Consider the following 72,089-nt stretch of genomic DNA (forward strand, 5'->3'; position numbering starts at 1 on the left):
AACTACATTTCTAGATTCATCTCTCATCTTACGGCCACTTGTGAGCCAATATTCAAATTACTAAGAAAAGATCAGACGGCCAGGTGGAATAATGATTGTCAAAAAGCATTCGAAAAAGTGAAAGAGTATCTGCAGGAACCTCCGATACTAATGCCTCCAGTTCCAGGAAGGCCTTTGATTATGTACCTCACAGTTCTTGAAAACTCAATGGGATGTGTGCTGGGTCAACATGACGAGTCTGGCCGAAAAGAGCATGCAATATACTACCTTAGCAAAAAGTTTACCGACTGTGAATCCCGATACTCACTGCTCGAGAAAACTTGCTGTGCTTTGGTGTGGGCTGCTCGCCGGCTGAGGCAGTATATGTTGGTTCACACCACCTTACTGATTTCCAAGATGGATCCTATCAAGTATGTTTTTGAGAAGCCCGCTCTTTCCGGAAGAGTAGCCAGGTGGCAAATGATTTTGACTGAATATGATATCCAGTATACTACCCAGAAAGCCATCAAAGGTAGTGTGTTGGCGGATTATCTTGCGCACCAGCCGGTCGAAGATTATGAACCGATGAAGTTTGAATTCCCCGATGAGGATGTGTTGTACATCAGAGATTGTAACATTCCCGGACCGGAGGAAGGACCCGAACCAGGATCGCGATGGACGCTCGTGTTCGATGGTGCCTCTAATGCACTCGGGAATGGTGTTGGAGCTGTAATTACTTCTCCATCAGGTTTTCATATTCCGTTTACAGCCAGAATCTGTTTTGATTGCACTAATAACATGGCTGAGTATGAAGCCTGCATTTATGGTATCGAAGCTGCGATCGATTTGCGAATCAAATACTTGAAAGTTTATGGGGATTCCAATCTTGTCATTAGCCAGATCAATGGAGATTGGGAAACTCGCCATCAGAATCTGATTCCATACAGGGAGCATGTGATGAGACTCATTCCGTACTTTGATGAGATCACATTCGAGCATATTTCTAGAGAAGAGAACAATCTTGCTGATGCTCTCGCTACTTTGGCTTCCATGTTCAAAGTGAAATGGGCCAATGAAGCGCCTAACATCACCATCAACAGATTGGACGAACCAGCATTTTGCTTTGAGGCTGATGTTGAGTTGGATGGTAATCCCTGGTATCATGATATCAAAAGGTTCCTCGAAACTCAAGAGTATCCTCCCGAAGCGTCGGTGACTGATAAGAAGTTTCTGAGAAGGTTTGCAGCTAAGTTTTACCTCAACGGTGGTGTATTGTACAAGAGGCATCATGACGGTGTGTTGCTCCGATGTGTTGTGAAGGAAGAAGCTTCAAAAATCATAGAGGAAATGCACGAAGGCGAGTTTGGTACCCATTCTAGTGGGCATACAATGGCTAAGAAGATCTTGAGGGCTGGTTACTATTGGTCCACTATGGAAACTGATTGTCATAACCATGTCAGAATTTGTCACAAGTGCCAGATCTATGCTGATAAAGTGCACGTGCCGCCTGTGCCGTTGAATGTCTTGACTTCTCCGTGGCCTTTTGCAATGTGGGGCATTGACATGATTGGAGAGGTTAAGCCTACTGCCTCTAATGAACATCGATTCATTTTGGTTGCCATCGATTACTTCACCAAGTGGGTTGAAGCCGCATCTTATGCGAATGTTACCAAACAAGTGATTACTCGCTTTATCAAACACAACATAATCTGTCGTTATGGGATTCCTGAGAAGATCATTACTGATAATGGATCGAATCTCAATAACAAGATGATGAAGGAGCTTTGTGAGTCCTTCAAGATTAAGCATCACAATTCTTCTCCGTATCGTCCAAAGATGAATGGCGTTGTTGAAGCGGCCAACAAAAACATTAAGAAGATTGTGCAGAAGATGGTAGTGACGTACCGAGATTGGCACGAGATGTTACCTTTCGCTTTGCATGGTTATCGTACCTCTGTGCGTACATCGACTGGGGCAACTCCTTTCTCACTGGTTTATGGTATGGAAGCAGTATTGCCAGTTGAAGTTGAGATCCCTTCCTTGAGGATTATGAAAGACGTCGAGCTTGACGAGTCAGAAAAGCTTTTGACAAGCGGGTGCGACCCCAAAGCTACAAACCAGGTGACCTGGTACTCAAAAGAATCATTCTCCCTCAAGGCGATCCTCGAGGCAAGTGGACTCCGATGTATGAAGGCCCCTTTGTTGTGCAGAAAGTATTCTCTGGCGGCGCCATGATGCTTGCAACGATGGATGGCGAGAACTTTCCGCACCCTGTGAACGCAGATGTAGTCAAAAAATACTTCGCATAGACCTGATAAAAAAAAAAAGAAAAAGAAAAAAAAGAAGAAAAAAAAAAGAGAAAAGAAAATGAATCAGGCAAAAGAATGAAAAAGAAACAAATATACCCGCTAAGTTGAAAACCCGAAAGGGCGGCTTAGGCAAAAAAGGGACAAAAGCGAACGACGACATCTCGCATGCCACCATGGCAATCTCTCTTCATACATGCTTAGGGCTCCCGACCGAGGGATAAGCAAGACTCCGTGTTCTTGAGTTTGCACCAGGCAGCTCAAATCCCTAAAGCATGCACAACATCCACTCACTTTGTTTAGGGCTCCCGACCGAGGGATAAGCAAGACTCCGTGTTCTTGAGTTTGCATCGCTGGCAACTCAAATCCCTAAAGGCGCTCACAAACCCCGTCGGGTCCACAAGTTTGGTGATGTCATATCAATCAGTTGTTAAATCGGGCAGTGATCAATCCTAATGAGTACGGTCTTCCAAAGCAAGGAGATGAGAGCGTCAGAGTTATAAAAGTGATAGCGGGATCGAAACCAATGGATATCCGTTTCACATTGCCATTTCTCTCGTACTCAATAAATGTGTGGTTACCTCTTACTAGGAACTACTTCTGAAAAGTGTTCGCTCTTTTATGAGCATTCCTTTTGCAATTAATAAAGATCCTTTTTATCTTAAACAACTGTTTTCTTTTACCGTTTTGTTTGCATAAAACGTCCTAAGTTTGTGTTAAACTTTGCATATGAAAACTGCATTGCTTTTACAATACATGATTAGAAATGAAACCTTTGAATCTACTTCGGAGTTTTGTGTAACTGGGATGGCAGGCTAAGATACCATGCTATATCCTGGGGCATTTGCATTTGTTTGTCTCGCAGGTACATGTTTGCAAGCGCTTCGTATCAGCACATCGGCGGACTTAATCATGAGAGATTCTCACTCCCCAGCCGAGTGTTTCTTAAGGAAAGATTCTCATTCCTCAGCTGAGTACTTTCAGATGGGACTTTCTTTGCTCCAGGATTCTCATATCCTCAGTAAAGCACATCTTAATGCATTCTCTATGCTCCAGAAGCCTTATTCCCGACGGAATGCTTTCTCCCCAGTTGAATCATGATGGAATGGTGTCTGATTCCCCAGCTAGCTCTTAATGAGGTTCCTTGCCCGAGTTCCTCGTTTTCCCCAGTAGAGGGCTTTCTCTCCCCAACAGATTGACCTGTTCTCCCCAGGAGAGTCATATTATTCCCCAGTGGAGTTGTCTTAACAAAGGTTCTTATGTCAAGTTCCTTATCCCCAGCGGATTTCTCATATCCTCAGCAGCTTGCTTTGCAGAAGTGTTCATCTCCCCTCACTGAGTTTCTTTCCTCAGCAGAGATTCATATGCATCTTCAGCAGGATCTGTTCTCATCTAGGATTTCCCCAGCGGAATGCGTCCTACACCAGCAAGTTGGTTACTCTTCACCAGAGTTATCTCCATAACTTGTCTTTACCTTCACATCCCCAGGGTGTCGAGAATTTGCTTCTCCAGTGAAGTTGCATGGGTCTTCCCCAAGCAGTTAAGTGGGATGTTCATATCTTCAAGCAAGATTTATTCCCCAACCAGAGCTCGCATCTAGATTTGATCGTCTCCAGCAGATTTCTGATTCAACTTGGCCAGCTCGCAGTTTGTGACCCTTGGTCACCCATCTTGTCCTCCCCGCAGAGTTCCATACTCTCTCCAGGACTTCTTCAGCAATTCAGTGCTCCTCCGTTGTCTCCCTAAGCGACGTTCGAATCATGCATCATTTGCATTGCATTCTCAAAAGCGTATAGCGTCTTCCTTCTCGAAAACGTTATTCCATACACATTCATACATACATCATGCATAAACCATATCATATCTGTTGTCTCTTTCTACAGGAAAGTCATCCAGATTCAAATGCTCCATAGAGAGAAATATTCGCCTAGTCATTACAGGCGCTTATCCTGATATTTCGAATCAGAAGAGGATTGTTCTACTTATTTTCTGGCACAGCTCAGATCAGTTCAAAGACATTCCTATTCCCGATGCCCCCAGATCGGTGGAAGATATTTGTTCCCATTCCTGATAAATAAGACTTTCAGTTGAACGAACCGCCTCCGGATCTCCCAAGATATTCCGAAGGAGCAAGCCCTCTGATACATCAGATCAGTTGGAAATATCTACTCCCTGACGATTTAGTTCGTTCAGAAGAAGAAACTCGTTTGCCCAGTCATGATACCTTACCATCAGTTGAGGACGTTTTCTTTACCCGGCGTACACAGTTCGGAAGAAACATCCGTTCCTATCCTAATGTCCAGTTTCAGATTAGTTGAAGGAACCGCCTCCGGATCTCCCGTGATCTTACTAAGGAGCAAGCCACTGATATCATCAGATCAGATGGAGATGTTTGCCTGATCGACTTTGTCTTTCAGATGAAGATTGTCCTACTTATTTTCTGGCATCATGTCCAGATCAGTTTAAAGGCATTCTTTCCCCGGCGTACACAGTTCGGAAGAGATATTGTTCCTATCCTGATATCCAGCTCAGTTGAAGGAACCGCCTCCGGATCCCCGTGGTCTTACGAAGGAGCTAGCCGCTAATTCCCAGATTAGTAGGAATATCTACCTGATGATTTAATTGCATCAGAAGAGATGTCTGCCCAGATTCCCAGATCAGAGATACTTTTACCCGTTGATGTCCAGATCAACCGGCGTATCTCCTTCGATTCCCAGATCGACTTAAGACATCTATCCCGATGCAAGTTCGGAGACATTTGCTACGTCTGATACCCAGATCAGTCGAGATGTTCCTTCTCTTGATGCCCAGATCATTTGAAGTGTGTTCCCCTGCCTGTGGGTGCCCGTTCCTCCTTTTTCACAAGTGGGAGCATATTTATTATCCAGATCAATTGAAGTTTTTTCCCCTGCTCGCGGGGTGGTACATTCCTTCTTGTTACAAGATGGAATCTTCTATTGATCAAGAGCGCAAATTTTCGAGTTCATTCTGGTATTCAATCTCCTTCCACCTCGACGGTTCGAAACTTTCGTTTCTCACTCGCCAGGTTCAAGAAGTTTGAATAGGGGCAGCTGTTGCACCCCAAAATTTGCCCTCTTTATTGGAGCTATAAGTTAATGATGACGTTTATTTCGTCATCCAAAAATGGAAGAAAAATAATAAAGAGTTTTCATGGGTTTAGGAGGGTAAAGTGTGAAAGAGCGGTTTAAACGGTGAAAGTACGAGAAAATTCATAAATACTATTTGGAAGGTGATACGAGCTAAGTTCCCGCGTTGTCTCCGCTGTTTCGACGATATCTACAACTTTCGTGTTCGGCTCGGGAGCCAATTCTTTGAGGAAGGTTGTAAAATGTGCAAATTACTTGAGAATTCGCGGTGAAAAAACAGTGCTGAATGTAGGGTTTCGGACCTCGGAAAATTCATATCTCCTAATCCGCTCGCCGGATTCGCTTGAAAATTTAACTGGAGCTCCGTGGCATCATTACCAAGATTTCATATGTTCGGACCGAAGGCTAAATATGCATAGAAAATTCCCAGAATTTTAAGGATCGTCGCGTTGTTTCAGTAAAAAGTGTGTTTTCGGGTATGTCGCGCCGAGTTCAAAAATTCATAACTTTTTCGATTTTTATCGTATGAAGTCCATTCCGGCGGCATTTTCTCAGAAATTTTGTTAGCTTCGATTCTTCGTCACACATGCTTGTTCAGATTTCGAGCCGAAGATGGGGTTTTATCGAGTTCTTTGAGCGGTACTCACAAAATTTCGCACAGTCGCGTCAGATGGATCGACGTTTCTCGTCATTCAAACGGGCGTATTTTCTTCATCGCTTATCGGATTGAGGTGCTTCTCGCGGCAATGAGTCACAAATTTGGTCATCTTCATAATGGCATTGGTTTCGTTCCTAAATTCAGAGCCGAACCGAGTTCCCTTAAAAATGAGCCAAAATAAGACGCACCGAGGGCAATTTGGACATTTCGCGTTGACAATATATAAACATTTTGCTCTTCACAAATCAAAGAGGACTCTCATAACTTCAATTTCACCCAAAAGATCAAAAACACTTTCTCTCAATTGTCTCTCAATTTTCTTGGATCAAAACCACAAAAACTCACAAAAACTTCATCAATTCAAGATCAAATCTCAAGAGCAAATGAAGATCAAAGCACAAATCAAGATCTTCTCCTCCGATTAAAGTGTCGCGCATCTCTTTCCCTATCAAAGGATCTCACGCGCCACTCTCTCCCTCACACCTCTTGAATTTCGTTCGTGTTCGCGTCGTGTTCGCGTTCGTGTTCATTCGATCTCATTCTCTTCGTTCGATCCGGTAAATTCACTACAAACCTTGCTAGATTATTGAATTTGTTGCTTAATTCGACATTGATCATGAAGATTTTTTATTGTGGACGATGGATCTATGATAATTGATGATGATAGTTGCTTGTTGACAGCTTCGATTTGTGTTGATCTTGATTATTTGATTGAATTTGAGATTTACCGTTGAGTTGTTGATGATGCTACATGCATGTTGCTTATGATCCAAGAAATTGCATACTAAGTGTTTGATAATTTGAATGTGTGAAGCATTTATGCTTAATTTTGATTTCTAGCATGTGATAATTGATTGTGGAATGATAATTCATGATGCCTACGCTAAATTGATGCCATTTGAGGTTTGATAACAATTGCTCTTGATGATATAATCACAATGCTTACGATTCAATGCTTGCATTCTAATTGTTCGATGGAATGTTTAATTTTGCTCTTAAAGACCGATCAATTTGCTGAATAATGTGCTTTGCTCTTGACTCATAGCATTGCATGTTTGATATTTGCTTGTATGTTGAACATTCATGAAGAATTGCATCATGTTTCCTTGCGAGAAAACTCAATTTTCGGCGTTTGGCACTGCTAGGTCGACCTAGGGTGAGTTTAGGTCGACCTAAAACCTTCATTTTTGATCCTGGCACTGCTAGGTCGACCTAGGGTGAGTTTAGGTCGACCTAAAACCTTCATTTTTGATCCTGGCACTGCTAGGTCGACCTAGGGTGAGTTTAGGTCGACCTAAAACCTTCATTTTTGACCATGGCACTGTTAGGTCGACCCAGGGTGAGTTTAGGTCGACCTGGAGCTGTTTATTTCGTTTCTGGACCTGTTAGGTCGACCTAGGTCAAAGGTAGGTCGACCTACTTTTGCTTCCTTTGCTTCCTAACTTCAATCTTTCATATCTTTTTGCTCGTAACTCCGATTTGCGCGTTCTTTATACCGTTGGAAAGCTTGTGAAACGTGCTATCTTGTGAGATGATTGGTATTGATTGATTGTGGTTTATTCATCTTTGTTTTCCCCTTGACATTTTGTTGTTCATTTCATGTTTGCATTAGTTATTCCTTTTCTTTTAGATTAGAAGGTAATAACGCAATTCCGATTGCGATGTTTTGTTATCTCTAACTTGTGTGCTAGTGTGCAAGGCTTTTGGACGGTCACCGATCGATACTCATTGCTTGAGTGTTCCGCTTCACTTGCGGAATACGATTATATCTCGTTTGACTCGTATCGTGTTCTCGACTTGGAGACACGATCTTATTGCTTTATATCTGCTTGTTTGGTTTGCTTGTTACTCTTGCAGGTGTATCGTGATTATGCTCGACGCGTGTGTCGACCTTTGTGTGCTTTATGGCTAATCGGTGTGCTGACCATTTGCTTTTGCTTTGCTAGCTCGCTTGCGGGATTCTAGTTTATTCGCTTCGCCTCTCTTTAGTTTACGGATCATCATCCGTTTGGTATTGATCCCGTTTCATTTTATTTCTCTCGCACTTTATCGCCTCCCCGCATCATCCTATAACATGAGAAGTAGGACCTAGACATGCATCTGGCCAAGCCCTCGAAAGAGGCTCTGTTTTTGTTGGTGTGTTTATATTTGTGCTTTGCGGCAGGGAGTCGCGGTGTAATAAGTCCCATATGGCACTCCGTTAAGTCCTCATGGAAGGCATGCGGTCAAGGGTTCGTAATCAACCCTCGCCTAGTCTCATCGAGTCTGTTTGGTATGCGCACGCCTCGCGTTGCTCGCTTCTGAACCTGCACAAGATCTTGTTATCGAGTATGTCAGGAAAAGGGTTCATGTAGCCGGACCCCCGCCTTTCCTATAGCTCATGTCACTCGACGTTGATGCTCGGTGTACGCACGCACCGTTTTCCTTTACGATCCGTGACGGCTTGGTTGCTGAGAAGGGTCCGCCTTCTTGTCTATGGCCCGATCATTTTCACGAGGTCTAATGCTTGGTTGACTTGGGTTGAGCTGCTCCCCTTGGCTATGGCGGGACCGCTTTTCTACCATTCGGTCAGTACCGTTGGTTTGTTTGCTTTACGAGCGGATGCTCGTTTGTGTGCTCATTGTGTGCTTTTGCCTTTTCCCTCGTAGGTTGATAGCTTAGCTTAGACTTGTACCCTTTGTATGATAACATTAGGTAGCAAGCTTTCCCCCTTAGCTTAGGTCTTCCTCATGCATTCTTTAAAACACAAACCACACTCTTTGATTTTCTTTTCTTAAGAGCTTGTTATTTCCGCTCCATTCCCAGCATAAGTCTCCAAAGGTCGAGCAGCGGAGTGTGAATGTAACTCGTTCACCTAAAAAACACAAAACAAACAGAAATTAGTTAGTCGAGCTACGGTAGCTCTGATTCTGCAAAACAGATACGTAGGCAGCGGGGTAGGGCCCGTGCGAGCATAACACTTTCTTTTCCCTACATTCTGCATTCATTTTAGTCCAGATTAGCGTAGATTTGTTACACACCCTTAGTTTTAGACACAAGCGTGGATACCATCGAGTACGATGGGCGCGAGGGGTGCTAATACCTTCCCCTCGCGTAACCGACTCCCTTACCCTTTTCTCTGGTCGTGAGACCGTTGTTTTGTTTTGTGGTTTGTTGGCATTCCCTTCCTTTTCAGGATAAATATGTTAGTGGCGACTCTGTTAATTTTCGCGGTAGCGACACTCAAACCAACAACACAAGATAATGGAGAAAATAGTGAAGCATAACCAAGATAAGTTCAACAAAGATAAGCATAACCAAGATAAGCAAACATAATCGATTAATTCTGCAACCAAGTTCTTGAAGTACAAAATATTCTGCTCCCATGAGCCAACACATACAGAAATAAAATCAGGAATCCCATCCAACAAATCTGGTGGTGATTGTACAACAAAATCAACATTCAAGCAGGATCTCCCATGTCCAAATGACGAAGAGGGATATCTCCAATGTTCTTATCACTCCAAGTCTTCATTTCTTCAAAGAGCTCCTTGGTCTCAGCACGGGTGGGCCTCTTAATGATCTCTTGAATCAGCAGGTCTTTCCTGAAATGCAGGTCTTCACCTCCCAATACTTAGCTTCCTCTTGAACTTGGACATTACTCTGGTCTTTTTCTCTTATCTGGCCTTTCAGCTTTCGGATCTCTTCATAACACTTCTCTATGGTATTCTGGCGATCCAACAAGAGTTTGTCTGCTTTCTTGCGACGAGATTTCTCTGAATTGGCATTTTCAGTCTGAATCTGAAGTCTTTTAGTCAATTCTGCCAACTGAGCCTCATAATGTTCCTTTATCTTCTTCTCTTGGGTTTCAGTAGTTTTAGAATTCACAGTCATTCTTGGCCTCTTCTGAGAAGTACTTCCTCTAGCATACAATTCTTCAAGCTCTATTTCTCTCATTTTCAACTTATGAAGAGCAGAAAGCTTCTCTTGCCTATCAGTATTCATCTTAACTTGCATTGTTTCCATTTGTTCAGTCAATTTTCGATTCTCTTCCACAGTTTGGTTATAACGGGGCATGGAAACAATGTTGGGTTGTTTACCAGCAGGAGGGTACAAAGGGTCCTTAGGAGGGAAAGACATCCCTTGAACAGCAACCACAGACTCGATCCACTTAGTATAATCCTCATAAGTAGCACAGTCTCGCTGACCAAAATGTTTCTTATCTCTCCAACAAATACTCTTCCAGGCTTGTACAGCTTCTGCCATTTGCCCATTGTCGGTGGCCACATGATAGAAAATGTTCTCAGCTATCTCTGTTTGCTCAGGTGGACTGATAAAAGCATAGCCAAATGTTCTTCTGGCCAAGACGGGGTTATAGTTGATTCCGCCCCTAAGACCCATGAGAGGTACGTTTTTGAACTTTCCGCAACTCATAATAACTTCCCTGTCATCTAAAGCACTATTATACCAGACAATATCTTTAGCCCTAAGCCCCATAATCCTTTCAGCCCATTTAGATGTGTGCCTACTATCAACGAAAGCTCCACGCTCAGGCAGATGTGACCTGAACCATCGGTATAACAACGGAGCACAGAATCTAACCAGACCTCCCTTACCTCCCTTCTGAATACCCTTGTGATGAATGGAGTGATAAACATCCCCCAAAAGTGTGGGAACCGGATTCTGCAAGATGAATATATAAATTGCATTCATGTCAACAAAATTAGGAACGTCTGAGAAAAACACGATACCATATATACTTAGAGCCAAGATAGCCCTAAATGTGTCCCATTCCTTTGCTTCAGCAGCCTCACAACCCCTTTTAACCAGAAACTCCATGCAAAAACCAAAACCTCCTCCCTTCTTGGTGAGATTTGCTTCCACGACCGACTTGCTCAAATAAAGAGCCTTAGCAATTTCAATGGAATCGGGGGCCTTCATGGTGCTATAGTATGGCACTTCCTTCTTTATAGGGATACCAAGAAATAGGGAATACTCTTCCAATGTAGGAACCAAGAGGTAGTCGGTGAACGTGAAGCAGCGGAGGGAAGGATTATAGAATTGCAGCAAAGTATGAACCCCTTCTTGCTCGTACTTGGTGAACGGCATCTTGAGAAGGCTCAGAATGTACTCATATTCCTTTCTGAAGTTGGTTATCTCATCTGGCGTGATCTTCTTTGCTAAACACCCAAGGGAATCCAGATTCGGATTCAGGAAAGAATAAGAGGGGTTGCGCCTAACAGTCTTCACTGGTGTGGCCATGTGTTGGTCGGAGACAAAGCCAAAAGTTCCTGAAAATAAATGAACATGCATGTTAAATGAGATGGCGGAATGCAGTTCATTGGGAGAATCCTAATGTCTTTTCATTATTTCTTTTCTTTTTCATTTCTTTTCCCTTTTTTTTTTGCAAAAGAGTATACATCTTCCCTTTTTTGGAAATAGACTTTAGGATTCTCCACGAATGAAGTGAGGTGGATGCAATAGCATGATGTGTCATGTGTCATGTGTGTGATACAGTGAGAGACTGAATGTCCCTCGCAACTCTGAATAACTGGGTAATACTGAATGTAGCAGGTTCAAAATTCCGGCTTCAGATTGCAAAATGGAAATCAGGGTATGATGAAGGCTAGTATCCTGTCCCACCCCAAACTCACGGGTATGAATTCTAGACACGGACAGGTGGTCCCTAATGGTCACTAGGGTCTACAGTTCCCATGGGGTACAAAGTGTTTGTGGCAGCAAGGGTGCCAGACACAGTGTTCCATGAAAGAACCTCGCCCAGTTGTGGTACCCCATGTTGAACTCGATCGTAGCAAGGGCCACGGGAGTCAACATGAGCATCCACGCTAATCCTATGTGTCACTTGGCCTGGGTAGTGGGCCTTTTACCTCACAAAACCCCCCACCTGCAAAACAGAACAGAAGACCCCAAGGAACACAAAATATAATCCATATGCATGATGTGCAAGCAGAAATAAACATGATATGCAAGCAGAAAATAAACATGCAAACATATATACAAGATATAGACATAAAAAAAATAAACACCCCATAAAATAAAACAAACAAAGGCTAGGATCGACTTGCTTAGGTAGTCTCCAGCAGAGTCGCCAGCTGTCGCACGCTCGCGAAAAATGAACAGAGTCGCCACCAATATATTTATCCCATAAGGGAAAGGAATATCAGAAAACCTAACAAAGGAAGGAACAAGGTCTTGCGACCAGAGAATCAAGGTACGGGAGTCGGTTACGCGAGGGGAAGGTATTAGCACCCCTCACGCCCATCGTACTCGATTGTATCCACCTATGTTTGTTTCTATCTAAAGGGTGTGTACTAATGTCTATGTCTATATGCGAAATGAATGCAAAAGAAATACGGGGAAAAAAAGGAATTATTTACAAGTGTGCTCGTTCAAGCCCCGCGACTTGATGCCTACGTATCCTTTTCAGGAATCAGAGCGCCGTAGTTCGGCTCAATATTTTCTGTTTGTTTTTGTGTTTTTTAGTTGGGCGGAGTTAACGCTCGCGCTGTTGCATAAGGGGACAGCCTAGGATGCAATGGAGCGGAGATAACGATGCCCTTAAGAAAGGAGAGAAAGAGAGAGAGTTCAAGTGTTTCGAGGAAATCCCTAAAGCAAGGGAAACTCGAGTTACTCTTTGGTTTGTGTTTTTTAGAATTTGGGAACTTACGCCCGAATGGTTCCCTAAAGCAAGGGAGATCCAAGCACTCGAACATTCCCTAAAGCAAGGGATGTTCAAGCTTCCATTCCCTTTTTAAGATTTTCACTTTGATTATTAATGTTTTGAGTATTTTCTTTGTATTTTTTAAAGGGGATTTTATTCGAGTATTTTTATTAATGTTTTAGAGTTGAAAAGAAAAAGAATGAAACAAAGGGAACTAGTCCTAATTTCTACATCTATGTTATTGATTATTCTAAGGGAAAATGAGGAGGAAAAGCAATTAAGCATTGAAAAATATTCACAAAAGGAAAGAGAAGTAAAATCTAAACCGGTCACAAAAATATTCACAAGCGATTGCATTTCTATTCATGTTAGAAACTAATTTTGAATTAGCAAAGAAAGACTATTTATTATTAAAATTCAAGGAAAATACTAGTTGGAGTCAATTAAAAGAAAATACAATTTCTAAAAATTCTAATTGTATGAAAAAAGGCTTTGTTATTTTTATTTGAGAAAAAAGAAATTCAATTAATGTGCAAAAAGAATTAAAAGAAAAATCAATTTTATTATTTGTTTTTTTTTTTAGCAGCAGGGGGTGTATAAACAATTAGTAAATGGACTAAAATCAATTAAGAGCAGAGAACTGGGCCTGTTCAAGGAGTGGGATTAGCGTGAAGCGCCCAGGCCCAAGTTTATGTATTGGTGTATCAGCAAGCCAGGGGTGCGTTGGCAAAGCACAGGTGCGATTCTGAAGATGAGGCTAGGCCCAAGGGCGCATGGCCCAGCACTTGCATTATCTTACTTCATTGCATTCTATTTTTATTTCATTTAGCAGAGAACGTAACATGCATGGCACAACTTCTATCAATTGGTCACAAATCTTTTTAAGTCATATAGGACAAAACAAGCAAATTAGCCCCTCAGCACGTGACACCTCATCGTTCCAATCATTTGAATGACGCCAAAATTAACAGGAAAATGGAATATGCACGAATCGCATGGCGCCACGTATGCCAGATAGTGCAGAAAAGCCAAAATGAACTCAGACGCCGGAGCGAAGCTCCGGTCGTCTTCTCCGGCCAGCCTACGGCGGAGATAAGCGAAAATTTCCAGAAATCAAAAAGGCTATCATCATTTCGCTCAGTTTTTCACGTACATCACAGATCCAGTCTCCGTTTCTTTTGAATCTTTCTCTAACTCGATAACCGAGTACATCTAAAAAACCCTAGCTACGAGTAACGCTGCCAAAATCAATTGCAAGCACATAAACAGGTTCCTTGAGGATTCCAGAGTTCATATTCACGCAACAAACAATGAAAATGCTGCGCTATCACTTTAACCGGATTAAAAGAATAAGATCTTCGCATAACAAACAGCGCGCATTCTCATCAAGCACAGAAACATTGAGCATGCAAACAGTATCATACAGCATGTATGTAAATGCAGAGTGTGTGCTTACGAAGCTTACTTGATGAAATCTTAGATGTGGAGCTTTAACAGATTTCCGATGGATCTTGACGTAGCTACTTGAGCAGAGCGAATACGATGCCTTGAGGAAGATGACGGCGTTTCTTAGCACTGCATAGTGATGATGGAAGAAGGTTGCAGCGATTAGAAGCAGCCGGAGGAGTTTGTGGAAGCAGCCGGAGGAGTTTGTTGTGGTGGCCGGTCGGTTATCGCAGTTGGTTAGGGCGGCCGGAGAAGTTTGTTATGGTGGCAGGTGGTGATGGAGTGAACGAATGAAGAGAGTGAGGGAGAGTGTAGAGAATTGTGAAAAATCTGAAAGAGTGAAGTGTGAAGTGAATGAGTGGGTGAATCCGTGAGTGAGGAGTGCATAGTGATGGCCTTTTATAGGGCAAGGGGAATAGTTCAAAGTGTGATATCTTTGGAGTGGGACTTGCAACTTTCTTACTAACATGTGCATTATGATTCTCTTGGGTGTGGGACTTGGGGATAGGCTTGCAGCATAGCTTTCTTAGGTGTGGGACTTGAACCCTTAGTGCACAAGTTATGTGTAATTGCAGTAAACTGGATATATGCCTTATGCATGCAGCCTTTGCATGGCCATATGGAGTAATGCATGGATTGATGAGCAATAGGCACTACACATATGCTGCAGCATTTTCAACCCTTATGCCAGGAATAAAGTGCCTACAATGTCCTCTTTGTTCAACTTAGGCCATGTCATCAACTTTAGAAACGCACCATTCCTTCTTCACTCCATCAATTAATCTAATCCTGGTATCAATGTAAAGAGGAGATAAAAATGAAGAATTATAATGTTGTTGAACTCTTGGAATGAGACTTGCAACTCACTTAAAATCACACTCAAAGATGGCAATGTATGGTTGCATCCACCCCCGTGCGTGCCTTGGTTTTGTGCCCCAGATGCTAATGCAAATATACACTCTCCAAGTGCATGACTTCGGACGCCTCTTGCCAGCTCAATACGTGCTCAAAATTGATGAGATTGGATTCAATGGATAGGGAACATGGCAAGGAGCGCTTTAAGATCAAGCTTGTTCAATATGGAAACTCGTGGAGGAAGAAAAGTAGACTTGAATCTGGTCCACCATGTGTTTGATGATATGCACGCGCATGACTTGGTTTTCTGCCTTGGCCGGATGCTAGACTTAGTCAGTGTGAGGGCACAACTTTAAAGGCTTGCAATTCAATCAATATTTGTTCAATTGACTCCACTCTTGGCTTGTTGGAAAGGAGACATGGAAAGGATTAGAATGGTACCAAGTTTGCTTCCGTGGCATTTTTGTAGAGCTCTGAAATTGACTTGATATTTGGCATGCCATGTGTTTGTGAAAATGCCAGGTCATGACCTGACTTGTGACCTGGAATATGACTTGGTTCAAATGAGTTTCCAGCAACTTCACACCACTCTAACTCTTCATACAAGCTTCAAATGAAAAAGTGTCCAACTACAAAGTCGTTCTTCTCCATGAGGGGAACAACTTTGATGTTGGGAATTTTCCCAAAAAATGTCATTTGCCACGTGTAAACTGATGGCGAAGTGGACTGTTCAGCTAGATTTCCAATGCCAAAATTTTTCTAAGTATGAAAGCTTTCCATTTTTGTTATTTTTCTATTTTTGGCAACTTTTTGCTAAACTCCCGATTTTATCCATTCTTCGACTTTTCTTGATTAATTTTCCACCAAAAGTCAATATTTGAATAATTTTCCTGTTTTTGACCCAAAAGTCAATTGTTCTGATTTTTCCGACTATTGATGAAATTCCTGATTAAATCTCTTCCAGTCAATTCCAGTCGCACAAACACATCCACACAGCCAATATGAGAAGCTTTTCACACATAGAAGCCATTCCTGATTAGATGTTGACCAGAAAGTCAACTGGTTGACTTTGGTCAAGGAAACCCTGATTTTAAGAACCGGATGATTTGCAAGCCAGTATCCTTCAACCAATGCCATGACTTGAGACAAAGAGAAACCCCAATCCATGAGGGCTTCCCTGAACATGGAACCACATGGTTACACCTCAGTCTTCTTGTTCTCTGATCAAACTTCTTTGCAATAGAGCTTTTTCTTGCTAGCCTTTGAATGTCACCAATGATATGAATGCATGAATGTGAGTTATGCCCTAAGTGATGTATGTACATGAACCATAAGCCATATGAGCAGGGTAGGACAAATTTGGGGTATGACAGCTGCCCCTATTTAATCGTCTTATACTCGAAAATGAGATTGGCGCTAGCCTCTCGAATATTCGAGGTAGAAGAAGATTAAATACCGAAGACCTGAAATTTGTCCTGAAGAGAGGATGGTGTGAATGTTATTCTTATTTTTGTTTTATCCCTAATTTTTGCCCAAACCCTTTTGGTTTGCCGGGATGCCCTTATTTTTGCCTAGGTACGTCGACCTAGCGGGTCTTTTATGCGTAGTATTTTTTGACTGAGTCTGAATTGACTGGAAGCGGAACGTCTTCCCCATCCATCTTTGTCAGGATTAAAGCACCACCTGAAAATGCTTTCTTCACAATGTATGGTCCCTCATAGTTGGGAGTCCATTTGCCCCTTGGATCGGTGTGAATTGGCAAGATCTTCCTTACGACTAGGTCACCTGTGTGGAATTCTCGAGGCCGAATTTTCTTGTCATACGCTTTCTTGATCCTTTTTTGGTACAACTGGCCATGGCAGATGGCAAATAAGCGTTTCTCCTCAATTAGATTGAGATGATCAAGCCTCGTTTGAACCCATTCTGTTTCATCTTGTTATTAAGATTGGACCCATTATCCGTGATGATCTTGTTTGGAACCCCATATCGGCATATGATCTCTTTCTTGATGAAGCGAGTAAGGACTTGCTTGGTTACGTTCTTGTAAGAAGCAGCTTCAACCCATTTGGTGAAGTAGTCGATAGCAACAAGAATAAATCTGTGCCCATTTGAAGCTTGTGGCTCTATCCGTCCAATCATGTCTATGCCCCACATAGCAAAGGGCCAAGGCGATGTCAGGACATTCAGAGGAGTCGGAGGAACATGAGTTCTGTCAGCATACACTTGACATTTGTGACATTTCTTCACATACACATAACAATCACTTTCAATCGTCATCCAATAATATCCTGCTCGCAAGATCTTTTTGGCCATAGAATGTCCACTGGAATGAGTTCCAAAAGATCCTTCATGAATTTCCCGCATGATCAATTCTGCTTCGTGTCTATCCACGCATCTGAGCAAAACTGAATCATAGTTTCTTTTGTACAGGACGTCTCCAGACAAGAAGAATTTGGATGCTAACCTTCGAAGCGTTCGCTTATCAGCAATCGTAGCATCTTCGGGATACTCTTGCTTCTCAACATACCTCTTGATGTCGTAATACCATGGCTTTTCATCGTACACATCTTCAGTAGTGAGACAGTGGCAGGGAATGCATGTGCAGGTTCTTTGTAACGGAGGATCGTTATGTCCGGCATTTCTTTAGGGGAGCTAACTCTGAACATAGCCGCCAAAGTAGCCAAAGCATCTGCAAATTGATTTTCCTCTCGGGGGATGTGATTGAAAGTGATTTCCTCGAAAGCAGGCAGCAACTCCAAGATATAGTCCTTATAAGGAACTAAATTGGGGTGTCGTGTCTCCCAATCACCTCTCACTTGATGTATAACCAAGGCAGAATCCCCATAAACTTCAAGGATCTTGATTCTCATATCAATGGCTGCTTCGAGACCCATTATGCAAGCTTCGTATTCTGCGACATTGTTCGTGCAATCAAAGCATATTCTAGCTGTGAAAGGGATGTGAGTTTGACGAGGAGAAGTCAAAACTGCCCCAATACCATGGCCCATAGCATTTGATGCACCATCGAACGTGAGAGTCCATCGCTCTCCTGGTTCGGGTCCTTCATTATCATCTAGTTTCATGATATCTTCATCAGGGAAGTCAAACTTCATTGACTGATACTCTTCTAATGGCTGATGAGCCAGATGATCTGCAAGGACACTTCCTTTGATGGCCTTCTGTGTGACATACTGGATGTCGTATTCTGATAAAAGCATTTGCCATCGGGCTAGTCTTCCTGTAAGAGGCGGTTTTTCAAAGATGTACTTTATCGGGTCCATTTTGGAGATCAATAGAGTGGTGTGAGTCAGCATATACTGTCTCAGTCGGCGAGCAGCCCATACCAAAGCACAACAAGTTTTCTCGAGTAGTGAGTAACGGGATTCACAATCGGTAAACTTTTTGCTCAGGTAATAAATGGCGCACTCTTTTCGACCAGACTCGTCATGTTGGCCCAGCACACACCCCATAGATCCTTCAAGCACAGTTAAGTACATAAGAAGTGGCCTCCCAGGAACCGGAGGAATGAGAATTGGTGGCTCTTGGAGATACTGCTTGATCTTTTCGAAGGCTTCCTGACAATGATCATCCCAACGGATATCTTGATTTTTGCGCAGCAGTTTGAAGATGGGTTCACAAGTGTCAGTGAGATGAGAAATGAACCTGGCTATGTAATTCAATCTCCCAAGGAACCCTCGAACTTCTTTTTCATTCTTCGGTGCTGGCATGTTCTGTATTGCTCTTACTTTATCAGGGTCGACCTCAATCCCTCGTTGGCTCACAATGAATCCAAGTAACTTTCCAGATCGCACTCCAAAAGTGCACTTGTTTGGATTAAGCCTCAACTTGAATTTACGCAAACGAGCAAACAGTTTCTCAAGATATACCAAGTGTTCCTCCTCAGTTTGGGATTTTGCAATCATATCATCGACGTACACCTCAATCTCTTTATGGATCATGTCATGGAAAAGAGCCACCATTGCTCGTTGATATGTTGCACCAGCATTCTTAAGGCCAAAAGGCATCACCTTATAACAATACGTACCCCACGGGGTGGTAAAAGTAGTCTTAGTCATATCTTCAGGAGCCATCTTTATTTGATTATAGCCAGAAAACCCATCCATGAACGAGAATACCGAATACTGAGCAGTGTTGTCGACTAATACATCAATATGAGGCAGAGGAAAATCATCCTTCGGACTTGCCCTATTCAAATCTCGGTAGTCGACACACATGCGTACTTTTCCGTCCTTCTTAGGAGTAGGGACGATGTTGGCAATCCTAGGAGGATATTCGCACACAGATAAGAAACTAGCCTTCAACTGTTTTTCAACTTCCTCCTTGATTTTCAAAGCCATATCAGGTCGAGTTCTTCGTGGTTTCTGTTTTACAGGCGGACATTCTGGTTTGAGCGGTAACCTGTGCATAACTATATCCGTGTCTAAACCCGGCATGTCTTCATACGACCAGGCGAAGATATCAACATACTCTCGAAGCAGATCAATCAACCTTCTCTTCACATCACTTTGCAAAGTGGCCCCTATCTTGACTTCTCTCTTTGCTTCTTCTGAACCGAGGTTGATGATTTCTATGGCTTCTTGATGCGGCTGAATAGATTTCTCCTCTTGTCTCAAAAGTCTTGCCAATTCCTCAGGGACTTCACAATCTTCCCCACTATCCTCCTCAGCTTGGTCAATTGGATTCTCAAGGATATTAAGACGTGGAACTGTAACATTATCATTTTTGATGGAATTCGAGCCGCATCTGCACGATGGATGATTTATGCCTTAGAATGCAACACATAAAGAAGAAGAAAAAAAAAACTTATCGAAACAAGTTTTTAAAGTAAGAACAAAAATGAAAGAAATGGAACAGTAATTGCATGCGAAGATATGATTTTCATTCAATATTAAACAAATTGAAACAACATGGGGGCCCTTCTTTGTACAAGTGGTCAAAATGCTTAGGGCGAAGCATATGACTTATCGAAACAAGAAAATTAAATATCCACAAAAGTGACTCTGGGGATGTCCAAGATGGTCCAATTGTTGAGCTCCTGTCCAGGCGCAGCATGGAAAATGAATCTGGAGAGATCTTCTTCATCATCATCATCCACGGCGAGAACCTGACTTCCAGAACTGGTGCTTGCACTTGAGAAATGGGGGGAATCACCTTCTTTCCAGGAATTATGCTGAGCTGAGTAGAAGAAGACGGTTGATACCCAAGGCCATACTTGTCTCGCTTCTCATGAACATCAATCAGCTTGCCCCAGGCACTATGGGGAGTACCAGCTTCTAAGAAGGCCTTAGCATCATTTAAAGACAAGAGGGGTGCTCCGAGTTCCTTCTTATTCTCAACCACGTGGAGTTTATCAATCGACACAATCTCTAAGGCCTGAAAAGGTGTCTCTTGTATCTCTCCCTCCACTTCAACATAACGGTATGACGCCAGATTATTGACTATCAAATCCTCTTCACCAGTGATCACAACAATATTGTCACTCACAACAAATTTCAAACACTGATGGAGGGTAGATGTCACAGCCCCAGCAGCATGGATCCAAGGACGACCCAAGAGGCAAGTGTATGAAGGACGTATATCCATAACATAGAAGGCAATATAGAACATGTGAGGGCCAATCAGAACAGGCAGATCAATTTCCCCTTCTACGGACCTTCTAGAACCATCAAACGCTCTGACACTCATAGTGCACGGTCTCATCATAACCCCATCCATACTCAGCTTAAACAAAGTAGTCTTGGGCATCACATTAAGAGAAGAACCTGTATCAATTAGAACTCGAGACAACACAGCATCCAGACACTTGACGGAGATATGCAACGCTTTGTTATGTGCTCTACCCTCAGGTGGAAGTTCATCATCAGAAAAACCCAAACAATTACCAGCAGCGATGTTGGTCACAACCCCTTCAAACTGAGGCACGGTAATGTCTTGAGTTACGTGGGCGGAAGCCAGAACTTTCATCAGAGCATCATGATGAGCTTCAGAATGCACCAAGAGAGACAAGATAGAGATCTTGGCTTGGGTTTGATCAAGTTGGTCAATCACTTTGTAATAACTTTTATTAATAATTTTCAAGAGTTGCTCGGCGTCTTGTGCATTACGGGTTACAGGAGGATCAACAGCGACTTGCTTTCCTTTCGCTTGTGTACTAGCCTCTTTATTGGTCTCTTTAGGAGGCGGAGGAGGGGCAACAAAGATCCGACCACTACGGGTAATGCCACTAGTGCCAGTAATATTTGTGATACTCGAAGTACCCACTGGAGGACAGTCAAACTTCTTCCCTCGAATATACACGGCATTATAACTCCAAGGAACAGCCTTGGAATTGCTCACAGAAAAGGGAACGAGAGATGAGGTTGAAGGGGTCAAAGAGGTGTCTGGAACCTGAATGACCAACGGAGTTCTCGGAGCCTGAATGACCAAGGGAGTACCCGGAGCACGAATGACCAGAGAGGTACTTTGATTCTTTGACACCTCGGTAGGATAGTAAGGTATCTCTAGAGTAGCCACATCTTCGTTAGAAACAACCCTTTCCACTCTAAGAACGCCTTCATCCATCAGCTTTTGGATTTCCTCTCTTAATCTAGCACATTCTTCCGGATTAGAAGAACATTGCAAACAGTAGTCATGTAGCTCACACAAAACCTTTTGTTGCATAAGATGTTCTCTGACAACTGCTAGCGGCATCTTAACCTCATTAACATCATTTACCAGGATCTGATCATCACATAACTCAATAGCATTGGTCGCACCAGCATGCAGAGGCATAGGGTTATTCTGCACGTTGGGACCAGTGGGAGCGAATGAGATAAGCTTGTCATCATGAAGATCCTGAACTTTCAACTTGAATGCTCTACACTTTTCAATAGTATGGCCCGGGGCCCCTGAATGAAATTCACATCGAGCATTAACATCATAATCAGGAGGGAGAGGACTAGGTGGAGGTCCAAGTTCACGGAGTTGTACCAATCGACCAGCAAGCAACTGAGGGAGAAGTTGGGCATATGACATCGGAACCGGATCAATACGCCTATCTTGGAATCTTGTTCTTTGTGGGCCCCTTTGACCTTGAGGCCTAGGGTTCTGTTGACGATTCGGAGGAGCAGCAGCTTGTTGTTGTGGTACGAAAGGCTGTTGGGGTGCCATCCATGGTTGTGGAAGAGCAGCAGCATATGCCTGAGGGACATACGGACCAGGAACAGCATAAGGCATCGGATAATAAGGAGGTGGAACAGCGGAATATGCAGGAGCTCGGCTTTGGTCAACAGAGGCAGTGCTAGTCTCACCTTCCTTCTTCTTCACAAACCCAGAATACGACTTCTTACCATTACCACTTGAGGTGCTAGGACTAGTGACACCTTGAATGGTACCAGCTTTGACACAGTTCTCAACCCTCTCACCAATGATGACCACATCCGAAAAGGAAGGAGAAGTATTACTAACCATGTGTTGAAGATACGGCCCTTTCAGAGTTCCCATAAACAAATCAATCAACTCACGGTCCAAGAGAGGGGGTTGGACACGAGCAGCAAGCTCACGCCATCTCTGGGCGTATTCCTTAAAAGACTCTTCAGATTTCTGTGACATATTTTGCAGTTGTGCACGGCTAGGAGCCATAGCAGTATTGTAGTGGTATTGTTTCAAGAAGGCATCAACAAGTTCTCCCCAAGTACTAACATTAGACCTCTCGAGCTTCATATACCACTCTAACGGGGCTCCAGTGAGACTATCCTGGAAGAAATGCATAAGCAGAGGTTCGTTCTCAGCCTGAGCGGCCATCTTACGGCAGTAGGAACGAATGTGAGTCTCTGGGAAGGTAACTCCCTTGTACTTATCAAAATCTGGCACCTTGAACTTCGGGGGAATAACAATCCCAGGTACCAAACACATAGCAGCAGTGTCGAAACTCGAAGTTTTAGCAACCTCAACGGCCTTAAGGCGTTCTTCAAGAGCTTGGTACATCTTAGCAGTCTCAGTCAACTCAGCAGTAAGATCATGTTCAAGGTCAATAACCTCATGGTGGTCGTCCACTACTTTAAGTGTCTCATTGATAGGAGTCTCCTTAGTTTTCAACCCTCCGTAAGCAGAATTGGTAGGAGTATCTTTGATAAGCCCAGCAACGCTCTTTCTGAGCTCTTCCTGTCCTTGGACAACGACATGGAGAGTCTCCATAAGTTGGGTCATTCTTTCCCCCATAAGATCCATATCTCTACAGAGGGCAGCTTGATTCTGTTCAAATTGATCCATGATTCTCTCGTTGCTCCTGGTGCGGTAAGGATGTAAGAAAGTCAGCTTTGTTGTCGGAAAAGAAATCTGTTGTTGGAAGGGACCCCAATTAGAATCTGATAAAAACCTGAAAATGCAGTATGATATGAGTGCATGGGTGCATGTGTGCATGTTTTATTTATTTTCAAGACTTTTTAGCTTTGCCTCAAACCAACAACACAAGATAATGGAGAAAATAGTGAAGCATAACCAAGATAAGTTCAACCAAGATAAGCATAACCAAGATAAGCAAACATAATCGATTAATTCTGCAACCAAGTTCTTGAAGTACAAAATATTCTGCTCCCATGAGCCAACACATACAGAAATAAAATCAGGAATCCCATCCAACAAATCTGGTGGTGATTCTACAACAAAATCAACATTCAAGCAGGATCTCCCATGTCCAAATGACGAAGAGGGCTATCTCCAATGTTCTTATCACTCCAAGTCTTCATTTCTTCACAGAGCTCCTTGGTCTCAGCACGGGTGGGCCTCTTAATGATCTCTTGAATCAGCAGGTCTTTTCTGAAATGCATTGTTTCCATGTGGCGATTCTTCACCTCCCAATACCTAGCTTCCTCTTGAACTTGGACATTACTCTGGTCTTTTTCTCTTATCTGGCCTTTCAGCTTTCGGATCTCTTCATAACACTTCTCTATGGTATTCTGGCGATCCAACAAGAATTTGTCTGCTTTCTTGCGACGAGATTTCTCTGAATTGGCATTTTCAGTCTGAATCTGAAGTCTTTTAGTCAATTCTGCCAACTGAGCCTCATAATGTTCCTTTATCTTCTTCTCTTGGGTTTCAGTAGTTTTAGAATTCACAGTCATTCTTGGCCTCTTCTGAGAAGTACTTCCTCTAGCATACAATTCTTCCAGCTCTATTTCTCTCATTTTCAACTTATGAAGAGCAGAAAGCTTCTCTTGCCTATCAGTATTCATCTTAACTTGCATTGTTTCCATTTGTTCGGTCAATTTTCGATTCTCTTCCACAGTTTGGTTGTAACGGGGCATGGAAACAATGTTGGGTTGTTTACCAGCAGGAGGGTACGGTCGCGGGCGAAAAAATCGTTTTGTTTCCTCTTTTTTGTGGATGAGACACCTGATGCCTTCTTTGGGCTCGAGTGCTCAAAAAAATGATCTTTCTTTTGTACCGACCAAACTTTTTATTATTTCCAAAGGAGGAAAAGGAAAAAAGCTGCAATAACCTAAAAGTGGGGGGAGAGATCTTTGGGTAAGAGGGTTGGTTATACGAAGGGAAGGTATTAGCACCCAACGTATCTATAGTACTCTATAGGTTTCTTTGTTATGTTTTATTCCATTCTTGTTGTGGTGGAGGTTCTTGTGAAATAGGTGGGACCTAAGGTGTTTGTTTGATTATGCTCGCAAAGATCATCGCGATCCTCTGCATACATATCCCTTAGAGGGAATCAGAGCATCTGTAGCTCGGGGTCTACGGGTGCTAAGGTTTGAGTGGTTTTTGTGTTTTGTTTTGCTCGCCAAGGATCGACCTTGTGCCTACGTATTCTCAAAGGGATGTTGAGAAAGTCAGAGCAATCGTAGTTCCCACTTATGCTAGTGGAAGCAAAGAAAAATAGACAAATGTCGTCTAAATGCTAGATGTATCTAATCTATATCATCACATACATCTGTTTGATTTTGTTTGAAAATCTTTTCATTATAAGCCCGGGGCCATGCCACTTAGGGTGCTTAGAATGATAAAGATGTTTTTGTTTAACCAGCCTTGTGGCAAAAGTTTCAATGAAGTCAGCCTTGTGACAAAAACTTTGATTAATCAGCCAGCCTTGTGGCAAAAGTTTCAATGAAGTCAGCCTTGTGACAAAAACTTTGATTAATCATCCAGTATGGTGGTAAAACGGTTTGATTGATTAGCCAGCCTTGTGGCAAAAAGAAAGTTGATTGATTAGCCAGCCTTGTGGCAAAAAAAGTTTGATTGATTGATTGTTTGTGATGATATATAAGAGATACTCCTAGCATAGAGATGAAAAATGTCTAATCTCCTAGGGTATTTGATTTGGATATTGGGGATGCTTATAAGAAGCCCGTGGGTCCTTGTACGAAGCCCAAGAGGAGGCTATCCGAGGGTCCTTGCATTGTAAGCCCAAGAGGAGGCTATGGGAGGGACAATCCGGGGTCCTTGCATTGTAAGCCCAAGAGGAGGCTATGGGAGGGTCACTCGTTTGTACAAAGCCCAAGGGGAGGCATGGTATAGTTGGTTTGAGCTCTTAGAGCGATTTCACCGGGAAACCATACTCTATGTCCTAACCTAAACTAGTGGAGATTCTTTGCACGAAGCCCAATAGGAGGCTATGGGGAACCTAGTGTTGTACTAAGTTGAATAAGCATATATAACACAAACACACATATGAACAAGTACGAACAAACATGAACAAGTATGAACAAATATGAACAGGTATGAACAATTATATATGACAAAGTGTGTGTATATAATGGAGTTTATGAAGGAAATATACCTGTAAGCATGATCCATTTGTATACACAGGGCTCGGGACTCACACTCGGGGAGAGGTCCATTTGAGTTTATTCAAAACTATGTAAACAGGTATTCACAAAAGGGCTTGGGACTTATACCTACATGGAGGCCCATGGTATATTTTTGGGAAGATTTAAAGAAAACCTTCATTTTTGGTTTGTTATTCAAAGTTACAAAACACATTGATTGAGATATGTACAAAAGGCGTACAATGAAATACCCAATTTCATGTACTAGAGTGGGTATGTACAAAAGGGCTTGGGACTTATACCTACGTGGAGGCCCGTGTTTTATTTACAAAACATGGTTGATTGTTTATTTACAGACGCGAGGTTTCGCTTTTGAAAAACTGTTTGAAGATTTGTTTTGAAAGAGTTTTCTGTACAAAGAAAAACTGTATAAAGAAAAGGGACTTATACTCTCTAATATTCGAGAGGCCCATGTTTTATTTTCATAAAACATGGTGGATGGTTTAAAAAAGATTTGAAAGATTTGTTTGTTAAAAAAAAACTGTTTGGAAGTTTATTTGGAAAAAGTTTTCTGTTAAAACAAAAACTGTACAAAGAAAGACGAAAGGGACTTATACTCTCTAATATTCGAGAGGCCCCACATCGTTTTGAAAATCAATTGATCAATTTAAAAAGATTTAATCAATAGTTTCCTTTGAAAATCAAAAAGAAATGGTTTACCGTTTTTGAAAAGAATCGTGATCGCTCGTTTTTAAAACGATTTGAATTTTGAAAGAAATCAATTTAATCAAGATAAACAAGAAGATTGTCTTCAAATAACATTTAGATGATTAGGGTTTGCTTCAAAAAATATTTACAAGTGATTAAATTTGAAAATCAAATGAAAAATAATATTTAAAAGTATTAAAATTACTTAAAAACAAGTCATTTTAAAACCAATTAAAAATGTATCAAATAAATATTTTTTGATGCTTTTTTTTGATATTCTTAAAATATGTATATTAAATAAGAAGTGTTTAAAAAATGAAGAAAAAATAAGTTAATTTGATTGGTTAATTAATGGGTTAAAGTTGTAAAGAAAATAGAGAAAAATAGTGTCAAAAAATTGGTTTTGTCTTCCAAAGGGCTTGAACCCACGCCCTTGTGCTTACTACTCAAAACATGAACCAAGCGAGCTGCGCGTGCAGCTTGTTATTCATACGCTTCCAAGGAATTATATTTTAAAACAAATATTTGAAATTTCCAAACCAAAAAACGCGCCAAGAACACAACCCTAACTGAATTTTGAATTTCTTCAAATCTGTGTTGTTTTGATCAGGTAAAGGGTCTATTCCACTTGGTTTTTCATGACGAACATGATGGTGGTCTTTAATTTCATTTATTTTCACTCTAAGGGGGTCAATTTTCGCATGAACATGAAGAACCCTAAAACTGAAATTCAATGTGAAATCGTGTATGTGCAAGTTATGATGCAATTGATTGAGGGTTAATGATCCTCATAGGTGCAGAAACAAGATGGCATATTCATTTTTCATTTATGATGCATGTATGATGGAGTTTGAAGTTCATGAGCACTTACCTCAAAAACGGCCAAACTGGAAATTGAAATCGTGCCTGGAGGTGTTACAGATGCTTTGTATCAATCTGGATAGCTTCAATGGACCTTATGTGATGTGTTTGAATGCCTGGAACAATTTGAAAACCTCTTGATCAATCCATGGTACTCGACCTGCAGTATGGTTCAAGTGAGGATCAAGCTAGCTGATTTTGATGTTTCAGATCATGGATAATGGTTGGAACAGTTCATATGAAGTATATGGAGTGTGTTTGGATGGTTAGATTGGACAGATATGGCCTGGTATGAGAATTGATATGTTAAGGCTCATTTCATGTTCATATGGAGGTGAGATGATGATTCTGAGTTTTGGGGTGATTTGGGGTGTGTGAGTGGTTCAAACAAGTTTCAAATGATGTTTGTGGTTTGTGGGAAGCATCACTTTGGTCAGAACTTGCAAGAGATGGAGGTTGAGTTTTCTACCTCACTTTGAAACACATGACTTGTAATTCAAGAAAGAAGAGAGAAAACCTATAATTGTGAGGTTTTGGTGTGAATTTGGAAGTGATTTGAACCTCTATTTATAGGCCAAGAGTTCTGAACTCAGACCTTTGCAAGTTGCTTCAAAGTTTGATGATTTGGCTTAAGGGATAGAAAGGAATCTTTTACATTTAATGCATATGGTTAAAAGTAACTAAACCATGGTTATTTTCCAAGCTTCTTATCTCTTTCCATTCTGATCTCAAATCAGAAAAATATCATTCAATCATTGCTTCTATGCATCATTACTTGGATCATTTGGCAAATTGGTTCATAACTTTGCAAAAATGGCTTGAAATTTCAAGTGAAAAGTTCACTAATGGCAAAATTCAAAACCATAGCTACACTCCATATTTTTTCATGCTCTTGGACATTTTAGAAAGCTCATGTTGCATACTTCAAAACCCTAGTTGAAAGTTTCTTCAAACTCTTTAAGGAAATGGGTGAAAAAGATCCATGAACTTTGAGAAAAATGAGATTTCAAGTGAAGTTTTCAAAAAGTACCAACTTTGAAGCACCATATCTCTTAAATGGTTGATCTTATGGAAAAAATTTATATGTGTCAAAGTTGTTTATTGGATCAAAATCTACAACTTTCATGTTGGAAGTTTTTTTCAGTTTGTAGGTGAAATTTTGAGAAATTCCCTTTCAAAGTTTAGAAAAAACCATGAAAAAACACTTAGAAAAATTTCTAAGTATGAAAAGTCAAACTTTGACTTTTTGATTCTTGATTGATTTTCTTGATTTTTCTTGATCAAATGACTTCATATATCATATATTGATGATTCAAAACTTCAAAAGTCATGGTTGACCAAAATTCCCCAAAAGTCAATGGTGATCTTGTTGAGTTGACTTTTTCAGACGAATCGCGTTTCTGGAGATTTCAAATGAAACAGGCTATCCTCACCATATGAATGGTATGAATGGATCATATTGAAGCATTAGAGGATATTGAGCCATGGTTTGAGTTGTGACACCATGTCCTGATTAAAAAGTCAGTTGTTCAGTGAATTAGGTCAAAAAACCCTAATTGTCGACCTGATGAAATTGATGACTGTAGGTATTGAATTGAGATGCAATTTCCATGGGATATTGTCATAGGGATTATTTGAGGATGATTGAAACCTTTGATTGACTTCCTGGGGGTTTTTATGGTTTCCCAAATGTGATCCCTGATTTCAGTCCCTGATAGTTTAAAACCCTGATCTGAGGATTTGTCTGATCAATCTTTGTGTAGGAGATGTTATGAGCCAATGGATTAGGTCAAAATGATGCACTTGAGGTCTTGATATCATGTCCCAAGCCATTAGGTCAAATTCTGAGCAAAAGTCAAGAGTATGCTATCTTCAGGCAAAACCCTAATTCAGTCGATTCAGAGCCTTTGAGCTTGTTGAGATGGATCTCTGAGGACCAAATGTTGATTGTTGATGAAGATAGTTCTTTTGAGATGAAGGGAGAACAAAACCCTAATTGATTGTTACTTGTACTGATGAGTGATTTCCTGATTAAATCCTGCTGAGTCACAAGTAACAAACACAAGCTATGCAATTTGTTAGAGATGCAAATGATGCATATGCAAATGATATGAGGTGGTGTCTTAGGTCAAAAATTGGGGTATGACAGGTACAAAGGGTCCTTAGGAGGGAAAGGCATCCCTTGAACAGCAACCACAGACTCGATCCACTTAGTATAATCCTCATAAGTAGCACAGTCTCGCTGACCAAAATGTTTCTTATCTCTCCAACAAATACTGTTCCAGGCTTGTACAGCTTCTTCCATTTGCCCATTGTCGGTGGCCACATGATAGAAAATGTTCTCAGCTATCTCTGTTTGCTCAGGTGGACTGAGAAAAGCATATCCAAATGTTCTTCTGTCCAAGACGGGGTTATAGTTGATTCCGCCCCTAAGACCCATGAGAGGTACGTTTTTGAACTTTCCGCAACTCATAATAACTTCCCTGTCATCTAAAGCACTATTATACCAGACAATATCTTTAGCCCTCAGCCCCATAATCCTTTCAGCCCATTTAGATGTGTGCCTACTATCAACGAAAGCTCCACGCTCAGGCAGATGTGACCTGAACCATCGGTATAACAACGGAGCACAGAATCTAACCAGACCTCCCTTACCTCCCTTCTGAATACCCTTGTGATGAATGGAGTGATAAACATCCCCCAAAAGTGTGGGAACCGGATTCTGCAAGATGAATATATGAATTGCATTCATGTCAACAAAATTAGGAACGTATGAGAACAACACGATGCCATATATACTTAGAGCCAAGATAGCCCTAAATGTGTCCCATTCCTTTGCTTCAGCAGCCTCACAACCCCTTTTAACCAGAAACTCCATGCAAAAACCAAAACCTCCTCCCTTCTTGGTGAGATTTGCTTCCACGACCGACTTGCTCTTCATGGTGCTATAGTATGGCACTTCCTTCTTTATAGGGATGCCAAGAAATAGGGAATACTCTTCCAATGTAGGAACCAAGAGGTAGTCGGTGAACGTGAAGCAGCGGAGGGAAGGATTATAGAACTGCAGCAAAGTATGAACCCCTTCTTGCTCATACTTGGTGAACGGCATCTTGAGAAGGCTCAGAATGTACCCATATTCCTTTCTGAAGTTGGTTATCTCATCTGGCGTGATCTTCTTTGCTAAACACCCAAGGGAATCCAGATTCGGATTCAGGAAAGAATAAGAGGGGTTGCGCCTAACAGTCTTCACTGGTGTGGCCATGTGTTGGTCGGAGACAAAGCCAAAAGTTCCTGAAAATAAATGAACATGCATGTTAAATGAGATGGCGGAATGCAGTTCATTGGGAGAATCCTAAAGTCTTTTCATTATTTCTTTTCTTTTTCTTTTCTTTTCCCTTTTTTTTTTGCAAAAGAGTATACATCTTCCCTTTTTTGGAAATAGACTTTAGGATTCTCCACGAATGAAGTGAGGTGGATGCAATAGCATGATGTGTCATGTGTCATGTGTGTGATGTAGTGAGAGACTGAATGTCCCTCGCAACTCTGAATAACTGGGTAATACTGAATGTAGCAGGTTCAAAATTCCGGCTTCAGATTGCAAAATGGAAATCAGGGTATGATGAAGGCTAGTATCCTGTCCCACCCCAAACTCACGGGTATGAATTCTAGACACGGACAGGTGGTCCCTAATGGTCACTAAGGTCTACAGTTCCCATGGGGTACAAAGTGTTTGTGGCAGCAAGGGTGCCAGACACAGTGTTCCATGAAAGACCCTCGCCCAGTTGTGGTACCCCATGTTGAACTCGATCGTAGCAAGGGCCACGGGAGTCAACATGAGCATCCACGCTAATCCTATGTGTCACTTGGCCTTGGTAGTGGGCCTTTTACCTCACAAAACCCCCCACCTGCAAAACAGAACAGAAGACCCCAAGGAACACAAAATATAATCCATATGCATGATGTGCAAGCAGAAATAAACATGATATGCAAGCAGAAAATAAACATGCAAACATATATACAAGATATAGACATAAAACAAATAAACACCCAGTAAATAAACAAACAAACGCAGGCTAGGATCGACTCGCTAAGAATGGACCCGCAATAGGTCTAGCAACATCCCCAGCAGAGTCGCCAGCTATCGCACGCTCGCGAAAAATGAACAGAGTCGCCACCAATATATTTATCCCACAAGGGAAAGGAATATCAGAAAACCTACAAAGGAAGGAACAGGGTCTTACGACCAGAGAATAGGGTACGGGAGTCGGTTACGCGAGGGGAAGGTATTAGCACCCCTCGCGCCCATCGTACTCGATGGTATCCACCTATGTTTGTTTCTATCTAAAGGGTGTGTACTATGTCTATGTCTACATGCGAATGAATGCAAAAGAAATACGGGGAAAAGAAGGAATATTTACAAGTGTGCTCGTTCAAGCCCCGCGACTTGATGCCTACGTATCCTTTTCAGGAATCAGAGCGCCGTAGTTCGGCTCAAGATTTTTGTTTGTTTTTGTGTTTTTTAGTTGGGCGGAGTTAACGCTCGCGCTCTTGCCTAAGGGGACAGCCTAGGATGCAATGGAGCGGAGATAACGATGCCCTTAAGAAAGGAGAGAAGGAGAGAGTTTGAGTGTTTCGAGGAAATCCCTAAAGCAAGGGAAACTCGAGTTACTCTATGGTTTGTGTTTTTTAGAAGTTGGGAACTTACGCCTGAATGGGACCCTAAAGCAAGGGAGATCCAAGCACTCGAACATTCCCTAAAGCAAGGGGTGTTCAAGCTTCCATTCCCTTTTTAAGATTTTCAGTTTTTTATTAATGTTTTAAGTGTTTTCTTTGTATTTTTTAATGGGGAATTTATTCAAGTATTTTTATTAGTGTTTTATGGTTGTAAAAAAAAAAGAATGCAAAAAGGGAACTAGTCCTAATTTCTACATCTATGTTATTGATTATTCTAAGGGAAAATGAGGAGGAGAAGCAATTAAATGGAAAAAACAAATTCAAAGACCAAGGGCATTTTAGACAATTCACATGCATGGAAAATATTCACGAAAAAGAAAAAGAATTAAAATCTACATTATTCACAAGCAATTCTATTTTATTTCATGCAAGAGAGTTAATTGAGTTTAACAAAGAAAGCAATTATTTGTTTATGATTTTTTAATCAATTAAAAATCAAAGAAAACAATCAATTAAAATTTCAATTAAAAGAAAATAAAGTTTCTAAAAAATAATTGGATGAAAAAGTATCCGTTATTTTTATTAGGGTGGAAAATGATTCTTTTAACAAGGATTAAAGAGAGAAAGTAAAACAATTAACAAAGCTGAACAGGGGGTGGATTAGCGAAATTAAAATGAACTGAAACCATGCTAAAGTGTATCTGGGCTCGAAACAAGAGGGTGTGAATAGAGGGGAGGGCGCGAAGCCCAACAGCAAACTCCATTATTCTACTTCATCTCATTATTCCAGATTTATTTTACTCATTTTTCAGCATGTAGTGTATATCCAAGCGTGACATGAGAACTACTAGTGCTTCTATCAATTGGTCATGTGGCAATTTAAGTATAATAAGACAAAATGAATGCTGAACCAATCAGAAGCGTACAACTCACAGCTCAATCATTGAATTAAGAAAAAATAGAAAAGATGCTGAAAGTGAGCACAAATGAGGCACTGCCATGTCATCATAACGCAATAATACCATGCACCATACACAAGCGCCGGAAACAGACGCCGGTTGCCTTCTCCGGCATGCCGCCGCCACCGGAATTCACGAAAATTTCCAGAAATCCAAGACGCATACACTGCCTTGCTCGGATTTTCGCGTAGAGCACGGATCCGAGCTTAGTTTCCTCTAAAACTACATCTATCATCCAAACAGAAGCAAATAGTAAAACCCTAGCCAAACAAAAGTTAACAAGGCAACGTTCAAGGGAACCTACGCTATCAGCATTCACACTTAGATCGATTTCACGCAGATAAACACCGGATTCATACGAAATCAAGAGCAAGAATAGAAATGTAACAAACAACGAACACATTTCAAATATGCGAGATCGGTACATGTTATCATGATGCTGAGAGAGTTTTTCTGTGTTTACCTGAACGCTCTTTGATTCAGTAGAGGGAGAAAGCTATATGAATCCGAGCCTCCAACGATAACCGCGTACGTGTAGATCAGCTCCTCTTAGCGTGAATCTTCAACTGAGGGATGGATCTGGTTTTTGCTGAGAATCCTGAGCTTGTGTTGAAGGTGATGATGTTGTTCAATGCTGCATAGTGATGGCGAAAGAGGATCGTAGTTGTTGCTAAGGGTTGAATGGAAAGAGCGGTGGCCGGAGTTAGTTGTTGTAGTTGGTTAGGGTGGTCGGAGGAGTCTGTTACGGTGGCGGTTGGTGGCGGAAGGAGTGAAGAGGACGTGAGGGAGAGAAGAGAGAATGGAGAGAGTTTCGGAGTGAGAGTGTGAAGTGAGTCCGAAGGAGAGAAGAGAGTGGAAGAGCTTGGTCCTTTATATAGTAAGAGGTGTTTATGACTCATGATGGAATCTTTGGAGTGGGACTTTATTTGGTAACACTTAGTGCATAAGTTTGTGTATTTGTAGCAAGCTTTTGGTGAGCCTTTTTTAAGAGCAGCATGTGCCTCGCCTGGTATGGAAACATGTAGATGATATGTGCTATAAATGATGCAGCCATGGTACCTCACCAAAATAGTTCACTTAGCTCACTTCATGCTCTTATATTTTGTTAACCGAGCCTCCGCACGACTACTTCTTGGGCTCATATTAGAGAGGGCATGGCAAAGAATGTTTTAAGATCAAGCTTGTCCAAAATAGAGACTTGTGAAGGAAGAAAATTGGAGTTGAAGTTGGCACACCATGTGTTTGATGATATGCTTGCGCATGACCTGGATTTCTGCCTTGGCCAGATCCTTGACTTGGTCAGGGTGAGGGCATGACTTTGGAGGCTTGCACTTGGCTCAATATTTGTTCAATTGCCATGATTCTTGTTTTGTTGGATAGAGCACATGGAGATAAATAGAATGAGACCAAGTTTGCATTTGTAGAGTTCCTGAATTGCCGTAGAATTGGCTTCAAAATTGGCACGCCACGTGCTTGATGAAATGTGTCACGTATGACCAGAATTGTGCCCAGTTTCATGACTTGAGTGAATGTCATTCTGAAAACTTCAACACTCAATATCTCTTGATCCAAGCCTCAAATGGAAAAACTCCCAACTAGAAAGTTGTAAAGGGCTATGATTTGAACACTTTTGATGTTAAGCTTGTCTTAAAATCCTGCCATTTTCAACATGATAATTGGACCTGAAGTCAGCTGCCCTGCCAATTGGAAATTCACTCAAAAATTCTTTAAGTGTAGAACTTTCCTCTTTTGGCAAGTTCCCATTTCAACTAAATTTCCAAATTTGGCAGTTTTGATTATTTCTTGATATTTTCTCATTTCTTTGACTTTCTTTGACTAATTTTCCACCAAAAGTCAATATTTGAATAATTCTTGTGATTTTGACCCGAAAGTCGACTGTACTGATTTTTTTCTGATTATTGATGAAATTCCCGATTAACTCTCTTCCAGTCAAATCCAGTCAAACAAACACATCCACACAGTCAGTACGAGAAGCTTTTCCACCCATAGAAGCCATTCCTGATCAAATGTTGACCAGAAAGTCAACTGGTTGACTTTGGTCAAAGAAAACCCTGATTTAGGGGACCAGATGACTTGCAAGCTTGTACTCTTCACTCAATGCCGTGATTTGAAGTAGAGAGGAACCCCAATCCAGGAGGACTTTCTTGAACATAGAACCACATGATTATACCTCAGTCTTCCTTGTTCTCTGATCAAACTTCTTTGCAATAGAGCTCTTTCTTTGCTAGCCTTTTGAATAGTACCAATGATATGAATGCATGACTATGGATTATGACCTAAGTGATGTATGTACATGGATGCAAAGCCTAAGCCAGTTAGAAGTTAAAGGGTAGGACAAATTTGGGGTATGACACCTTCGATACGCTAAACATGATCTCGACCCTCAGAAGTTGCCTACGAAAGGCTGAGTTGTCCTCTGGCTGCCTACGAAAGGCTATTCTAATCCTTCCCTTAGACTACATGCCTCTCTATGGCTAGGGACAGTCTTATGGCGAACGAATTCTCGATGACTCTTCAACCTCCAAATGAAAGGCTTCCTGCCCTCTTATGGCATGGAAAGACCCTTTCACCCTGAAAGGCTAAAAGAACTGATTTTCTACATTATTAAGGTAATTGCCCCTAATTTCCTTGCTCTGGTTAAAAACTTTTTCATATTCTTTCTCATAAACCTTCAAAATGGCTACGCTCATTTACGAGCTAAAGTCCGTTTTCTCTTCTTCTACATTTCTTTTCAAAAACGAGCAAAGCAATTAAGAGCCCATGGATAACCATGGATGTAAAGGGTGCCTTACACCTTCCCTTTGCATAAATTACCCCCCGAACTCTGTTTTCTTTTAAAAGGTTTTTCCTGTTCTTTTAGCCTTTCTATTTATTTGGATAAAATAAAAGTCGGTGGCGACTCATGCTTAACCGCGACATTTCGATAAAGTCAGTTCACCGCATTACAGAACTGGCGACTCTGCTGGGGATTTTCGATTAAAAGAGTGGTTACCTTAAAAGTTTAGGATTCACTTAAATGTTTTCTATTGTTTGCTTTGTTTGTTTTATTTTTCAGGGGCGTTTTGGGAATTAAATGAAGGACGAATCATATTCCCGGATTCAAGAACACTTAAGATTAGGAGTGGCATAGTCATGGCGACCTCTTTCACATATGTGGGAGATGAGTCAATATGAAGTTCACACTTGAGTTAGGACTCCATAGCATATGCACACCTTTCTCAAATGAGGGGGGTCTATGTATGTGTCTACGGGTGCGCCGGAGCTCAAGGACCTTTAGTTACCTTTAACCCATCATGGCCTTTAGGAACATAGTGGGGGGACTACTCTTGACAAATGTTGAGAACTAGTCACTACCCGATGCTACAATTCAGATAGGTCCTTTCTCAAAGTATCATTGCATGATGCGAATGTATCATGTCCGAGGGTGCTTTAGAAGGGCTGAAAATTCTGGATAACTTGTAGAACCCGTTGCTGAAATCTCCTTATCTATAGAAATACCCTTGGGAAGGACACATGATCAGACTCCACGCAAGCCTTAAGCCAAAAAATTGTGTGACTTGTGTGACTTGTTTGTGTTTGCTACTAACCTTCGTTTCCTTGCAGGTTTTGTTAAAAGGACTTGTTTGTCCTTACTATCTCACACTATGCCTAATGAACTGCATTCGCATAACATAATGACATCATGACATCATAAGCATAACATGACTTAACTAACCCTTTCAAGGATCTTAGGAATTTAGGGCGCACAATTTCAGGGACTCCTATCAAGGATTGATTTCCTAATCAAGGGGCAAGAGGATTTATTTTCCTCTAGCCACATACTTCCCAATTCAAAGACACAGTGCCTATCAAGGGGCAAGAGGATTTATTTTCCTCTAGCCATGCATTTTCAAATTCAGAAATATCCCGAATCAGAGGCGATGACCCGCTCGATATGGTGAGCTTGACTTCTCGAAGAAGGACGTTCAAAGACAAAATTCAGAGTTCTTCATGCAAAGATGCGACCAAATCATTTTCCAATGTTGCTAATCTAAATTTCCTATAGATCCTTGAAAGCATTGCATTCATGACATCGCATAACAGGTTTCCATAACAGGTCTCTCATCTTCTCTCGCTGTTTATTTCAGCACAAATGGATCTCGAGCAATCAATCAAAGACCTCCAAGCTCAAAACACTGTGTTCCAAGCCTTGATTCTGAATTTGTCCAAGGGGCAAGAAGAGCTGAAAGCCATGCTGACTAAAAAGAAGAAGAAGAAGGGTAAGAAGACTCAGGTGAAAAAGCTTAGACCGATCTTGCAACTCAGGGATGCTGAAGCCTCTGAAGACAGTGACGAGGATGAGCAAGATGATGATGCTAGTATCAAAACTGATGCAAAAAGTAACCATGATTCTGACAAGCCTTTCGAAGAAGAAGAAGATTATTACCATGAGAACGAACATCCTGATGACAAATACAAGGAGTTGGAGGAACGTATGAAAGCCATGGAAATTCAGAAAATACCTGGACTGGATTTTGAAGAGCTGGGACTCATTCCTGGGGTCGTTATTCCTCCAAAATTCAAAACCCCCGCCTTTGCTAAGTATGATGGAGTCTCTTGTCCCAAGATGCACTTGAGGTCTTATGTAAGGAAGATTCAGCCTCACACTGCTAATAAGAGGCTATGGATCCATTTCTTTCAAGAAAGCTTATCTGGAACTCAACTCGAATGGTACTATCAACTGGAGGGTACTAGCATTCGTACTTGGGAAGATTTGGTTGTTGCTTTCTACAAGAAATACCAATATAATTCCGATCTCGCACCAACTCGCATGCAACTACAAAGCATGTCTATGAGACCTAAGGAAAGTTTCAAGGAGTATGCGCAAAAGTGGAGAGATCTAGCTGGAAGAGTCCAACCTTCCTTGACTGATAGGGAGTTGGTGGACATGTTCATGGGAACGCTAACTGGGCCGTTCTATAGTCACTTGCTGGGTAGTTCCTTGTCTGGGTTTACTGATCTTATCTTGACTGGGGAACGTGTCGAGAATGGCATCCGAAGTGGTAAGATTCAAGCTGCTACATCCTCAGGTGTCACAAAGAAGCATTTCAATGGGAAGTCAGATTCCAATGAGGTGTATGGTCAGAAAAGGAGTAACCATGACCAATCTGTTGGGGCAGTTCTGATCTCCACACCGACACCTCAAAAAAGTCGTCAAAACAAGCAAGACATGCCTAGGCGTCAATTCACAAAGATCAATATGTCATTGGCTCAAGCATTACAACACCTATTGAAGTCAGAATTGATCACTTTAAAGGATCCCCCTAAGAATCCTAGTACTTGTTCTTGTAGCTATAATCCCAATGTGAGGTGTGCATATCATTCTGATAGTCCTGGTCATGATACGAGTAGCTGCTGGACATTGAGAAACAAGATTCAAGATATGATCGATGCCGGGGAAATTGAATTTGATCCTCTTGAGACTCCTAACGTAACTGCTAATGTTGTGGATGGCTAGAAGGAGGGACTTTCAGATCATTAGTTTTACTTTCATTTGCAAATTTCTTTTCTGTTTGTTTAAACATTCGACTTATGATAGACATTATCTATTTTAATAATCATCATCAGTGCATTGCATATGTTTGTGTTGAATAAATCATTTTGCTATCACTCACTTTTAAATTGCGTACTTACTTTGCATATGTTTTGTGATATTCTACTCTTGCTATAGCTGTATGCCTTTTAAGGGAGGATGAAGAAAACGATACCGCAACCTCATACAGTATGCTTTTGAACAGACTATGCTGACGATGTACAGGCATTGTTTCGATTCCTAAACAATGGAGATATAAGGATGTTAATCCCTCGTCAACCCTTTTTGAGCCTAAGGAGTAGAATTTTTCTTTTTATGCAAATTGAACCCTTAATCATAACCCGGGGCAGGGTAGTTACTCAGTTAACTCAGTTATGCCAATACGCCTCTTGTATAAGTAATGATGGGTATCCGTAACCATTAAGTCAGGCAGTCAAAGAAAAACTGTTAAGTCAAAACCTATGAAGGAGACTTATCAAAAATCAAAAACATCCCGCTGACTGTAATATCAAAATAAACAGTTCAGGCAAAAGTTAGGGATAACAAAGTCAAAAAGGAGGTTGCTAAAAATCCTCGACGAAAGAAAACAGCTCAAAAGAGGTCACTACAAATCCTTGACAAAAAGAAAGTACTACCAGAAAGGATGACTGTCTGTCCAAATAAAAGTTTCGGTACCCTAACCATCATCAAATATCAATGTTACAACTTCAAGCTTTGCTAAAGGCTTAAACACAGAATTAACTGAGCATAGGATCGAAGAACATCACGAAGAGGGGGATGGGTACGAAATTTTTTTTGAGCCGTTATCCTTTGTTTCTTAAACCGTGAACCAAGCCACGTTACAACCCTTGAAAGTCCTAACTGAAGCATGGTTAGTTCGAAAGCATACTGTCACAAAAAAAAGGGGTATCCTGACTCCTTAAGGATCATCACAAATGCTGAGTTGGTATTTCATTTTTACAAACACCACGTTTTTACGAATATCACGCTTTTATGTCTCATGTTTTAATGTTTTTCAAAAACTCAAGACAGACGTATGCATTGCTTCTCATGAATTCATTATTAAACATATTCTGCTACATAATTTCAAATGTTAGCAACAGAAAGAATTTGCACAGGGTACAACTAATGACTAAAAGTTATCCCGACAGACAAGATTACTCCGAGAAGCAATGTCTCCTACGTATACAAGGGGCATGGAACGCTTTGCCCAATCAATTTGGGGCAATCAAGTCAAGATTCGAAGAATCTCCCAAATGCCAAACAGTCAAAGGCATACATCCCAAGTGGATTTCAAACTATTTCCCGATCAATTTGGGGCAATCAAGTCAAGATTCCGAGAATCTCTCAAGGATGCCAAAACAATCAGGGGCATGCATCCAAGTAGATTTGAAGCTATTTCCCAATCAACATGGGATATTGTCCTGGGTCTATGATTACTAGGGGCATGTCTCCCATAGTGCACATCTCATAAAGTCCTCGCGAGGCGAATCTTTCCAAAGTCACTGCTAGCAGGGGCAAATCTATGCAAGTCTAGTTTGACATCTTGATCAATACTCAGTGGTGTGTCTTACTCAATATGAGTCCAGGAATAGAAACATCTATAATACTGGGGGCAATGCTCAAGACATCCATGTCTGCCCACAAGGTCGGTTTCACAGAAGCATATCCCCACAGAGTAATCATTAAGCAGATATCTTCAAAATATTCTCGTCCCAACAGATACTTAGCTCCTCAACAGAGTTTACAAATTCGACACTACCGGTTCCCCGATACTATTCTCTTCCCCAAATAGGGTTATTCATCTCTCTTATCCCCAGTCAGGGTACATCAAGATCAATCATTCAAATGGCTATCCCCAAGCAGAAATCATAAATCCCCAGCCGAGCATCTTCAAAACAAGATCAGACATCAAAATCACAAAGACATAGAGATTTATTTTCTCAATCAAAACAACATAAATCATATTCACACGTCATATGTCATAAACATATTCATACATTGCATAAATTGCCTCATAATGAATTCATACATAACACGCAAGTTTCTCATTTATTTTGAGAGACTCGTCGCATAATACATGCATCATGACATTACATAAAGACTAACTTTACCTTTTTCAGGATACAGTAACAAGCAGATGAACAATATCTATGATCTAATTCAGCTACTACGAACGGTACTGACACGATCAACCTTCAAGGATCTAATTCTATCATCACGAACGGTGTAGACACGATCAAAGAACCCCGACAACTGAGTCACGATAATGAAATCACGACAACTGAGTCACGATGATGGAATCACGACAACTGAGTCACGATGATGGAATCACGACAACTGAGTCACGATAATGGAATCACGACAACTGAGTCGCGACGATGGAACCACGACAACTGAGTCACGATGATGGAATCACGACAACTGAGTCACGATAATGGAAGCACGACAACTGAGTCACGATGATGGAACCACGACAACTGAGTCACGATGATGGAATCACGACAACTGAGTCACGATAATGGAATCACGACAACTGAGTCACGATGATGGAATTACGACAACTGAGTCACGATAATGGAATCACGACAACAAAGTCACGATAATGGAGTCACGACAACTGAGTCACGATAATGGAATCACAACAACTGAGTCACGAAAATTGAATCACGACAACAGAGTCACGGTAATGGCATCACGACAATGGAGTCACGACGATTGAGTCACATATCTATTCCCGGTATTTAGTTCAGGAACGATCATGACAATAGGGTCACTACAATTAATTCACTTCACACTCCCAACATCCAGATGGCATATGTAAGCCCACCTCCGATAAACTTTCTGTCAACACCTGAGGGCATCTTCAAGCCCATCTCCGACAAAAGTCCCTACTTCAACTAGGGCAAATTTCTCGGTATTCTAGTGTTCAATCATCTTCCACCTTCAGATTCCGACTAGTATACCAACCACTCTACATCTTCAGGTTTAAGAAAATTGAACAGGGGCAGCTGTCATACCCCAAAATTTGCCCATACTATTTCTCCTATTCAAGTTCAAATCCATACATAAAGCTCCAAGACACACTCTCCTAAACAAGGCTCAGAAATTAGGAAAATCACTGAATCCATGGCTCCAAGGCACACCATATGACCTATAATGTCTCACATTACCTCAATGACAAGTTTCAGGTCTCAGCTCAAAGGATTGGTCACTCAATTATTCAGAAGGTCAATAGTCGACTAGGTTGACCTAAAAGTCAACTGTGGTCAAAGTACAGTCAAAACTCCTGATGTCTTTGTCAAGATCCTCATATTGAAGTACCATTCACCATTTGATCAATAATTGATTATGGTTCATCGAGGAAAGATCAAAAATCAATAAGTCAAAAAGTTTCCAAATTAGGGTTTGTATTAGAGAAAGTCAACTGAACTTTGACCAGCCATAACTCTCACATGGAACATCAGAAATTTTCCATCAAAAGCTCATTTTGAAGGAAATTGAATTCTCTACAAATTTGTCTCTCACATGCCAAGCCTAAAAATGCTTCATGTGAGAGATATGGACCAAAACATTATAGGTCCTTTTTAAAAGTCAACTAAAAGTCATTTTTTTCAAAAGAACACACAAGGAGCATGGAAAATTATTTTGATATGAGACTACAAACACTGGTTAGAGAACTCTTCAAGGTTTCTAAAAAGTCCTAGAATTCTTTCATATCTTAAACATTGAGGGAGATATGCCTTGTCAAAGTTGGTCGATTTTAAGAGAAAAAATGTGAAACAAAAGACTTCGAATCGAGTTTTTCTTGCAAAGGGACCCAACCTTTTTTGGCCCAATCTGGTTCCTTATGATATCCAAGACATCCAAATCCACTCCCACGCCCGTGTGATTTTTATCCTATTTTTATTGAATTTTTATTCATTAAAAGAGGGAGATTTAATCGAAAAACTGAAGAAAATATACAAGATTTGGTTTAATTTTGTTTGCAATCAATTTTAACTATCCAAATATCAAGGATATGGTGCAATTTTCGTGGCAAGGGATATGGGAGAGAGATGAGCAAGATTGGATCCAAATTTAGAATGTTTCAAATCAAAAACTCATTCAAAATCAAATCTTCTCCAATCATGGATATTTGGATTAAATTATTAACCTAATTCCATGTACTATAAGAGATAAAGGTAGCCAGATGCAAGAAAAGGTAGGATTCGGCAGGCAGAGCCATATTCACGTATCAAAAAAATCGTGAATTCAAGGAAGGTGCAAATCGGGTTTCAAGCTAATTCAGACCGCACAAAGCATCTCAACGTGTTCTCTGGTTCACATTGATCGACCCCAGCCATTATCAAAGCTTGGAGCAGCAGGAATCAACACGTATATGCCTTCGGTTTTCACACATTATTTGGATTTCGTTTTCATTAATTTATGCATGGTTAATGTAATTCAATTGCATATTTGTATTATGGATGTTATTGCGAAGTTTTCTGCATGGTTTGATTGTTGTTTAAGTGCAGGGACCATCATTCACCATGGATAGGGTTAGTGACCTTCGATTTAGGGTTTTTATATATAGGATCAATTGGATTATGAGACTCGTACCATTACGCTCAGGAAGCAATTTCGGATCGATCCATGGTCTTTCCTTTGATTTATGTTGCATTTTCATGATTGTTGAATGTTTGCAGGCTATGGCAACGTGTAAAAACCGTGGGTAAAAGCATTGCCGTTTCTGAAAATCAAACGAGGAAGATGAAGAGAAGTCTGGGCGCGCAGTTCTATTAATTCAAATTCTCAGTTTGTTTTTTATTATATATTTACTATTGCGTTAAGTAAACACAAGATAATTGCAGCAGAGATGGCAAGGGGGCGCATTTGTGTTGCTTAGTAAGAAGACCTGGGTTCGAGTCTGCCTAGGGCCTCTTCTTTTTACAAATTTCTTGTTCATAGATCCGATGCGCACCTGCTACGAGAGCTCACGATGTACTCTCAACCTTCCACCATTGGATCCATGCGTGAGTAGATCTGATGGCGTGAGAGACGCTCACCCATGATGGTCACATGGAGATCATCCGCATGTGATCCATACGCCCAGCTAAGTTCTTCTTTCCATTTTTTTATTTTATTTTTTATTTGCTTGTTTATTTGGTTAATTATATAAATGTTTTTCTTTACATATTTCTTTTAATCTTTTATTATTCTAATTATTTACTAAACTTATATTTTCTTAATAATTTATCACTTATTTCTCTTATTTTATCGAAAGTTCGATCATTTATATTTTTATTAATAATTGTTGTTTCTCGTTTAAAATCCAATATCATTTTCAAACAGGTTTCTATCAATTAAATAATTAGGATTGCATCCAATAATTATTTAATTGTTGTATTGATTCGAACTCTCGATTTTTCTCTGTTAACCTTGGTATTTTAATTTGGCTCTTTTATTTATTCTATTAATCATGGCTAACTTGTGCCTAATCAGGGTTTGCGAGAATGTTGCCCTACACTAAAAATATTTGTCCGTATCCTTTTCAGGGTTGACTTTTCCGATGCCTTCCGAATACGCGCCACGCCTTTCACAAAGCTAAGTCCCGATTAAATTTCTTTACTATTTTCTTTTTTCTTTCCCTTTTATTTAAATACAAATATTATCTCTGTCTATTATTCCTCTAAATTATTTATTTTGCCTTGTCAAATAGAAGAATTGTCATAGACTCACTGTCTGTCATTTTTCTGTCAATTCTCAGATGATCAGAGTCAATGCTCGAGGCAACCTCCGACTGCCAACCCTATCAGATCAAATCAAAAGCTAAGTGTTATTTTTATCTTAAATATTTGTTTTATTTCATTTTACTTTGTTTTTAAATTATGATTAACCCTAATTATCGTTTGAATTGATAATGCACTCACTGTAACACCCGGTATTTAATTAATTATTTAATTAAATACTTTCAAATTATTTCGAATTTAATTATTGAATTTGTGGAGTGTTGAGAATTGTTGACATGAGTTTTTATGATTAATTAGTCGATTAATTAATCGATTAAGTTGTAGAAATAGTATTGAAGAAATACTAGATTTATTATATGGACTTAATTAAGTGATGGTGGTAGTAAAAGGTGGGGTGTGAATGTTAGGCCCAATAGGTTTAATGAAATTAGGTTAAGATAAGGATTAGGTTAATTAGAAGATAAAAAGTCTTGGGGAATTGGTCATGGGAAGTTGTAGAGAAGAGAGAAAATAGGAGAGAAATTCATTCCCGTTTTTCTTGCAGCAGTCTCACTAAATCAAAGATCCCCGATTCGTTAACCGTTGGATCGTCGCCAAATTTTGTGGGTAGGTTCGTAACACCTATATCTAACTTTTGACCATTGGGATCTTCAAAATAAGGTCTGAGTTGTGAGATATCATCATTGCACTGTAGCTGCATATTTGGGAAAATTTTCAGCTTTTGATTCTGATTAAAAGAGGCAATGGTTGGGAGCTAAGGCTAGATGGCTTCGATCGGTAGAATTGTAGAACAGACTCCGAATATAAGGTAAGGGGTGGGGTTCTAACTCTATAACCGGATTCATGATGAATGATATGTGGGGGTTAAATTTGTAGGAAATTATTCCTAATTATTTGTTGTGATTCTGTCGTGTTGATTCGATGAAATTAGTTGTTGTTGTGGTGATAATTGTTGTTGTTTTATGCGAAGTTGAAGGATGTTTCAGTGACGATGTATACCTCTAATTATTAGTATAGCGACGATATAGGCTTATGCCTTGTGACGATGATGTTGTTTGTTGTGTGTGTTTGTTGCATTCATATACATATGCATTTTTGGCGACGGCCTGGATTGGCAAATTAGTGACGAAGGCTTATGCCTTGATGCCTCTGTTTAACTGGCAATTGGCGATGGGGGCTGAAGCCCTGGGTACCACATGCATGTGCAGTTGTAGAGTCTCATTGTATGTGGCATGAGTGTGATTTAATTGTGATGTGATGTGACTTGAGTTGTTGTTAAATTGTGATAATATGGAGTTGTAATTATAAATTGTTATACTAATGACGTGTTGTGACAGGTATTGTCTGGAAGATGAGAAATAGTTGTTATAACTATTAATATGTTGTTGTTATTTATTTTTGTTAATTATAACTGTTCAGGTTAATTGTTATTATAAATGTAGTCTGAAAGCTGTAACGTGATAATTTCGTATGATTAAATTCTAATATATTGTTTATCATGCGTTTGTTTATATTGGTAGATATCTCACCCTTTCTGAATGATGTTTCCCTACCATGGGAAACGGACAGGTACTCAAGATAGCGGTGGAAGTTTTGAAGTGATTTTATGAAGTCTTTAGTTGCTGTTAGTCGAGTTGGTGTCTTGCTCTGATACGTAGCACTTGGGGGATAAAACGATTGTTTTATTTATTAATTCTTTTGCTGAATTTTTATATGATTTTGGTTTAAATTGTAACTTAAAGTTACCGTGCAATGATGCTACGACTTGATTTGAATAGTTATGAAGTTTGTTGATTCCGCTGCGAGTTAATTATTGAATTTAAACAAAGTGATTTTTTTGTAATGATTTGATTATCGTTTTAAATTCTTGTGCTATGTATCTATATGAAGGCAAGTAAGCCGTAAATGTTTTTGAGATGACGAATATGTGATACCTCAAATGAACTTGTTTGGAATTTATACTCTGATTTTTCGTATAATTTATCGGGTAGATTTGGGGTGTTACACTCACTGCCCTTTGGTTTCTATTTTTCCCGCATTTTCAGGGTTTGCCTACCGCCAAAGTCAGATAGTCGGTAACCCTAAAACTCTAACCTCTTCTATGTTTCTTATTATTATTACTTATGTCAAACCCGCTGGTTTCATCTTCCCTTTCCCACGCTGGTTTCTCTTTCCCCTTCCCCATATTGCTATTATTACTGTTAATATTAATTGTTGTGGTTAGTAATCTTAGGGAGTGCAAGCCTTGAACTGAATTAGAATCACCTAATTATAAGATAAATAACTGAATTTAATCACGTGATTGTTGCACCCACGCAAACTTTTTGGTAACCCCTCTTGTTGCCTGTTGCCTTTGTTGCCTTGTGTTTTTTTGCAGAATAGCCATGTCCCTCGAATACGAGGATATCTCAGCCATGTTGCCTCGATTAAGATTATGGGTCCCTAATGATGCTGCCTTCGATACGCTAAACATGATCTCGACCCTCGGACGTTGCCTACGAAAGGCTGAGGTGTCCTCTGGCTGCCTACGAAAGGCTATTCTGATCCTTCCCTTAGACTACCTGCCTCTCTATGGCTAGGGACAGTCTTATGGCGAACGAATTCTCGATGACCCTTCAACCTCCAAATGAAAGGCTTCCTGCCCTCTTATGGCATGGAAAGACCCTTTCACCCTGAAAGGCTAAAAGAACTGATTTTCTACATTATTAAGGTAATTGCCCCTAATTGCCTTGCTCTGGCTAAATTTTTTTTCATATTCTTTCTCATAAACCTTCAAAATGGCTACGCTCATTTACGAGCTAAAGTCTGTTTTCTCTTCTTCTACATTTCTTTTAAAAAACGAGCAAAGCAATTAAGAGCCCATGGATAACCATGGATGCAAAGGGTGCCTTACACCTCCCCTTTGCATAAATTACCCCCCGAACTCAGTTTTCTTTTAAAAGGTTTTTCCTGTTCTTTTAGCCTTTCTATTTATTTGGATAAAATAAAAGTCGGTGGCGACTCATGCTTAACCGCGACATTTCGATATAAAAAGTCAGTTCACCGTATTACAGCGACACAAGAAAAAACAAGTGAGTATGGTAAGCAACAAATAATATAGATGGATGTATCTAAACCCTTGGATTCAAACTCATGTATGAATGATGAATGATTGATATGATTAATACATATGGGGTTAGATTAACAACACATAAGAGATATTAACAAGATAATGGTTAAAATAACAATTAAGTACAAAACAAGGATTAAATCAACAAGTATATACAAGATAACAAACTAAATTAATAATGGATAAACAAAGATCAAAATGTTTCTTTTTGGGTTAGGGTTTTAAACCAAAAGTTTTTGAATTAGGGTTTAATTATAAACACCTAAACCTAAGTGATTTTAATTGTTAAATACCAATTTATTTAAGAGAAATGGTCTAAGGGTACATGAAGAAGTCAAAGACATCCTATTCTAACCCTAAACAAATATTTACAAAAATATACAAAGTTCATTTGAAGGAACAATCAAAATAAAAATGATTTTATTTGATTTTTCAATATAAAAGACATGTTTTGGATTAATTTTTAAATGATAAAATATTAAATATTTTTGGGATTTTTTAACATAGAATGAAAATACACAAGACAAATAAATCACACAAAAAAGGAGTTAAAAAGATTAAATTTCCTATTTTTAATGATTTTTTGAAGTTTAATAAAAAGTGAAATAAACTAGTATTAAAAAAAAGATTTGGCCTTGCTATGGTTTGAACTCAGGCCCTTTTGACCAACAACACAAAAGCTTACCACTGGGCCAGCATGCTATGGGTGAAAGAAGAGTAAGTCCAATTGATTATGTTTCAAAACAAGTTAGAAAACTGTGAAAAATAAAAGAAATAAAAAGGTCTAGGGCAAGGGGGATTCGAACCCCAGACCTTGGGCACGCGCTAAGTACACACATATTGACCAGTTGAGCTATAACGATGTATTTGTTAAGCAAATGCACCTAATTCACTAAATTTTAAAACAAACCCCAAATGGAATTTTGACCAACTTCATCTTCTCCATTCAACAACAACAATGGGGCCAAGAACACACAAATTCAAACTTTTTCAAAACTCAATCAATTTTGACAAAATAAGACACTAACATGATCAACATGAAGACACGAATACAACCATGTACTTAACACATATTTATTTAACCTTAAACGCGTGAATTTCTGGAAAACTATTGAGAACCCTAAAACTCAAACATAAATTAAATGATCAATTTTAACAATCAGGCCCTAAAGGTTTAGGGCTTTTGTTCCCTACATCATTCTGAACATAATGGTATTAAGAAATGTAAGAAACAAAGCACAAATGAATATGCTCGAATTCCAGAAAAATACCTCTGAAAGTGAGGATCAAATCCTTACTTGGAGGTGTTTCTGAGATGCCAAACCTGTCTGGAATCCTTCAACAATGTCCAAGGAAGCTTTCTGGACACTTAGAATGGGATGATCACCTATCCTTTTTCAAACTCTATTTCACCTACACAAAGAAAAAGTTATGCCTAGAACTCAAGGTTCAAGGAGTTACAGATCCAAAACAGGTGTTTGGATAGCTTCTAAATGATTAGAAGGTATCCAATACTAAAGGTCTTAAAACGCACGAATGGAGTTTTGAAATATGATTTTCTGTTTAGGGCCATTGGTAAGTGTTTAGAGGTTATGGATAGTTTCTATATGTGATATAGAAGCTATTTGAAAGGCTCTTTTGGTTGGTAAGTGTTTGGTTTGGATTTTCGAAGGTTAAGACCTTAATGAACCTTTAATGGAGGTGGAAATGTGATTTTGAGTTAGGGATGTTTGTGAGGTGTATGGAGGTGATGGATAGCTCACAAATTATGTTTATAAGTTGTTGGAATGCTTGGTTTGCACTCAGAAACTTCCTAACTCAAAATAGCTATAAAAATGAAAAATGACACAAAATAAGGTTTTGGAATGAAGGGTGACTTTGAGAATTTTTGTGTGTTTGATGCAATGGCCAATGCCCTCTATTTATAGGAAATAATTAGGGTTTGTGGAGGGAAAAATCTCAGAGTCTTGAGCTCCCATGTGACCTTTGTACCTCTTTGCTTGTTTATGAAGAAATGAGAAAATTAGATTTCCCATGGAAGGTACAAGCATGCTTGGAGTTGTTAGACACTTTAAACATGTTGTGTCTGAGCTTTAGGGTTGCTTGTGATCAGATTAAAACAATTTGGGAGCTCAATGCATTGACTTTGTGCATAAAGCTTACTTTTCAAGAATGGAAGTCTTAGCTTTTGTACACAAATGGAATGAAACTTGGACAATGCATAAAACACTTGGTCCATAGCTCAAAAGAAAGTGTAATCTTCTGATTATGGCCTCTTAAACAAGTTAGAGGGGTTGTACTTTGAATATTCCCACAGATTTGAAGCAAATCTCAAACTTGTTCTTCATGTTCTTCATGGAAATGGCTTGAATTCAAGTGTTATGGAGCCATATTGACAAAATCATATCTCCTAACTAAACCATGGATTTTCATGCTATTGGTCTCTTTGGAAAGCCCTTTCTACATACTTCAATTAACTTGTTAAAATTTTCCTCAAGCTCCTTTGGGATCATGGAGAAAAAAGGGCTTAAAGTTAAGAAAAAACTAGGTGAAAACACTTAGAATTTTTCTGTCTTTTGGACATAAACCTTCTTAATCCAAAATCTCTCAAAATAATCACTTTTAGCCAAAAGTTGCATTGTGATAAGTTGTTTGTTTTGTCAAGATATACAACTTTCATGTTTGAAGATTTTTTAGTTTGTAGGCAAAATTTGAAGTTCCCAAAATTAGGTTAAAAATCACTTAAAACTCTAATTTTGACTTTTGTTGACTTTTAGATTCTTGATGAATTCTTTGAATTTCCTTTGATCAAATGTCTTCAATATCCATATGATAATTATTTGGATCCTTAAAAGTCCATAGTTGTCCATTTTTCTCAAAAGTCAAAGGTTGACTTGCATAGTTGACCTTTTCCAGATGGACTGCAGTTTTGTGATTTCCAAATGAATCAAGCTCTCCTCTTAAAATGAATGATATGGATGGATTATAATGTTGATTTGGATGCCATTGAATCATGGTTTGAGTCTTGGAGCCATGTCCTGATTAAAAGTCAACCCTCCAGTGGAATTAGGTCAAAAACCCAAATTGGAGCTTCTGATGAACTTGAAGGTGATTGATCTTGCATTGAACTATCCTTGGACTTAGATATTGATGAGATAATACTTTGAATCATAGAAGAATTTTGAATTCCTTTGTGGGCCTCAAAACCCTAATTTGCCCAGCTTCCTCCTGATCAGTCTCTTGTCTTAGGACACAAGCAACAAACAACAATTTTTTGTATTTTTTTGTTAGCAAATGATAAATGCATGTTGATTATGATGATAATGATGATCCTAATATTTAAGATATGGTGGGATCTCAGTGGTCAAAAATTGGGGTACAACAACTGACCCTATTTAATTTCCTGATACCTGATGAGGGAAAGATGGAATCTTCGTCTCAGCACGGTAGGAGAGACTTAAACACAAAAGATAGCGCAATTTTGGACTCTGAGAGCCCACATGCATGATATGAAAGTAACATATTTTTTTGATTTTATACAGAATAAACAAACAAACAACATCCTTCCTTCAGACTAGGAGAAAGGAAACAGATCTACTTTGGGACATATAACAAACAGTCCCTGACACTCAGGAAATGAGCAATGCAACAGACTTTGGTAAATTCAGGATTCTCACAGAATGAACCAGGTGCAAATATTAGCCCTTCTGACACAAAGGAAAGGTTATGGATTCAGACATAACACATCACCAAGCTATGGGTTCTCACACAACAATGTTAAAAGGGGTTCTGGATTCTCTCAGAGCAAAGAGTCAATTACGGATTCTCTCGCAATGACAAAGATATGTTATGGGTTCACACACAACACATCACCAAGCTATGGATTCTCACACAACAAGGCCAATCTTCTCCATGGGATGCTTTCACATGCTGGGGAAGGAAATTAATGGGCTTTCTCAATGAACTATATCATACGCTAGGGAGACTCACCATTCACAAAGGAAAGAACCAACTTTACCATGAACTGTGTCAACGTTGGAGAGACTAACCATTCATAATAGCTTTAACATGAGTTGTCTCGACGCTGGAGAGACCAACCATTCATAATAGCTTTGACATGAACTGTCTCGACGCTGGAGAGACTAACCATTTGATAACACGTAAATGTATTGCATTTTTAGCCTAATTTACGTAAATTAGTTCTCAGTTTTAATCTAAATTTAATTGCTTTGTATTGGTATTACACTGGTGTTTGTTTATTTTGCAGATATTTAATTAATCGAAGACTTTTTAAAGGAAATGAAGAAATAGGGGTATAAAAGTAGCAAAAAGGCCAAAAGAAAAGAACAAACAAAAGTAGCCCAACCCAACAATGAAGTGAGCACGTGGCCCACTAACACACAGAGCCTATGACGACCGCCACAAAGGCTTGACGAACGGTAGGCAGCATGTGTTGGGCCTTGCCGAACGGCAACCCACTCTCCAAGTGCAGAGACGCCCGTCTCAGCATCCAAGGGCCCGTTGAGACCCACGTCTCAAGTCCCATATCTCAATTGACCCACTCTCACGTTTTGAAACCAAAGACTCCTGCCTCCTATTATTTCTCCAACTTTTACCACGTCTCTCCAACAATCCTATATTTTCTCAACATTACGGAAACGGATTCAAGGTGGCAACGAAAATAGAGGATTCGTGGTAGTTACTTCTCACTATAAAAAGAAGGGAATACTAGTGTGAAGGGGGTTGGACCATCTTTTTTTGCAACCATAGTTTTTTCTTGAGCATTATTTTCATTCCAACATTTATTTCCAGCAATTTTTTTCTATTCCGTTCATCTTTCCTCACAACAATTTGTACACCGGAAATTGTTGTGAACCTTTAACTGGTCTAACCTTATGTTAGATTCAAGTCTTTTATTTCCTTCTTTATTTTCTGTTGAATAATTAATCAAAGAGCAATCCAACCGACCTGTGGTGGAAAGTTCCTGTATTTGAAGATTCAAGTTTAAATTCAGTATTTCAGGTTTTTATTTATAGCTTTTAAATTATATTCTGATTATTAAATGATCGTTATTGTATGCCAATGAATATGCCTGAAATTATGAACCTAAATCTTTTATGCATGTTTAATTCAAATAGTATGTCTGGCTAAATTACCTAGATATCGGTATGTAAATTAATCTAATTGAAGGAACCGAAATAAACTGGCTTAAATAATATTTTATTGAAAATCACCTCTTTCTGGTTTAGTGTCTAGTTGAATTTATTAAAAGTTTATAAAATCAACAGAACGGAAGTTTGAGATTTAAAATTGGACTAAGGTTAGAAATCAATAGAGCGAGAGTTTGAGATATTTAACCGGATATTAGACACTGGACATTAGTTTTAAGGACAGCGAGAGCGTATTAAAATTGATTAGATATTTATTTATTTTCAAAAAGTGTTTTTAAACTTAGTGGGACACAAGAGCGTACGTCAGGGAATATTAGCATAATCTAAGTCAATAGAGCTAGAGTTTGAGACAAGGGTTTTTAAGTAAATAATATTTACATGAAAAAGGCATTTTATTAATTCTGTTGTTTTCAAAAAGCGTTTCTAAATCTGATGGGACAGCGAGAGCGTACATTATGAGTTAGGATCGTAGTCTAAGTCAATGGAGCGAGAGTTTGAGAGCAGGACTTTTAAACGGACATATTTAATAAAGATTTTTGATTTGATAAAGAACCTGGCCAATGGAACTTTGGATCACCTAAGTTAGACGAATTACATACCGATATCCGTCCATTAATATTTCATCTAGATCTAAGTTTTATTTCCCGGTAATTAATTTCCCCCAAAAAAATATCCATTAGCCTTAGCTTTACATAGTAACTTTAGATAACGATAGATCGATTTATAGTCCTTGTGGATTCGATATCTTTTAAAACTACACGACATGACTGTGCACTTGCAATTTTCCGACTAATAGACACATAAAGTCGCGATCAAGTTTTTGGCGCCGTTGCTGGGGACTATTTAAGTCGATATCGTAACTCTTTTAGTTACGCAGTAGAGACTTAGGCACTTTTTCATTAATTACAATGTATCACCCAAATTTCATCTACAACCCCCACTCCCAGTATATCGAGGAATGACCTGGATCCTATAAATCCGACCTCGAAATACTATTGGAGAATTTCAATGTTGCGCCACCAATTCAATCTCACTTAAGTTACCTCTGCAATCCCCAATCTTAACATTTCGAGGAACCACAAGAATCCTATAATCCCAACCTCAAAACATTGATTGGGGATTACAATTCGACACTAACTTATCCTTAACCGAATTTCCTCTACCGTCACCTCGCCCAATATTCTGATGAGTCGCAAGAACCCCAAAATTCCACTCTCGAAACATTAATGGAGGATATGAAGGCGACACTAAATATCTATAGTCTAGAAACGGTGATGATGGAGCGCTCTGTGGAAACACAAAATGCGATGTTAACCCACTTTGAGGAACTGCAAGAATCCCAAAACTTCAACCTCGCAACACCAATGGAGGATTTCGATGCGACGCTAACTCACTCTAGGCTGTAATCTATGATAGAGCACTTTATAGAGACACAAACTGTCCAAAATGAAGAGATAAGAAATGAATGTCTTCAAAATAACGAAACCCTTATGCAGCTGAACAATGCGGTTGAATCCCTCGCGACTTACAACATGGTCTTAGAGACCCAAATCTCACTGCGTGAACAAAAACCTCTAAGACCCTTCCTTGAGGAGCATATGGATGCAACCAGTAGTGAACAACAAAGTGAAAATCCTAAGGGGAGTGACGATGAGTTTGAGGAGAGTGATGATGAGTTCGAGGAGAGTTCTAGTGAGAAAAGAGTAGAGATTGAGGAAAATCTACCGACACTACCCAAAAGAGAGATTGTCGAAGAGGTAGAGAATGAAGCACCTATTGTTGTTCCTCCTCCCTATATCCCACCCATTATTTTCCCGAAAAGTTTTGTGGAAGCTAATGTAGACTCCCGATCATAAATGTACGTGGAGGTATTGGAAAATATCGACACCAATACACGTTGGTTTGAAGTCTCCCATAATAAGAGAAAGTTAGAGGACCACGAAACTAGGGATATCATTTATGTTAAGAGGGTAAGATTAGCATTTGAGGTGGTGGGTGAAATCACTAAGCCTAAACTTGAAAAGCTGATGCTTAGGATAGACCCAGAACCGCCACCACGAGTTCAAAAGAATGAATCACCCCACAGAAGAAAGAAAATAAAAGGTGAGGGATATGTGAGATGGCTCGATAAGTGGCCATGGAAAACGATGATTGCTAAAAGTTCAACCGAGGAGTAATTCTCGAGATAACCACAGTGAATGCTTGCACTTTTAAGCCGTCGAGCTATCGACGTTAAACAAAGCGCTGTGTGGGAGGCAACCCACGAGTTTTATTTTCATTCTTATTTTTATTTTCATTTTTCTATTTTAGATTTTATTCGATTATCTATGCTTTCCTTATACTGATACTAATATACTATTTCCACGAAATACCGATAACCACACTAATACTCGATTTTACCTTGATTAAATAATTCGAGCTTACACTAATTATTATTGAGTATTTTAATTATTGTTATTTTCCGCCTTTTATCAGTATACCAAATTAATACTTCCCATTATTTACCATACCATAATGCATGCTGACCATTATATGTAGTAGTATTATACATGGATATCATGCTCTAAATTCATACTATTTATAACATATGTATTTATACTATAAATATTATTCTGTAAAATTACATTGAACGATCCAATTAAAATGCATGCATAGTCAACAATGCCTGCTCAAAAGAGACACACGCGTGCCTTGTTCATTTTTGTCCTCATAAGACGCACGCATGTCTTTGTTCCACCCCTGCCGACCAACAAACAAACCCCGCCGTCCGTCAAACCCTTCTGCGTAAACCTGCCATCCATCAGATCCGGTCCTCCACGCATGGCCATGCATTGAAATGAGACTTTGACCGAGACCATCATCATTCATTCAATTTCTTTGCATAATTCTTTTCACCATATAATTACATAACCACCACTATAAGTATCTATAACCACTCATTCATTCATTATCTTTCATAACTTCTATAACCTCAAACTTTCAAAATTCTATATCATAAAAACCATTTAATCCCCACTAATATCCTACACCTATTTAAACCATTCATTCATCATTCTAAACCATTCTCATTTCATTTTCAAAAACCACCGTACTCTTTTCATCAATCTTTGTCAAACTTTATCATGGCCAACCAAGAAGTACCCAACATGAATCATCTCGTGCTCCATCAAGGCGAAGCAGGCAAACTCCAACGAGAAAAATATCGCAAATTCTATCAAATAGGATTTACATCCACACGATATGTCGACAACAACTGCTTGCGTGATATGAGGTTACTTAACAATGTGTAAGGTTTACTCGACAAGGTAGGCCCGAGTTTCGTGAGCACGGTGAATTTACCTACTTATGAGGCTCTAACTTTGGAGTTCTTGAGTTCCTACGCTTACTCACTCCCGATATGCTGATGAACATCTCATTGGAGCGATCACGTTTCGAATGTTCAACCAAGAACATACACTGCACCGGGATGCGTTAAGCAAAATGTTCCCTCGTGGAGACAATGTGCAATACCGTATTCCCCCAGGAATGGATTGGAGAAGAATGGCATATGAATTATGGGAAATAATATCTGGTGAATAAAATGTCTCTCCCGAGGGATGTTACTCAACCCACATCCACAATCCAAACATTCGTTACCTTCACTGCACTATGGCCAACACTATTTTTGGGAGGACCAACAACAACAAAGTTAATACCAAGGAGTTGTACGTCCTTCATTGTGCTTTCATGTCAAACCTCCGTTTAAACCCCAGCACCTTCCTGATGGCTCATAATTAAAACCTTGTATCGAGAGATTGGACTGTGCCCTTATGTATTGGAGGTATTGTCACCGCCATCGTAGTTCACCTAAATTGGGGAAGAAGAATTCAGATCCTACCATCACGGCCAGCAGAGTTCATGGACATAAACAACCGTAGAGCTGGTCGTCTGATCAAAGTAAGAAGAGTTGGAGGTTACCAACTGATGGTGAAGAATGCAAAAGTTAGAAGCATCATTTTGCCAAATCCTAGTCATACAAATTTAGACAATCTTGACAACTGGCTTTACGACCTTAACGCTCCCGAGCCTGGTATGAATGAGCAAGGTAACCAAGGTGATGATAACAATGCCGTAGTTGATTAAATTGAAGAAGAATTAGAGGAGCAAGCGCCTAAACCAAACGTTCAACCTCCCGAGGCCCAACCACAAAATGCCAATCAACCAACCACCCTTGATGCAATTTATGCCGCAATATTGCAGCAGAACCAATTGTCCAATCAGCATTACCAAAACTTTGAGACGCGCCAAGGTGAGATGATGAACCTCATGCAACAGATGCAAATAGATCAACACGACTATGCTCACAGGCATGATCAGAGTATGCTAGAATTCACTGCAGGGATGACAGAAGATGTGAGAGCTTTGACACTCCGTGTTGAAGGTCTACATGATGTTGTTTCTCGTGGTTAAGAAGCCGAATCTTCTAGAAGTGGCGGACAAACGCGTAGAAGACCAAGGATGCGTGGCAGATTTCGTGGGCAAGGCGACGAAGAATGAGTATTTTAGTTTCCAACTTCCTTTTTCATCTTTTATCAATACATTGAGGACAACGTACGATTTAAGTATGGTGGAGGAAGTACTTCCGTTTTCTTGTAATTTTAATATTTCATTTGTAATTTCCCTTCTAGTTATTTCCATTCAATAAAATTTTTGTTTTATCAAGTTATTTATGCAACATTTGTGTTGTTCCGATTCCCTTATTTTATTGAGCCCCAACAAAGTTTTTTCGATTTAATGCACAACTTGACCCACTCGACGAGTATGTAGGTTGACAAATCTTTAAAACTAGTTAGAAAATTTTAGCAAGATTTGACGAAATCACTACCATCTAGACACTCTACAACCCCAGAGTATAATAAACTAGTTCAAGTACCTACTATTTCGAAGCCCTGAGCTTTAGTTTTGAAGTAACCCTGAGTATTTTATTCAGAAGTCGGCACTGTCTTCTACACAAACTACGCAGAAAGTCAATGAATATAAGTGGATGATCTCGGTAAATTATTAGAAAAATGTTACATGCTTTATGAAAACAGGAAATGTACCAATTGAATTGGGCGACCCTCACCCGGTCGTTTAATCCAACGGATGCAAGCCTTATAAAGTAACATAAGAATCCATTGTTAGGTGGTTCAGAAGCGTCTGGTACTGAAATTTGTAGGGCAGACTACAGTTTGATCCCCCGCATCTTGCAATTGGATAGAAAAGGTTGCCACATTATCGTGCCAGAAACCATGGAGTTTAAAATGGCTTAATGTGATTGTGCTAGAATGAAATGGGTGAAACAAGACGAATACTTGGGGTGAGCTATAGTAGCATCTGAAACTGGTTTACGTAAGATGGAATTGTCTAGTGTCATTACCGTAGTGCTGGAGTATAAATTGAGCTTTTGATTCTCTAACAAAAACATCATGCAACCATGTATAAGTTGATTCGGGTCATGTAGGTGCGTCTGACCAATGTTTAGAAAAACATTGTACTGAGCATTCTCTTAAGGACAAGCAAAGTTCAAGTATGGGGGGTTTGATAACACATAAATGTATTGTATTTTTAGCCTAATTTACTTAAATTAGTTCTCCAACAATCCTATATTTTCTCAACATTATGGAAACGGATTCAAGGTGGCAACGAAAATAGAGGAATCATGGCAGTTACTTCTCACTATAAAAAGAAGGGAATACTTGTGTGAAGGGGGTTGGACCATCTTTTGTCCCAGCCATAGTTTTTCCTTAAGCATTATTTTCATTCCAGCATTTTATTTCCAACAATTTTTTTCTATTCCGTTCATCTTTCCTCACAACAATTTCTACACCGGTAATTGTTGTGAACCTTTAACTGGTCTAACCTTATGTTAGATTCAAGTCTTTTATTTCCTTCTTTATTTTCTGTTGAATAATTAATCAAAGAGCAATCCAACCGACCTGTGGTGGAAAGTTCCTGTATTCGAAGATTCAAGTTTAAATTCAGTAATTCAGGTTTTTCTTTATAGCTCTTAATTTATATTCTGATTATTGTATGATCGTTATTGTATGCCAAAGAATATGCCTAAAATTATGAACCTAAATATTTTTTGCTTGTTTAATTTAAATAGTATGTCTGGCTAAATTACCTAGATATCCGTATGTAAATTAATCTAACCGAAGGATCTGAAATAAACTGGCTTAAATAATATTTTATTGAAAATCACCTCTTTCTGGTTTAGTGTTGAAAATTCTAGTAACTCACATGCGATGTCGTACTAGATGTTATAACATCCACAATCACACAAAATATAACGTTAAAACAGAAGTGCATAGAAACAGTAAAGAACACAGCAAATTGCTCACCCAGTTTGGTATACAACAATACCTACTCTGGGGGCTACCAAGCCAGGGAGGGAATCCAATATAAGCAGAATTAATTCAGAGTTAAACTCCCCCGTTTACAACTCCTTACTTAAGACCTACCAAATGCAACTCCAATCTATTCCTAGACCTGAGTATCTCCACTCACTCCCCCTCAATCACAACAGTGATTACAAACAGACATTAAACAAAATAAGAGAAGACACACTTCAAAACACACCTTGATCTGCTTAAAAGCTTCAATCAAGATGTAGATGTTTTAAATTGGTTGTATTTTATGGTAAAACATTCCTGTTGTATGTGTGTGGAATTATGCAGGATTGTATGTTGAGCTAGTACAAATATTCAATAGATGTCATGCTCGATGTCATGACATCTGTGTCTGACAGTAGTAGCTGTTACTTTTTAGCTTTGAGGTTTCCTTATTTATCTTAGGTCTCTATTTAGGAAACTATATATTTTGTGTTGTATGATTTGTGCTAAAATATCTCGAATTACAGCTTATGTGAACACCCTAATGATGTGGAAATTAGGTTAACATGGTTAACCCTAATTTATGTGTGGAAGGCCCATGGTCCAAGTCCTTCTGCCTGCTGACTATAAAGCGACTGCAAATCCTACTTTCAGATGCAGAGTTTTTGAGCGTGAAGATCATTATACTCTATGTGTTTCCTCTGTGTCTTACTTGTGATCCAAACAATTATCACGTAGATGATTGCTTTTGAGTAATATCTATTTGAGAGATTGTTTATTATGAAGAACCATAGTTCTGCAGGTGTTTCTTGTACTCCAAGCAATTATCATTGATGATTGCGTTGGAATAGGTTGTTTGTGTTAATTGTCACTCTAAGCTTTTAAGCACGAGTGTGTGTCTCTGGATTGAAGCTTTTAAGTAGATCAAGGTGTGCTTTTGAAGAGTGTCTTCTCTCTGATTTTATGTAATGTTTATTTGTAATCACTGCTGTGATTGAGGGGGAGTGAGTGGAGATACTCAGGTCTAGGAATAGATTGGAACTGTATTGGGTAGGTTTTAAGTGAGGAGTTGTAAACGGGGGAGTTTAACTCCGAATTAATTTTGCCTATATTGGATTCCCTCCCTGGCTTGGTATCCCCCAGAGTAGGTTGTTTGAACCGATCTAGGTAAACAATTCTGCATGTTCTTTATTGTTTTACGTGTTTCTGTTTTAATTATTTGTGCTGTGTAATTGTGGATGTCATAACATCCAGTACAACATCAAGCGTGGGTTACTAGAATTTTCAATTGGCATTAGAGTAGGCACCCTGCCTGTTTACATCTGGGTGAGATCTAGGGACAACAAAATTCAGGTACTACGAACAAGAATAAAGAAGAAACTGCACAACACATCACAGCACTTACGAGTTGAGGTACATCTGGATAAGATTCAGATTTTGATAACTTGGCTTCCATCAAGATCCTTAAGGAGGGAATATTAACCTCTATCGGGAGTACGACTTCCATGCCATATACCAAGGAGAAAGGTGTTTCCCTAGCTGAGGTGCAAACTGTAGTACGGTACTGTGGACCGTCCTTTCGGGCCATACCCCTCCGTGGGTGGGATACGTGAACTGACTCTTTTTTGTCGATCGGACGCTTTCGCGTCACTTTTGAAAAAGTTTACAGAGTCGCCACCGACCTTTTATTTTATCCAATGAAGGAAAGGTTTATAAAAGAAACAGAAAAAAGACCTTTGAGAGATTCTGGGTAAGGGGGTAGGTTATACAAAGGGAAGGTGTTAGCACCCTTTGTATCCATGGTTATCCATGGGCTCTTTAGTTTGCTTAGCTCATTTGCTTTACTTTTCAATTGATTCGGAATGCTTTACCTGTGTTTTTGAAATACCTTTGCAAATAGAATTTGTAATGATCCTTGTGCGGATATATACAAATGCTTGTTTATCTTTCGAAAGATGTTTTGAAAAGATCGTTAATTTTGTAATGATCCGTGTTTGGATGTATACAAAATATTGTCTTTTGGAAAATTCGTTTTAAAAAAACAACAGTGTATGAGAATTTTGTTTGTTTTGATTTTGAGCAAGCAAACTAGGAGGTCTACCCTGAGTTAGGAGGTCTTTATCCTTGTTCCCTTTAAAAATCTATCCATTCGTCGGATATAAACAAAAGGTTCGATTTTGTACTCGAAACAGTAGAAATGTAACTTTGATTTTGAAAAGAGTGAAAAGGGGTTACCCTAGGAGGTGCAAATGTGATTGTGATTGAATTCAGATATTTATCTTTGAAGTTAGTGATCTGACGGTTCAGTTTTATCTTTGACATACACGCAGTTTATATGGGTGCTGGAAATTAAAATGCGGAAATGTAAAGTGCAGAAAGTAAATCTACGCTATTACATCGATTGTGCGGGAAATGTAAACTAGCCTATTTACATGAATTTGACATCCTATACATTTATCTAGGAATTTTAAATTGCAAGAAATAAAAGGCATATTTTTGTATTTTTGTGATTTATTTTAAATATAATTAATGCATTATTAATTAATTTAAAATAAAGAAAAGATGGAAATATGATTAAACCTAGCAAATAAGTTTAAAAATATGTACAAAATGTTTGTTAATTGATTTTAGAACAAAACTAATTTTTTTGGAATTTTTGAAATTTGTTTTTGGATATTTTAAGTTAATTAAAACATAATTATGCAAATAACTATACAAATAATTAAAACTTAAAAAGAAAATTATTCAAAATATGTACAAAATTAGTTTATAATATATAAACAATATTTAATATAAAGAACAATTTTTTTTATGATTTTTTGATTGGTTAGAATAATTAAAAGCAAATATATAAATATATACTAATTAATTATGCAAAATATTGAAATTTTGAAGAAAAATAAAATATTTTTATTTCATAAAATAGTATATTATTTTAGAAGTCTAAAAATATTTTTTGTGTATTTTTTGGATTTTTAAAACTATTTTTAATTAATTTAACAAAGAAATTAAAATAAAATAGAAAATAAAAGGGATACTTAGCCTGTGTGGTGGTTTATGAGGGAGCATGATAAGCTGTGTAATCTGGTGCGTTAGATGAAGAATTGATGGAAATCTATGGCCCAGATGCGTGGGTACATGGTATACATGCGTGGGAGTGATCACGTGGGATCACAAAGACTTTCAACAAGTCTGTTGGGCCCCACCATGCACATGTGGCTAGCGAGACTTGCTGACCAGCGAATGGGAAGCGCCAGAAATGCCACGCGTGCTGGTCAATGTTTCCAACTCACTATTCATCTTCTTCAACCTCTTACCTATGGATTTAGCTGCGGATTTAGCTGCAGCATTACCTGCGGATTTTGTTTCAAATTTCCATGCTTCTGAAAACCTACAAAAACAACCATGAGCAAAAACAAAAGGGACCCAGATCGACTTAAAATCACCTCCTGAACACGATGGTGGTGTTAGTTTGGCTATTTGAGCGCTGTAGCTATGGGTTCGAAGAGATTAAAGTTTAAACATGCATGAACATTCATCAATGGTGTTAAGCAATATTCACGTGGAAACCAACATGTTAAAGCCCAGACCTGCCTTATAGGACCTCATTAACTTATTAGAATGATTAGTTTATATTGAGGTTAGTTAAATATATGAAAACGAAAGTTGATCATGTATGAATATGAACAATACTTATGCATGTGATACGACTCTCATGGGACCACACAAAGGGCTTGTTCTTACTTTATATGATCTTAGAAGATGATTGGAATGATTGTTTTGTATTGATATTGATTGGAAATATGAAATTGAAAATTACAAAGTTATGGAATTTTGAGAGAAGTTTGATGTGTTTCTATGCTATGCTTGCTATATTTTCGTGGGTGTCTTGGCTCCCTTTTTGTTGCTGAAATATGCTTCTTCATTTATAGGCCTTGAGGTGCTTAAAATTGAAGCTAAAAGCAATGATTGCTTTTGTTGAATTTTGACTTTCAAGCTTGGAACTCAAGCAACCTTGGCTTGCTCTTCACACTTCTTTCCTTGCAGCCTCCTTGCTGCATAATTAAGTGATTATTTGATGAGTCATGCTTGGAAAATAAGCTACCCATTATTCTTCCATTTTCCTTTTTAAATTTAATCTTATATGTGATAAAATTAAATCAAAAAATGGAGAAAAATGATGTGGGCTTTGTCTTGGTCGTGGGAGGCCCATAATATCATGGAAATGATGTTTGAATGCTGAAAACTTGGCCCCATTTGGAAAAAATGCCATTTTGAACAATGTTGATTTCATGTATTTTCCCAAAATTTAGCCAACTTCAACAAGGTGTAAATCCTTCAATTTTTGTCATATGAAGGAGATCTTGCACTTTTTAGAAACCTCAAAGAGTCCTCTAACCAATGTCTTTGGTCTCATGTCAAAATGATTTTTGAAGCTCCTTGTGTGTCCTTTTGAAAAAAGTGTCTTTTTGTTGACTTTGAAAATGACCTGTAATGTCTTTGATCATATTTTTCAAATGGTGAATCCAATGACCATGGGATCAATGGCATTTGAAAGATAATTGAATTTCCTTCAAAACAAGCTTTGGTTTGAATTTTTTGGATGAAGGATGAGAGAGTTATGATCAGTCAAAGTTGAGTTGACTTTTCAGGCAAAAACCCTAATTTTGAATCTTAGGGTTTTGTTGATTTTTGATCTTTCCTTGATGAATTGTGATCATCCAATGATCAAATGTTGAATCCTTTGACAAAATATGGACTTTGACAAAAAATTTCATTTTTGACTGTCAGTTGACTTTTTTGGTCAAACGGGTCGTCTGTTGACTGTTTGAGCTGCTGACGGTGCGTCTGAGTGAATTGAAGTTTGAAAATTTGTATGATGGTACTTTGAGATGTATGGATGTATATGAAATCCATTTGAGCTCTCAAAACTTGTTGCTCCTGTTAAAACAAGAAAAACCCTGATTAGGGACTGTCTGTATAGGAGGCAGTTAAGCGTACCTGATTTTTGTGCAGTGTTGAGTTTCTGCTAATCATGTGATATTCAGAAGACTTCTAACACAAAAATCTTGGAAATTTGAATTGTGAATGATTGATTTGATTGATTGTACAAATCACTGTGAATTGTACTGTCTGCAGTTTGTCTGTCAACCGACTGTTCGTGTACTGAAGCAGCAGTTAAAGTGAAAAATCAACCGTCAAAGTTAATTTTCTTTTTTTTTGTTGTTATTTTTGTTTTTGTTTGGTGTGAAGCATGAAAATTTATTTACATGACTTGTTAGAAAACAGAAACATAATAAATAACTGATATTTACGGTATGCGGGCAAAATTACCGATAATAACCTGAAAATTATTTAATGCACAGAAATAGAAATATTTGACTGGCAGAAAATACACAAAATATTATCTTAGTAATTAAGCAATATTATGACAACTAGTACAACATTTAATACTAACAGTATAAATATTACATACTATATTGAACAGTACGACGAATGAACGGTACATTTAAGAAATAAGAAATACGGCAAATTTTAAGAATGACGATTAATGACCCATGCTATGAACAATAACATGTAGATGATTGGGAGCATAGCCATTGCAAGTCCACACTCCTCAGGACTATGCAGGCAGAAGAAAGTCATGATCACCGTAGCAATGGTGATGACTGTAAGAAGTAGTGTCTCTATCCATTTTGCCATTCTTGTTAGGGAAGAAAAGGAGATGGATATGAGATAGGAATTTGAAAGATGAGTTAGAATTTGATGTGAGATTTTATGGAAGAAAATGAGAGGTATTTATAGAATGGAAAGATGATAGAGACGTTGGGGAATGATGTGATTCCGTACAAAAGGAAATTTGAGTGGTAGTGAGATTTGAAAGAAAGTGTAAGGTATTGTTGGGAAAAGAGAGATGGATAGAATAAAGTTGAGATTTGAATTTGAAAGGATAGATTTGAAAAGATTTTGAAAATAATGGAATATAGCACAAAAGTTAGTGGGAAAACAAAAACAATTGTTACCAGTACAGTGTGAGTTTCCTGCTTTTGCGCCTGCAAAAAGATTTAACCCTGCATGAACTGTGTTAGTACTATTTATCTGTAAAATAAATAAATAGTATTTGTGAAGTAAAGAACAGTATTTGGCGTTTGCGTAAGAATAAATTCCACTGTAAGCCAAGTTACTGTGTAAGAAAAATTCTGAAAACCAAGTTCTTCATATGTCAGGATATTTTGAAAAAATCCATGTTTATATGAGACTCTTAATTTTCATATTGAAACTTTCCTGAAAAAAGAAGTGGGCAAATTTTGGGGTATAACAGTTGCCCCTATTCAATCTTCTTAAACCTGAAGAGATTGTCTGAAATCTGAGGGTAGAAGATGATTGAATAAATAGATGCCCTGAAAATTTGCACTTACCTTGATCAGCAGAGATGTTGGAAGTTGCATTTGAATGTTGTCTGTGAAATGTTGTTGGCAGATTGAAACATTACCTGAGATGGGCTTTCGGATGCCACCTGGACAATGTGTTGATGGTTTGTTCATCAGAATGAATCTGTTGATTATATCTTGATGAAGGATTTGAAAGTTGATCATTGTGGAACCGTTTGAGGTATCACTTTAGATCTGCAATGTTAGATCGTTCTGGAACCGTCTGAGGTTTCGCCTTAGATCTGAAATGCTAGATCGTTCTGGAACCGTCGGAGGTATCGCCTTAGATCTGAAATGCTAGATCGTTCTGGAACCGTCTGAGGTATCGCCTTAGACTAGCAATGTTAGATGATAAATGAGTTGAGAATGAGAGTTCTTCAGAGTGAATCTTTGGTTTGATTGTATCTGAAAGGACTGCTTGTTTGAATAAGATTCAGGATGAACACTGCATGTGAGTGAGAACATCTTTGCTGAAGACATCTGTCTACCTGAAAAATCAAGTTAATAATATGCGATGTCTATGATGCATGTATGATATGAGATCCTCGAGCTAGAGGAGAAATATGCAAGTTATGTTGTGTATGAATATGCGTATGATGCATGATTGTGAATGTGAATATGAGTGTGAATGTGATGCATGGTTTATGCAGCTTAGAGCGTGTCAAGCTCCTGATTGGGAAAATAAATCCCAGCTTAGTCGTCAAGAAATGAAGGCATTGTGATTGGGAAAATAAATCCCTGCTAGCCATTTGGAAGTGAAGGCATTGTGGTTGTTGATGATCTTCTGTCTCGCTTGAGTACCCTGGGTTGGGGAAATTCTTTGAGAACCAGGATGTTCTATTGAAGGATCTTTGATTACTGCTCGGGGATGAACAGTAGTTTTGAGAGTTCGGACTGTGACGCCCTTTGGAGTGGGAATGAGGAAGATGCATAATCCTCCGATGCACTATCTGACCAAGTTTAGGTGCGGAGATCACACCTTCTGAAGACAGTAATCTGGAACAACCCTGCTGGGGAATAAGACTTCTTTCGAAAGAAAAATCTTTTTGAGGGATTTGTTGAGGAATGTGTCTCCATTGGGGAAACTTCCTTCTGATGCTGGTTTAGGATAATGTCCAAATAATTGGGACATGTCCGGAATGCTATTCCTGTTTTTCCTGGTAAACATCAATCATATTCAAATGCATATGTTCATTCAAAATATCATTGGGATGCTCGCGTATTCAAAACAGAAAAAATGAAAATGTTAGTTATAAGCTGCATTGATTTTTGAAAAGGTGCCGTGATAGGCGGATTAGTATAGGGAGACAACAATCCTAGAAGTAGGAAATTGTCAGAAAGTTTTGAAAAGTATTTATGAAAAGAAATAGCTATGTGAGAACGATCCAATCAAGTTTCAATTCTGCTATTGCCAATCTGTCTTCGAGCATCTCATCCCTCACTTGTTGGAAGAAAGTGATTGGACTGATCGGTGTCTTTGAGGTGTTGAACCTTGTCGGTGAGTAGGCAGCTGAGCGGGACATAGTTGTATGCTTTATTCCCTAATTTTTGCCTAGGCTGCCCTTTCAGGTTTTCAGCCTACCGGGATTGTATTTGTTTTGTCTCTAATTTTTGCCTGGATCGCCCTTTCGGGTTTTCAATCCACCGAGACGCTCATTTTTGCCTAAGTTGCCCTTTCAGGTTTTCAACTTAGCGAGCTGTTTATTTTTTTTTTTAAGCAAAGTACTTTTTGACTATGTCCGCATTCACAGGGTGTGGGAAATCCTCGCCATCCATGGTGGTAAGCAACATGGCACCGCCGGAGAATATTTTCTTGATTATGAATGGTCCCTCGTAGGTGGGGGTCCATTTGCCTCTGGGATCACCTTGTGGTAAGATGATGCGTTTGATAACCAAGCCACCAGTTTGGTATGCTTGACTTTTGACTTTCTTGTTGAATGCTTTGATCATGCGCTTTTGGTATAGCTGGCCATGACAGATAGCTGCAAGTCTTTTCTCATCGATCAAGTGTATTTGGTCGAATCGAGTTTGAATCCAATCGTCTTTGTCTAGATCGGCTTCTTTCATGATCCTTAAGGAAGGAATCTGGATTTCGATTGGGAGAACTGCTTCCATACCGTAGACTAACGAGAATGGAGTTGCCCCTGTTGAAGTACGCGCAGATGTGCGATAACCATGAAGAGCAAAAGGTAACATCTCATGCCAGTCTTTGTAGGTTACTGTCATCTTTTGTATGATTTTCTGGATGTTTTTGTTGGCGGCTTCGACAGCGCCGTTCATCTTTGGTCGATATGGAGAAGAATTATGATGTTTGATCTGGAACTGCGTGCAGAGTTCAGTAATCATTTTGTTGTTTAGATTCGTGCCATTGTCAGTGATGATCCTTTCGGGGATGTCGTACCGACAAATGAGATTGTGCTTGATAAACCTGGCTACCACATTCTTGGTAACAGAAGCATATGAAGCTGCCTCTACCCACTTTGTGAAGTAGTCAATAGCGACCAGGATAAAGCGATGTCCGTTGGAAGCAGTAGGTTTGATTTCTCCAATCATATCAATACCCCACATTGCGAAAGGCCAAGGAGACGTCAGAACGTTTAATGGAACTGGAGGTACATGCACTTTGTCGGCATATATCTGGCATTTGTGACAAGTTTTGGAATGATGATGGCAATCTGTCTCCATGGTAGACCAGTAGTAACCTGCTCTCAAGATCTTTTTAGCCATTGTATGTCCGTTGGAATGAGTACCGAAGGTACCATTGTGTATGTCTTCCATGATTTGTTCTGCTTCCTTCTTGTTTACGCAACGAAGTAAAGTCGAGTCATGGTTGCGCTTGTACAAAGTTCCATTGCTTAGGAAGAATTTGGAGGCAAATCTCCTTAGAAACTTTCTGTCGTTAATAGATGCCCCTTCAGGGTACTCCTGGGTTTCGAGATACCTTTGTATTTCATGGAACCATGATTTGTCTTCCATTTGTTTGGTATCGATCTCATTGCAATAGGCTGGTTCGTCTTGCCTGTAAATGGTGATCATAGGAGCTTCGTCGTCCCAATTGACTTTGAACATGGATGACATGGTAGCTAAGGCATCAGCTAGTTGATTTTCTTCGCGTGGGATGTGTTCGAAAGTGATCTCCTCGAAGTAAGGAATCAAACTCAACACATGTTCTTTGTATGGAATTAGATTTGGGTGCTTTGTGTCCCATTCCCCTTTGACTTGGTAGATTACCAAGGCCGAGTCTCCGTAGACTTCCAGGAATTTGATTCTTAGATCGATTGCAGCTTTGAGACCCAGAATACATGCTTCGTATTCGGCTATATTGTTAGTGCAATTGAAGCATAATCTGGCAGTGAATGGTGTATGACCTCCTGTGGGGGAAATGATCACAGCTCCGATGCCATTGCCAAGTGCATTAGAAGCTCCGTCAAAAACCATAGTCCAACGGGATCCTGGCCCGGGTCCTTCTTCTGGTCCTGGTTGTTTGTAGTCATTGACTAGCATAATGTCTTCGTCCGGGAAGTCAAAGTTCAATGCTTGATAATCATCTACTGCTTGATGAGCCAGATGATCAGCCACCACACTTCCTTTGATTGCTTTTTGTGAAGTGTATTGAATGTCATATTCTGTTAAGATCATTTGCCATCTCGCTATTCTTCCAGAGAGAGCAGGTTTTTCGAACACGTATTTGATGGGATCCATCTTGGAGATTAGGAAAGTGGTGTGATTTAGCATGTACTGTCTTAGCCGGCGAGCTGCCCAAGCTAAGGCACAACAAGTTTTTTCGAGTAGTGAGTATCTTGTTTCACAATCGGTAAACTTTTTGCTAAGATAGTAGATCGCGTGTTCCTTTCGGCCGGATTCGTCATGTTGTCCTAGTACACACCCCATTGAGTCTTCTAACACAGTTAGGTACATTATCAGAGGTCTGCCTTCCACAGGTGGCAACAAGATTGGAGGTTTTTGGAGATATTCTTTGATTTTGTCAAAGGCTAACTGGCATTTGTCATTCCACCTTTCCACTTGATCTTTCTTCAATAGTTTGAAGATCGGCACACAAGTAGTAGTCATGTGGGCAATGAATCGGGCGATGTAATTTAGATGTCCCAAGAATCCTCTGACTTGTTTCTCGGTACGAGGTATAGGCATTTCTTGAATGGCTTTAACCTTGGCGGGATCAACCTCAATACCTTTGCTGCTGACTATGAAACCTAAGAGTTTGCCGGATCTTACTCCAAAGGTACACTTATTTGGGTTCAGTCGCAACTTGTACTTCTTGAGTCTGTCAAACAACTTGTGTAAATGACCCAAATGTTCTTCCTCGGTGTTGGATTTTGCAATCATGTCATCGACATACACCTCTATTTCTTGATGAATCATATCATGAAATAGTGCTACCATTGCACGTTGATAGGTGGCTCCTGCGTTTTTCAGACCAAAGGGCATTACTTTGTAACAAAAGGTTCCCCAGGGTGTTGTGAAAGTTGTTTTTTCCATGTCTTCGGGTGCCATCTTGATTTGATTGTACCCTGAGAATCCGTCCATAAAGGAGAATACCTTGCATTGTGCGGTATTGTCAACCAGCACATCGATGTGTGGTAAAGGGAAATCATCTTTGGGGCTTGCCCGGTTTAGATCTCTGTAGTCCACGCACATTCTGACTTTCCCGTCCTTTTTAGGTACAGGCACGATGTTAGCTATCCAAGGAGGATAACTTACAACTTTTAGGAATCCGGCATTGAATTGTTTTTCAACCTCGTCTTTGATCTTTTTTGACATATCAGGCCTACTCCTTCGTAGTTTCTGTTTGACTGGAATGCTACCTTCTTTGATTGGTAGGCGATGAACTACGATGTCTGTGTCAAGGCCTGGCATATCCTCATAGGACCAGGCGAATATCTCGACGTAGTCTCGCAGCATTTGAATCAGTCTTTGCTTGACGCTGTGTTCTAAATCAGCCCCTATTTTGACTTCTTTCTTTTCTTCGTTGTTGCCCAAGTTGATGACCTCAATTGGCTCCTCATGAGGCTGTATGGCTTTTTCTTCTTGTTCTAGAAGTCTTGCAATTTCTCTTGGCACTTCACAATCTTCCTCACTTTCGTCCTCAGTTTGGTAGATCGGATTTTCAAAGTCATGACGGGCAATAGCAGAGTCGTTATTGACTGGATCCAGCGTGTATGTGAATCTGCATGGTAGATATGTGAGTGTGTATGAAGAGAAAAACATAGCTATTTGAAAGCGAATAAAGAAAGAAAAAGGATCACAAAATTTTGAACATGCAAGCATCCCATGATTTTATTGAATGCACATAATCATGATATGACAAACCCTTTTTATAGAAGGACCGTTGTGCTAAGGCACACGGCTTTCAAGCTCATGGTTCGATTGTTCAGGAACCACTTTTATCTTTGCACATTATACACAAAGAAAACAGGAAATGGCATTTACTCCTGGTCAAAGGAGATCACATCCTCAGCTTTCCAGTTGTTCAATCCACTGTTGTGAGCAGGGGGTACCCAGCTGTTCCAATTGCAGTTGTCTTTTTCATCTTCCACAACATTGATTTCATTAGTGGGAAAATGAGCAGGTGATTCCTCAGGATAAGTTGGATGATTTGTTGGATATGAGAATCCAGGTGGAGGTCCCTCTATTGGCTGAGCGAGATGCTCGATAAGGCCGTCCCATGCAGTAGGAATGATGTTTTGAATAGAGACTTGTGCATCCTGATAAGGAGTGTACTGTGACAGAAAATAACCTTCGTTGTTTGGCATCTTCCTGGCTTCTTCAAGAGCGAAGTTGTCGTCGTACTGTTCGTCCCATCCAGTCGGGACAATGTCTTTGATGGGAGTTGAAAAGCTCGGAGGAGCGGAATATTTCACCATATAGTCGTATTTGCCGCTGGGTTCTCCTAGCGTGTCCCATACTTCTTTGGGTGGATTTTGATATTGCTGAGTGACGGGACTTGTGATACTTCCGTCATTTTGATTACCCTCTTCTGTTGGAGTAAGATCTTCCAGAGCAATGTAAGAATTCTGAGGTGTGATATACTGGTAGTTGTAACCGTCATTTGGTCCTCCCACAGCATCCCACATTCCCATGGTAATGGGTGGAATTTCGTCTGGATATGGCTGAATGATGTGGTTCAAGTATGTCCCTTCATCATCAATGGCGTTTACTTCTTGGCTGGCGAAGTGTGATATTAACCCTTCAGAGCGAGGATTTTGATCATTCTTTTGATTTTCACCATTATAGCCCAGACCTATCTTGTCGGACTTGTAGGGTATATCAGGGAGTTGTCCCCATACTGTGCGATCACCCTGTTCAATCATGGCTTTGGCATCTTTGAGAGAAGCCATAGTTGTAGCTGGAGTAGCAGGAATATGCTTGGTGGTAGAGATATCTGGAGATACAACCTCAAAAGCTTGATACGGAGTTTCGATGGATTCGCCCTCCATCTCAACATACTTGTCGTTGCTCAAGTGACTGACCATATATTCTTCTTCGCCATAGACTGTGACAACCTTTCCTTTTACTGGGTATTTTAACTTCTGATGCAGGGTAGAAGTTACAGCGTTTGCCCCATGTATCCAAGGGCGTCCTAGTAAACAGGAGTATGTTGGAAGAACGTCTATTACGGAAAAGATAACATCGAAAGTTTGAGAGCCCACTCTGATTGGGAGCTTAACTTCTCCGTACACCGTTCTTGTTGAC

The 72,089-nt window shown here is 39.6% G+C and overlaps 2 protein-coding genes across 2 annotated transcripts; both read right to left on the minus strand.

The window, feature by feature from the left end:
* Positions 1–9,620: 9,620 nt before the first annotated feature.
* LOC131597179 (uncharacterized) lies at positions 9,621–10,868 on the minus strand. Its single transcript, XM_058869888.1, has 2 exons — positions 10,130–10,868; positions 9,621–9,889 (listed from the first exon to the last, which is right to left on the minus strand). Exons 1-2 carry the CDS (start codon positions 10,866–10,868, stop codon positions 9,621–9,623), a joined length of 1,008 nt encoding a protein of 335 aa, XP_058725871.1.
* Positions 10,869–29,484: 18,616 nt separating this feature from the next.
* LOC131597180 (uncharacterized) lies at positions 29,485–30,618 on the minus strand. Its single transcript, XM_058869890.1, has 2 exons — positions 30,140–30,618; positions 29,485–29,959 (listed from the first exon to the last, which is right to left on the minus strand). The coding sequence occupies exons 1-2, from the start codon at positions 30,616–30,618 to the stop codon at positions 29,485–29,487; spliced, it is 954 nt and encodes a 317-aa protein (XP_058725873.1).
* Between the last annotated feature and the right edge of the window lie 41,471 nt (positions 30,619–72,089).

Source organism: Vicia villosa, linkage group LG4 (genome assembly GCF_029867415.1).
Source record: "Vicia villosa cultivar HV-30 ecotype Madison, WI linkage group LG4, Vvil1.0, whole genome shotgun sequence".
Lineage (NCBI taxonomy): Eukaryota > Viridiplantae > Streptophyta > Magnoliopsida > Fabales > Fabaceae > Vicia > Vicia villosa.

Coding starts and splice junctions, on each gene's coding strand:
- LOC131597180 (XM_058869890.1), bottom strand. CDS start 30,618: ATGGCCACACCAGTGAAGACTGTTAGGCGCAACCCCTCTTATTCTTTC. Junction 29,960..30,139: donor CTAAGTATATATGGCATCGT/GTTGTTCTCATA, acceptor CCGATGGTTCAG/GTCACATCTGCCTGAGCGTG.
- LOC131597179 (XM_058869888.1), bottom strand. CDS start 10,868: ATGGAGTTTCTGGTTAAAAGGGGTTGTGAGGCTGCTGAAGCAAAGGAA. Junction 9,890..10,129: donor CCCTTTGTACCCTCCTGCTG/GTAAACAACCCA, acceptor CTGAAACCCAAG/AGAAGAAGATAAAGGAACAT.